Source organism: Lygodium microphyllum, chromosome 4 (assembly GCF_053477565.2).
Source record: "Lygodium microphyllum isolate KBCC chromosome 4, Lygodium_microphyllum_v1.1.10, whole genome shotgun sequence".
Lineage (NCBI taxonomy): Eukaryota > Viridiplantae > Streptophyta > Polypodiopsida > Schizaeales > Lygodiaceae > Lygodium > Lygodium microphyllum.
In genome coordinates, this window is record NC_141138.1 from 51,423,589 (window position 1) to 51,495,677 (window position 72,089).

The window sequence follows — 72,089 nt, forward strand, 5'->3', positions numbered from 1 at the left end:
CGGACCCAAGTCGCGTCCACCACACTTTCCTCGAGTTGCTTAGTTATCTAATTACCTACCAAATTATGTTTGACATGCAAAGGCAACTTCCTTAATTAATCAATTTAAACACAGGTTCCTTCACGTAACTTAGGCACTGACAACAAAAAAAACAATGTCAAGCAAGTTCATTTTCCAAATATTTGACCATTATTTATCATAGTTTTGGAATACATCAAGTATCATGCCCGAAGGCTGTCCCAGCAAATCAACAGGATTGCTGCTCCAAGTTTCACCCATAGACTAGTACATGGGCCTCGAGATCCCATCTCGAGTCATGTCGGCGTCTTGTGCAAGATCTGGAGACAAGAAATTTACAGCCAGAGCCTCCCCTGGCACCCAAGCGTCCTCCCGCTCCAAGTAGCACCCACGGAGAGACCTCTCGTGGCAAGTCTGATCTATGTACCTGGCACGGCTAACCCCCTTGGATAGGGCCAGGCAAGCAGTCGGAGGTAACTGAACCTGCCTCTCCCTCCAGGCTATTAACCTGAAGCATTAAGTGTCTGGCCTTGAATTAGTTCCTCGAGCAAAGAAGTTCAAACAATGTGCCTAAGTGTACAATCATGATCATTTCCGTGGTCGTTCATACGACCAACTGCTAAGGTGTGATTCCTTTTTCCTAAATACTCCCAGCATTCGATCCTGGATCGTTTGTGACTTGGCAAGATTCCAAGGGCTTGGCAAGCTAGGTTGCTTGTTTCCCCTTTTTCTTTGGGTTAGGGTTTGTACCCTACTAACCCTAATTATCCTTACCTTAGGTCTCCTTGTAAAATAGATCTTGGACAACCCCGCGCCCTCGATTGGTCAATTTGCTTCTTGGTAATTCACAATTTCCCTAAGTTTGACAAATCAATCCCCAAGAGAGAGAATTGTAGTAGGGTGACTACTCGACTTCTTAACGAATCTAGCTTGTAATTAGATCTCGCCTCCCTTGGCCTAAGACGTAGTAGTAGCATCTTATGATTTAGTTGCAATAGCATCTGACCTTGTAGACTAGTTGCACGAGATAGGTAGCAGTGCCTATCTTGAGGAATTAAATCCCTTTGTCAATATTACTAGTATTCGTGTCCTAAGGCCTGGTACCCCCTCTTACTCGCAACATAGGATGATCTAAGTATGCGAATGCTAAATTAACCTTGCAAGCGCAATACTAAGAAACATTTTAACTTAACTTAACTTATCTTTCATATTGAATGTAACTGTCATTTCATGCGTATTATATGCTTTTCATCAAATGAAATATAACCCCTTTCTCTTTTCATACATATACTTATGCATGTAGTTGCTTATGCAAATTCTAAATAAAATATAACTCTTTTACTCCTCTCCATAGCAACTATCTATTCTTTAATTAAACATCCTTCTATGAATTAACCTATTTATGATCGTCGCAAGGTATTTTTATTGCACAAATGCATAATTCATTTCTTCCAACATAAATTACCCAATCCAAACCTTCCACTACACAAGAACATTGCAATTTATATTTAACCTCTATGTGAGATGCAACTAGGACATTATTGCATAAGTGTATCTTTTAACACCTAAACCATATATTCAAAAATGCAACAACCTTTCATCACGATGGTGCGAGAAATATAAGTACCTTGTCATGCAATTTAAAACTTTTCCGAACATTCCCAAGACCTTTTTAAAACAAAGCGTTCTAATAATTCAATTAAGTTTTCCCTATGCAAATTTATGCTTAATGTACCCATATCATGCGAAAATGAAAAGGGTGAATTTGATGGAACCTGAACTTCCACAGGAGGGGTATTATCGGCTCTCGCACTTTGGGTTGGGACTCCTACATCTGCCCCTCTTACTCCCGTGTGTGCTCCTCTTGTGTGGCACTTTGGGGCCATCACAATTGGTACTTGGGAATAAGTCGGGCACGTGGAGGGTGTGCTGAAATTCTCTGCAAATTGGCAGTCCTTCCCTCTTGCAAGGGAACTCCCTTTGCAGACGAGTTGCGTCCTTCCGTGGTCTGCGGGTGAAACACCCCCTAGGAAGCTTTTTTGTGGAAGCTTCTAGGAAGCTTCTCAAGAAGCTTCTTTAATTTTTTTCACAACCAAGTTGTAGTCTCATTAGTGAAGGATCATGAGTAGAAGCAGAAGGTAAATGGAAATATGATGATGCATGTTGTGCTTCAAGGAAGGCCTTTAGGTTATCTTGAAGAGTTGAAATTTCCGCAACCAAAAAGAGTATAGTAAGTGGACATCATCTAGCATGAGTTTATGCTTGGGAAATGGGCCTGTAAAGATAGCTAAGTCAACTATGGAAAGTCATGGAGATGTAACATCATGATAAAAAATGTCATATTATAAAAAAACTTGCATATGCCAAAAAGTGATGAAGCACTTGCACTTGAGGAGATTTCTACTAGATCTTTTGTCTTGCAAGGAAACTTCTAATCATAAGCTTATTTCATACAGCAATGATCAACACATTGTTAGCTTGCTTCCCCTATACTTTACCTTGAGTTTATTCTTTCCAATTATGTCCACAAGCCATGACATACTCATGCTATCAATGAAGGTAAGAGTAATGTCTATGCATATGTTTTGTGATGAGTGCAAGTTAATTTCAACATGAGTATGTCCAACACACTCTTCAACTATGAGATGATATGATAAAGAAGACCTTGAGTCTATATTCCTTGCTAGTATATTTGAATTTAATGGTTGACCAAGAGTGAGAGAACGGAAAGCTACACAAAAATTTGGGTTCTATCTCTTGTCAATGTCCAGGATCAATCTCTTGCCATTGCTTGCATCTTTGATCTAATTTGAGAGTTTCGTTTCATTCACTCTTGAGCATCAAATAGCTCGGAAGAAGTGGAGGGGTAAGAATAGTTTTGGGTTGGTTGTGACCCCTCCTAAGCTTTAGTGTGCTTAGGAGAAGTGAAGAGCTAAAAGCCTTGAGTGTATTTCTTATGCTTCCTACATGTGCAAGTGATCTAGATCTCTAGGATCTGATAGTGTGTGATTTCAGAGGTGTTTGCCTAGCTTTCTATCTTATTCTTCACAAGTTATAGTTCCTACCTTGCAGTGCTTGCTTCACGAGACCATGTGTCTTACTGCCATGAAGTGCACATTGCTTCGACATCGGTCTTGAGTTTTTCAATCAAAGCAAAGTTTACACAAATACATCAAGAAATTTGTTCATTCATATAGGCCAAGATATCATATAGACTTGTGTGAAGCATGGAGGCATGCAAAGGTCACTCAACAAGCTACTCAACAAGAAAATGAGATAAAAAATTAGTGGGTTAGTAATGTGAGTTCAAAAAAACATGAAACCCCTAAAAAGATTATTAAAATGGTGGGACCAACAAATTGCACACTAGGGAGGCATCAAATTGATGTAAGTTTCAGTATTGTGATTTCATACTATGCATTTGATGTATATTTTTACATATACTGAGATCCTAAACCTCCATGTGGGCTAATAAAACTCATTGTGAGCATTCTTAAATTACAAGTATTAAATTTTCTAAGAGTATCCATGCTAGTTGGTTGTCCATGCTGAGGTTTGAAAAAGGAAGATATCACTATATGATGCATGTGTCACAGATGTTTTGAACTCATACATTCAATGTGCAAATTGATATGTGTTCATGATGATAGGGAGGTTTATTGGATCTTAGCCTCCTATGATGTTGTCTAGGGTAGACTATAGCCAAATACCGATCCCTACCATTATCATAAGGCCCATGCAAGGAGCGATTTCAAAAACTCCAATAGATGACAAGCCAATCATACATGAGGATGGAGACCATGTAGAGGAAAAAAACAGATTATGTAGAAGATTTGTGTTCACATAGGCTAGAATACGTCATGGAATCAAGGCAATGCAAAGCAAGAGATTGTCCATGACACATATGGTTTGATGACAAGAGATTGGAAAATATATATGTTCAAGATGAGGTGGATGAAGTGGAGGATTCAAGCAAGATCATGGAGGATTCAAGCACTCCTATTGAAAGAAAAGGGACATTGTAGTGTGTAGAGAAGATCAAAGTTCCTCAAGACCAATGGGTACTACTATACATAGGATGTTGGCTTAATGTATCAAGAAGTGCTTTAGCATCATGGGCAAGAAAATTTGTGTCAATACACTTCAAAAATAGCTAGTTGCACCATGTTTTTGGTCAAAAAGGGCATACAAGGACAAGTACATTGCACAATGTTTGTGGTTCAATCAAGATGTGGAACACACAAAGGTAGTGAAGAAGCAATTGAAAGTATCACCTCATGTACAGATGTTCTAGTGTGTTGCAAAGGAACCAAAATTCTCCAGTGAGGAGTTGTCCACTTTAAGAGAATCTTGCTTCCAGGTTGCTTGTTTTACCACATCAATATGAACCCCAACTAGGGACACACCTACTCCCAGTGAGGGTTGTTCAAGCAACAATAGGAAGTGTAAATAGAGGCATGTGATTTCAAAGGAATCATAGAAATGAGTAGAGACAACTAGCAACATGGATGTGATATTCTTGGAGGAGATTATAAAAGTACATAAGTAACATGCATTGCTTTGATTACTCACAAAGAGCATATATGATGTCCACATAAAAGAAGAGCTTAGCTATACTATCTTGATTTCCAAAAAGAGTTATTGCACAAAATTCCTTTGCTATCTACAAACACAATTATTATGTGTATGTGCACATTCTTGGTCTCCAACCAAAGGAGCACATGGTCATATGGCAAGCACATGCACCCACATACATTGCCTTTGTGCTTGGACAACTATGAAAGATGTGACAAATTATGTGAGAAGAGAAAGTCCCCTTTTTAATATATGCACAATAGCCATGTGTCCATACCATTGAGATACCTTGTGGACTACGTATTTCTAGGAATAGATCCAAATAAGACCAATGTAGTTTTAGACTGACTTTTTTGCTCCCTCCATGAAGGAAACTTCCAAAGGCCATGATAAATTTGAAAGGGGTCATCCTAGCTTTTGCAAAGAAGTAATGCTAGTGATCATTTGTACTTTTCCAATTATTAACACTTTCCTGATTTGTACCCTGGTTGTTCCAATCTCTCTCTCCTTCAGAATTGGACAACTTAATGGTAATTTTGGGTTGAGTAACATTCAATAAGCTATTTTTATTTTTTAATTGACATTTGTAATTTTTATTTAAATTTTGGTTATATATATTTTTTAATTGACTTTGGTAATTTGTGCTTTTCCAAAACATGTGACACATCCATATATGATGTTCATGCTTATAGAATGTGTTGTAAAGCATAGTATTCATGTAGTGAAACAAATTTCTTGCTAAGGATGACATGTGCTAGCAAGTGGGACATTTAGCCAAAAAAGAAATAAGGATGGTTGGAGTGAAAAAAAGTGAGCAGAAGAAAAAGGATTTAGTGTTTCCTTGCGAGAGCTTGGTGGGTTGTCGCGTACCGAGACAGGACGTGAGGCCCATGCCCTATTCTCCTTGGGTCACAATACGGTCACCTCCCTTGTTTTTACATGCCTGTGTATAAATTCTTGAAAAGAAAAAATGTGGTAAAATTTTTTATAGACCAAGCTATAGGAGTCCTTGCTTAGTAGGAGTTCTTGGTCCATTTGTCCTAGGTCACGTAGGTAGGTCAAACCACCACTTAGGATGCCCCCTTTGATAGTTCTTTTTAGCCAGTTTGTGTTGGAGCAACTGGTTAGTGACTAGTTCAATATCTCTTTGAGACTATGGTTGGCCTATCCCTTGTGGACTTCATACTTTGATTTTATTAGGGGATAGGGTAAGGGCTATGTTTGTGCTCTATTGTGTATCCTTATTTGTAGTGGCTTGATACTCTTGATGCTAAAATAAAAAGATATTTGATTAAGTTGCTAATTATTTTGCATATCTTAGCATGTAGGCTATGGTTTATATAAGTTTTAAGCGGTTCAATAACACATGTTAGCCCGATGTTGTTCCTTAGCAACGCAACACGATGCTAGAAGAAAGAAATCATGAATAGATTTTTTGTCCAATTCACATTGGTTGGTTTTTAGTTAGGTTCTTTGAGCAAAGATTATCCTATTGTTTTCATATGCAATCTAAATATTGTATCAAAATATAAATTCCTAGATGCATTGCAATTGTATGTCTAGGTGACAATGACCCACATTGAGAGTGTAAGATTCTCTTTGCTATAGGGCAATGCGATATCTTGGGAAACTAATTAAATGAGAAATACATATAGTCTCTTGGATCATTACATTTATATTATGAGAGGACTCTGTTATACTTGCGTTTTATGTTGGAGATGGCGCATCATGGGGCTAATCTCCCTAAGGTGCACGAGAGCCGTAGGAGCTAGAGCACTCTACTGCTGGGGAGGAGCTCTTTGTGTATGTGATAAAAGATGCTAGCCACCTAAATGTTTGAATACTTCCTCTATTAAAGCTAAGATGGAAACAATCATTGGACTACAAAACAATACAAAGACATGATTTATTTAGAGTAGTGTGTATCCACCAGGCGCCCCTAGTAGCCGTGAGGTTGTGAGGGTGGTGTGGTGAGTGTAGGAGGCCCGTCTAGAACCTTAGAGCTAGTGTCAGGCCTATTTTAGGTCCCAATAAATCTTCATAGTTCACAAGTACTTAGGGTCACTTCACATCTTATTGAATCATATTCTCCATTAGCCATTCACTGGCTACTCCACATACCTTATTGTAGAAAGTCTTTCCCCACTTGTTTTTCTTCAAGTCTCACACCACACATGTTGTCATGAAGTCTTTAAAAAACTAAATCACAACATTTTCTTTATTTCCATAGAATAGCTTGAATTCCATGCCCACTCTTTTTCTCTTAGAGTCTTGCAAGAAAGATACTAAAGTTACTCTAAGAGCAAGCAAATCAACATGAGTCAATGAGCAAGATATTTAAACCCATAAGAATCCACAAAAAATGGTCCCAAGGGTAGAGCCCCGAAATGAAGTGGTCTAGCCTCATATTAACCCACAACAAAAATTTGCTTCCCACCATGCAAGAAGAAAATATCAACATCATAGCCATAGCCAACCTAGATGGGTCTCTAAAGTCTTAGTACATGCATAGAGCTACTATGCTCGCAGCACATGGACATGACTACCCAAGCTATCACATTCAACAACCACAAAACTACAACTGCCTAGCGTCAAAATCTTTCAGTTTCGTCGCAATTGCGCAGTCACCCCAACCCATAATATAGCTAGGAAAATAAGCATCACAAAACCAAATCTAGACTACTAAGTCTCAATTGGTCTACAAAAGAAAAAAAGTATACTTACCAAATCACCTTAGAAATAACCCAAACCCTAAGATTCATTAAGAGACCTATAAGGAGAAGCAGACCGTACCTCATTGAATTCAAATGACCTTGTTATTATGTTAAGAGCCATTGATTGTAAGATAAAATCATAGAAGGCGAGAGTTTCTTCAAACCCTATACCTCAAGCCAACCCATAAACAAATATCACAAAATGTTAATTGAAATCTAGCAACACCTTTATTTGTGGCAATATTTTCTCTTATATCTGTAGCCATACTTGCTAGCTAATTGTAAGAGGGATGGTCTCTTATAAGAAGGTTATAGGCTTGGAGGCGAGTTTGTATTTTTTTTGCGCTTATTTGATTGATATTTGTGACAATATTGTCCGTTGTATCTGTCACCATACTTGTCGGCTAATTGTAAGAGGGATGGTCTCTTATAAAAAGGTTATAGGCTTGGAGGTGGGTTTGGATTTTTTGCGCTGATTTGAGTGATTAGAATAGCTAGGTAGTTTTAGTAATTATCTTAAGTTGTAGCAAAGGTTTGCTAGAGTTGGATTAACCTTTTGTGATATTTTTTTATGGGTTGGCTTGAGGGATAGGGTTTGAAGAATCACTCACCTTCTATGATTTTATCTTACAATCAATGGCTCTTAACATAATAACAAGGTCATTTCAATTCAATGAGGTACGGCCTGCTTCTCCTTATAGATCTCTTAATGAATCTTAGGGTTTGTGTTATTTCTAAAGTGATTTGGTAAGTATATTTCTTTCTTTTTGTAGACCAATTGAAACTTAGTAGTCTAGATTTGGTGTTGTGATGCTTGTTTTCCTAGCTATATTAGTGGTTTAGGTGATTGGTGCGATTGCGACGAGACTAAAACATTTTGATGCTAGGCAGTTGTAGTTTTGTGGTTGTTGAATGTGATAGCTTGGGTAGTCATGTCCATGTGTTGCTAGCATAGGAGCCCTATGCATGTAGTACGACTTTAGAGACCCATCTAGGTTGGCTATGGCTATGATGTTGATATTTTCTTCTTGCATGGTGGGAAGCAAATTTTTGTTGTGGGTTAACAGGAGGCTAGACCACTTCATTTTGGGGCTCTACATTTGGGACCATGTTTTGTGGATTCTTCTTGGTTTAAATATCTTGCTCATTGACTCATGCTGATTTGCTTATTCTTTGAGTAACTTTAGTATCTTCCTTGCAAGACTATAAGAGGAAAAGAGTGGGCATGGAATTCAAGATATTCTATGGAAATAAAGATAATGTTGGGATTTAGTTTTTTAAAGACTTCATGACAACATGTGTGGTGTGAGACTTGAAAAAAAACAAGCGGGGAAAGACTTTCTACAATAAGGTTTGTGGAGTAGCTAGTGAATAGCTAATGGAGAATATGATTCAGTAAGATGTGAAGTGACCCTAAGTACTTGTGGACTATGAAGATCTATTGGGACCTAGAATGGGCCCGACACTATCTCTAAGGTTCTAGCTAGGCCTCTTATACTCACTAGACGACCCTCACAACCTCACGGCTACTAAGAGTGTCTGGTGGATACACACTACTCTAAATAAATCATGTAGTTTTATTATTTTGTAGTCCAATGATTGTTTCCATCCAAGCTTCAATAGAGGGAGTATCCAAACATTTAGGTGGCTAGCACCTTGTATCACATACTGTTGAATGCTGAAATTTTTTGGTTGATTTTTGTTGTTTTTGAGGTCTAAATGGTTGATTTTTAATGGATTTTGAGTGATGTTTAGTTGTTTTGGAAGTGTTTAAGAGTTTTTTGGATGATATTGATTATGTTTTGGAAGCTCTATGATGTTCTAATAGGTTTTGTTGAGGTTCTAATTGGTTATAATACCTTTTGTTTAGCTTCTATTTTTGCTCTGATTTTCTTCTATATGAAGCATGAATTGATGATTGATGAAGATTGAGGTATTTTGAAATCTTATTGAATAGTTTTTGATAGTTTGGGATGGTTTTAGTATGAGTTATGAGGTTCTTCTTTTTTCTATTGACTTTCTATAAATCCTCTATAGATCTTTTGTAAGTGTTCTGTGGAATGTATGTGTAACTTTGGGAAAGTTTTCTAACTTTTGGAAAGGATAAATCTAAGTTCAAAAGAGCTAAAACAAATGGAAGAAGCAACTATTGAATACTAAAGAGAAGATTGGAGTAAAGTGACAGTAGTGAGATATAAAGAGACAATGTAGTGGCTTTGGCATCCTTTCATGCCTCCCATACCTTTTGGGAGGTGCATCCACGAATAAGAGAGGATTATTGAGAGTGATTATTGAGTATTGCAGTGATAAGATGTATGTACTATTGATTGAGAGAGAAAGAGAAATATAGAGATAGCCAATTCTCTAAAAACAATGTATCCTTCTACGAGAGATTGAGAGAGAGAACTATGAAGACAATGAGGATGAATACTATATGATTATTTCCATTCAAAAGTGGTGTATTCTTTTTTTTTCTTGTTCTATTGATGGATTCTATGAATATGTTGAAGATTATGGTTGATTCTATCAAATCCGTGGGAGATATCTACTATGATGCTGCGTGAAGATTTGTTCTTTTCCTTGTTATGGCTCTCAAAAGAATGAAAGAAAAACTTGTTGATGTTACAAGATAGATTTTCTTGTTGTAGAAACCCCTTTTCCTTGGTGTCTCTCTTGGGGCTCCATGTTTTTGCTGCGCAGCTGGGGAAACTTACCATCAATAAGCATCAAAAGAGGCTGAAAATGAAGGAAATGGCATTGCCAAGAAGAGGAGAATTCAATGGATGCTTGCAAAGTTCTTGCTTCCACTAAAGATTTGGAGAATCTTATTGCCAAAGCCACTTTCTACAAGAAGTTCATCCCATAATGGTGAAAACATATTACCATCATGATGCAAGCTCTATGTGGTGGACTATTTCCTCTTTCAAGTGAAGCAACAGAGACTTGCATCTTAGTAGCAAATTTTTTGGGGACAAACTAAAGTCGAGAAATAGAGAGAATGACCATCCATGGAAAATTTGGCATTCATTGAGAAGTTTCTAGACATCATCAAGTGGGAGATCATGAAGAAGCTTCAGGAGTCGTAGTCCTCATGAAAATAAGAAGGAAAAGAGTTAGGACCTGTTTGTAGATGCTCAACAGCAAGATATGTGGGATGCTTAGTGTTCTGATAATCTTTTGTTTGTCCAGCTGGCAACTCACTGGAAGTTGGTAGACAGAGTGTTCTTTACAACATACACTATTGAAACCATCAATATCTGGCATTATTATGACGATGGCACAACAACGATCCTCAGAAGAATAAGTTTTGATACCTTCATAACGGAATATCTCCCCTTTTGTAGTGACATGAAAGCACAATTCAGAGACGTCGAAAAGAAGGAAGTATGATAGATGATTTTTGATGCCAAGAAGTGCTTAAAAATAGCCAAAAATTACAAATTTCAGGGAAAAAATAGACTTTGTCGAAGGCGGCGGTGGAAATCAGTACGATTTTAAGCGACAATGCCCGAAAAAGGCTTAAAAGAACCACTTGATGGCAGTCGATGAATTTTCATAATTATTTGGCATGTCAGAGGAGACCCTCTGAGATGCTCGGCAGTAGGGGACTTCAAGACAAATGCCCAGAATTTTTTGGATCGTAATTCGAACACCGGACGCAGAAGAGGGAGTACCTGGGAGGCCAAGGTCCAAAGGAAGTATAAATGGACTTTAAAGATGCCAAAGGTTATGACCTTTGAGGGCTCCCTTTAGGGAGCCCCCCCAAAATTTTCGTGTGAAGGGGGGGGCATTTTTTTCGCCGCCTGTTGCAGGGAAGAAGGCACCATCAATTTTGGGGAAAAATGAGATATGGGGATTGAAAGAAACCCCCCAACTAATCTTGGGCATGTCCTACTCTTGATCTTCGCCCTCCATCACTCCAGTCTACTCCTCAAATGGCTGCCCAGTTGTGGAGATCAGATTTCAGTCTTTCTCTCTCCTGCCTCTCTCTTCTGCAAGGGGCAGTTCCTGCGTGTGAAGAAGAATGAAGCCCGGTTGATGAATGCTCATCCGGCATGGTATCGGATTGCTTCCAAGTTGAAGGTGGGCTGAAGATTGCAGTGTGGAAGTGGGCTGAGCATCAAATGGGCCTTGATTTGCAGACCTGCAACAAGTTTCAAAACTCGAAATAGTAAAAGATACATAGTAATGACATTTTTACAAAGGAAATGGTTCTTTTTTTCGCATTTGATGAAGTTGACAATGTTCATATGGGCTAAAAATTGATGAAAATGTTTTTTCTGTTGGTTTTAGTCTTTCATAATTAAAAACTCAAAAAATATACACTTAAAGTGTGGGAAATAAGTGGAAAAAACCCAAAAAGCATGGTTTTTAGAGTAAAAATGGAATTTTGGGGCTTAAAATCGAAAGAGCATGAAACAAAACACCAATAAAATCTACATGGTTTCTCTTTAAGGACTCAAGAGCCACAGTTCTAAAGTAATGCTAATTTTCTTCCATTTTTATTGATAGTAAGTAAGGAAAAATAAGGAAAAATGAGAAAAAATGCTCTTTAAAAGGGGGGAAAATAGGAAACGGACGAGGAAAATTATGGAAAATTATGGATGTGTCTGTGAGTGTACAATGAGGATAAAGCATGAGGGTTTGCCTTAGCTTATCCCTATTTATATATTTTTGTGAGTATTTACTGCTTATTTCGTCCAAAATACACATGAAATTACCCTTTTACCTATCATCGCAAGAAAAACTCTAAACGGTAGGGGAGAAGGGAAGTTTGAGTGTTGAAATATGATATAAAATCTGATGTATTTGTTGGATTACTCATATAGGATGATGTTAAGTTAAATAAAAGGAAGTATAGCAAGAGTGTAAGGCGCGGTGTCTTCTCTCATCACAGCAATTATGCGTTAGTGTATGGAAACATGAAAAGATTGGATTTTCACAATGCACGAGGCTATTTTCCAAATTTTTGAGCACTTAATCATATACACATTTGCATCAAGCATCGTTAAATGGTATCAATTAGAAGCTCCTAGATGCATAGCACTTGGTTTCTTTAGGATTTGACCCACGTAGAGAGAGTGAGCACCCCGACTGTAGGTTTAGACGGTGGGTCAAAAGACGGACACCTAATGATGTTCTTCAACATGACGTTAAAAGGAAGAGCGGCAGTATGGTACCACCGTCTAGAAGCCGGAACCATAACTAGTAGTGCCCAATTCTTTACGACTTTCCATAGAGAGTTTGCCCTTGAGAAGGGTGGACAATATTGGTTGCGTGTCTTGAATGTGACACGCCAAGAGCCAAATGAGAATGTCTAGGCCTATGCCAAGAGATTAAAGCAAGTTCTTCCTAAACTAGATACTTACATCCCCATTCCAATCGCTGTCCAGTTACAATATTTACTACATGGATTGGATTTTAATATCCAGGTGCAGCTGAGTAGTGTTGCTTTGGCCGACATTGATACTGCTATTACCCAAGCAGAAGAAGTAGAGTCCCGTTTGCAAGCGGCTTATGCAGTAAGGATAAATTGGAGGGAGACAAGGGGATCCCATATCAAACACAAATGGGAGAGGAGGGATCATGCCAAATTTGCCTATGTTACCAGCTCCTCCTAGCATGACTATGCCCATGGCTAGTGAGGTGGCCTTACCAAATAGTGGGGGGCCAAACAATGAATCCTAATGTTGTCCTAGTAGGTCAATGGCCAATCTGTAATCAAGTGGTTAGGCCCATGGGATGACAAACTGATGATCGCAGCTACAAGTCGAGTGCCTCCAATGTCCTTGGTGAAGTTAAGGACATGATGAAGCACTACATTGATATGATCTCTGAATAGTATCGAAAAATAGCTGTGGATGTCAATTTCTTTAAGAAGCAACAAAATTTGATAGGGATTCGACACCCTGAAGAGGGTGGCCCCTCAAGATTCAGCTGTAAGTGGTGTGGTGGCCAACATTTCCCTAGAAATTGCTCGAATGTCAAATGGGATATTTGCAAAAAGTCTGGCCACTTAGCTGCTACCTGTTGGAGTAAGATCAGTTCTCTCCAACAAGAAAGTAAAAAACCTGGTCCAGTTAATCATCGCACACAGGGAATAATCTCCTGCAAGATGAGGGACCAAGGCAAATACTACAACGAGGAAAGGTTGTTGTAGAGAAATTGCCTCATGGCAGTGGAGTCAGCCTTATTAAGGCTATACGTGTCAATGATGTTGAAACTTCTAATCTACGAGCCGTAACAAGAGGGCAAAAGATTAAAGAGGGTGATAAAGGAACTGTAAAACTTGTCGAGGGAAACCCTAAGCAAGATGCTAGGGAAAAGCGAGTCCTGAATCTGGATATGGAAGGTGGACCTCTAAGGCCTGTTGATGGTAAAGTAGATCCCGAGAAGGATAGAGAGGTGCCAAGAAAGAAGAAAAAAGTCAAGAAAGAGGCACTAAAGCTGACGGTCCAATGACCAAAGGAAAGAATGGTTTGGCGCAAGAAGAGAACTTTGGCTAACTACCATGACTTTGACCTAGCAAGTTCTCTTTGTGAAGTCAAACCAGATGTGAATCTACTGCAATTGATTAAACTTTCTCTAGGTTAATTATCTTATGGAAGTGTTTTGAGCGTTGTAGACAATTGTGCATAGCTCTCAACCCATGAAAGTGTGTCTTTGGAGTTCCTTATGGGCTCTTGTTAGGCCATATGGCAATTCTGTAGGGATTGCAACTGATCCTGAAAAGATCAAGGTCATAGTCGCCATGAGTCCACCTCGTACTCCAAAGGAAGTGCATAGCTTTCTGTCATCGGTAGGGTATTATCGGAGGTTTATCAATGCCTTGGTAGAAAGAACGTTGCCACACTGATGAACTTATTATCCTTTAATTGTCAGTTTTCATGGAGTGATGCTTGCAAAGTATCTTTAACGATGTAAAGCAAGAGCTTGCCAAAGCACCTAAAAGGGGTGAAATATTCTATATATTTTCAACAGCAACTATGTATAGTATCAGCTACTATTTGGCCCAAATTTGGGAGGAAAAGTGGTACTATCTGATAGCTTTTGCTAGTCAAGTTGGGCATATCGAAAATTAACTACACCTATGTGGAGAAGTTGTGCCTTGCGATGGTATTTGCGACTAAGAAGTTCACGCACTACATTATTTATGAGAGGGTGGTTTTTATACGAAGGCAAAAGGGTTTCAATTGTTGTTGTTGCAGCCGCCTAATCGTTTAGCAAAGTGGTTAATCACTTTGCAGGAGTTTGATTATGAGATTAAGGGCAAGCCACCGAAGCTTCAAGGCATTGTCGAGTGTCTTGTGGATTTCTGAGAGCCAAAAGAGGTCATGACTGAAGGAAGTGACATGGAAACATTGTTTAAGATTGATACAGCGTCTATTCCCTCCTAGTATGCTGCTATAACACACTATCTTTCTACGGGAGATACTGGAGCTACTCTATCAAAACCCGAGAAGAGGAAGATTAAACAACAGGCATTGAAATTTTCTTTGATCGCAGGGACATTATATCAGCAAGGTGTTGATGATATCTATCGTCGATGTGTGATGCCTGACAAGGTCCCCTTTATTTTGGAAGAGTGCCATGACTCCGCTTGTGTAGGGCACTTTGTTGGGCGGTTGATGGTAAAAAAGGCTTTACAAGCTGGTTATTGGTGGCCATCCATCTTCCAAGATTCATTTGACTATGTTAAGAGATGTGATACATGTCAAAGACATGACAGTCGAGAGAATAGGAAGCGTCCACTTACGCCTATTATGGCTATCCTTCCATTTGAGAAGTGGGGCATCGATTTTGTGGGACCTATTACCCCGTCTTCTAATATTCAAAAAAGATACATTATAATAGCAACTGATTACTTTACAAAGTGGTCAGAAGCGCGGGCGACGAGGCAAGACAATGCAAAAGAGACTCCCAGTTTCTTACTTGACCAGATCATTTGCCATTTTAGTCCCCCAAAGAAAATAGTATTGAACCATGGAACTCATTTTTTGAATAAGGTAATTAGAAGCCTGATTGAAGCATGGAGCATTAAGCATAAAAAGACGACCCCCTATAATCTACAAGCCAATGGATAGGTTGAAAGTACCAATAAGCAGCTTGTGGGTATCCTATCCAAGATAGTCTGTGAAAAGAAATGGGATTGGGATACAAAATTATATGTGGCGGTTCGAGCATATAATACGACGTTTAAATGCGCCACTAGCCACACCCCATTCAAATTAGTGTATGGGGAGGAGTGTGTATTGCCCTTAGAAATTAAGTTGTCGACCATAAGATTCGCAATCTATCATTCTTTGGGTGATGAAGATGCCTTATTTGAGCGGTTTACGATGATAGCCCACTTGGACGAGCTCAAATTGCAGAGTTTGTTGCACTAGGAGATAGCTAAATGTCGGATGAAGCGGTTGCATAATCTAAAGGCGAAGAAGTATACCTTTAAAAAATGGCAATGAGTTTTGTATTACGATGCGTGTAGGGAGCTATTTATAGGAAAGCTGGAACCTAGATGGGATGGCCCTTACAAGATAGTTTGGATAGGTAAAAATAAGTCCACAGTTTTATTAGCTGATCTACAAGGAGTGGAATTTAAGAATAAGGTCAATCTTAATAAGATTAAACCTTATTATTTCTAAATATGCTAACGTGTTAAATACATTGCAGGTCCATGCTAGGGTTGATTTGAGACCTGCAGGAGAGCTTAAACTGGTCAATGGGGTGGTTAATCCCTTATTTGGAGCACCCATATCTAGAGCAAAGATATCATCAGGGGAGGCTTATCTGGTGGAGCAAGGGGTACAAAGTGGTTAAAGTTTTTTGCCATCATTGTTTACAAATCTTGACAAGCATCTGTGTTGAGTTTAATGAAGAAGGTGGGATGGAGACGCCAGTTCACCCTCTAAATATGTTGAATTTTTATTATCATACTTATGAATAGAGGAGTTCTTGATGGCTAGCTGTGTAAACCCATTGTGGACGTACACGTTATACTTTGATGGAGCATCCAGGGGGACCTAATAGAAAAGAGAGTGTTGTAGTAGTTATTCGAGATCCCCGACGTAGAGTTACAATGAAATTAGCTGCTTGTCTCGGGGTGGGATTCACTAACAACATGGTGGAGTATAAAGCCCTAATTATGGGATTGAATATTACCAAGAAAGTTGGCATTAGGCAGTTTTTAGTAAAAGGGGATTCACAGCTGATCTTAAATCAACTTAATGGGACATATACAATCCAGAATCCTCTCCTTCGTATGTATCATCGAACTGCTATAACCCTACTTGATGAATTTGAGAGCATATCTCTTCAGCTCATTCCACATTATTGGAATCAATGTGCGGATTCATTAGCCAATTTTTCTTATGAGGAGGACCTCTTTTTCAACTGTGGTCCTAGTCCAGATGTTGTTATCGATGATGAGACAGGACCTGGTCACTTGTGGGAAATGTTATCAGACTACGCATTCTATGACAGGCGATGGTTAATATGGCTAATGAGAAGAGTAGCCGAGACCCATCTACCACTCTTATCTTGGACCCATAGGTTGATTCGACGACATGTTATGTATATGCAGGAGGTATGGGTCATAACTTGATGCATTTAGTATAGGGCTGAGCGACATGTCTTTCCCCTTGGAGTGGAGTGTGTGTTTGTATATCTACCTTCCGTTGAACAGTGCGCGAGGGAGATGAGGAACAGAGGAAGAGAGAGGAGAAGAGAGACACAAGACACTGAAAGTGGAACCCCAGAAGTGTGTCAACTGAGCACACATGATAGGAATATATAGAGGGGACCTGGGGCACTATATATAGACAGACTATATATAGCTAACACATTCTTCCAAGGAGGGATCTATATGAGAAGATTTGCTTGATTTCTTTAGGCCAAGAGGGCCAGTTGTTTTCAGGTTTTAATAATCTATTTCTTTAGGCCAGGAGGGCTAGCTGCTTTAAAGTTGGTAATGTCTGTTTTCTTTAGGCCAAGAGGGCCAGCTAGTTTGCAGTGCAATGTGCTATTTCTTTAGGCCAAGAGGGCCATTCATGTGGTTGGTGCGGGTACAGTTAATGACTTTTTTTGTAGTGACTACATCATACAGGTCAACAAAGTCGCTGGAGGGAGCCTTTGCTGCGAAGGAGATTCTTGTGGCCATTCTAGGTGGTTTCATCCCTTTTTCGAGTCTTTTTCCTTTAAGAAATTAATGATATATGTGTGTGTAAGGGTTACTTTTTTTCTGGGAACGGAAATTGAGGCATAAAGTTCAAAGGTTTAGGCTCTGTATGTTTGGAGGAGGCCTGAGTAGTCATTGCCTCCTGCTAGGCATTGTCAGGCATTGAAAGACCTGTTTTAGATGGGAGTTCTAGTGACCCTGTTCTGGTGACCTGCTAGAGGGCCGTTCTAGGAGTTCCTATTAGTTGTGAGGCAGTTAGAGAAGCCTACTAAAATAATGATGGAAAGAGACAAAACCCTAAATATCTGAAAGACAATATATGAATATACAAAGGTGTGTAAAAAGGGGTTCTAACTCCTATAAAAATAGAAATAGAAAGAAAGAAAAATCATTGAGCTATTGTTTATCGCCTTGCGAAGGCCTGGTAGGTTTCTGGGGATAAGTTAGACCCGGGGACAATGCCTTGTCTTTCGAGCGGTGGCATCTAGCTAAAAAAAAAAGAATACAAGAAGGTTGGAGCGAAAATAAAAGTGAGCATTAGCATAGGATTAAGTGTCGCCTTGTGCGGGCTTGGTAGGTTCTTGGGTACTGAGACAAGACCTGAGGCCGATGCCTTGCTCTCATTGGGTCACTACGCTCAGCTCCCTCCTTTTTACACATCCGAGTATGGAAAATAAGACGCTGACGACCCAATGTGCTAAATGAAAATATTTGCTGATTAGGCTATCAGAGTCCTCACCTAGTAGGAGCTCCTAGTTGAGTTGTCCTTAGTTAGGTAGGTAGTTCAGACCACCACTTAGGATGACCTCTTTAATGGTTCTTCTTAGCTTGGTTGTGTTGGAGCAGTTGGTTAGTGACTAGCTTTCAACTTTCTATCAGATTATGCTAGACCTACACCTCGTGGATTTCATGTCTTGGTTTTGATAGGGGGTAGGGTGAGAGGTGTGGTGTGTTTTGTTGTGTATCTATTTTGTAGCAGCTTGATGCTCTTTGTGGTTGTGCTTATGTGTAGATTTGTTCGTGGGATTCGACGGGCTGAATCGCCCTATCCCGTGGTCACCAATGATAGATGATTTTTAATGCCGAGAAGTGCTTAAAAATAGCCAAAAATTACGAATTTCAGTGGAAAAATAGACTTTGTCAAAGGCGGCGGTGGCAATCAGTACGATTTTAAGCGGTAATGCTCGGAAAAGGATTAAAAGACCCACTTGACGACAGTCGATAAATTTTCACAATTATTTGGCATGTCAGATGAGACCCTGCGAGATGCCCAGTAGTAGGGGACTTCAAGACGAATGCCCAAAATTTTTCGGATCGTATTTCGAATACCGGACACGAAAGAGAAAGTGCATGGGAGGCCAAGGTCCAAAGGAAGTGTAAATGGACTTTAAAGATGCCAAAGGTTATGACCTTTGGGGGCTCTCTAAAGGGAGCCCCCTCCAAAATTCTTGTGTAAAGGGGGAGGGAGCTGTTTTTTCGCCACCTATTGCAGGGAAGAAGATGCCATCAATTTTGGGAAAAAATGAGATATGGGGGTTGAAAGCAACCCCCCAACTGATCTTGGATATGTCCTAATCTTGATCTTCGCCCTCCATCGCTCCATTCTGCTCCTCAAATGGCTGCCCAGTTGTGGAGATCAAATTTCAGTCTTTCTCTCTCCTCCCTCTCTCTCATGCAAGGGGTAGTTCTACGTGTGAAGAAGAATGAAGCCCGGTTGATGAATGCTCGTCTGACATGGTATCAAATTGCTTCCAAGTTGAAGGTGGGCTGAAGATTGCAGTGTGGAGGTGGGCTGAGCATCAAACAGGCCCTAATTTGCAGACCCGCAACAAGTTTCAAGACCCGATATAATAAAAGATACACAGTAATGACATTTTTACAAAGGAAATGGCTCTTTTTTTTGGCATTTGATGAAGTTAGCAATGTTCATATGGGCTAAAAATTGATGGACACATTGTTTGCTATTGGTTTTGGTCTTTATAATAAAAAACTCAAAAGATATACACTTAAAGTGTGGGAAATAAATGGAAAAAACCCGAGAAGCATGGTTTTTAGAGTAAAAATGGGATTTTTGGACTTAAAATCGAAAAAGCATGAAACAAAAAACCAATAAAATCTACATAGTTTATTTTTAAGGACTCAAGAGCCATAAATATAAAATAATGCTAATTTTCTTCCATTTTTATTGATAGTAAGTAAGAAAAAATAAGAAAATATGAGAAAATATGCTCTTTAAAAGGGGGAAAAATAGAGAACGGATGAGAAAAATTATGAAAATTATAGATGTTTCTATGAGTGTATAATGAGGATAAAGCATGAGGGTTTGCCTTAGGCTATCCCCATTTATATATTTTTGTGAGTATTTACTATTTATTTCGTGCGAAATACACATGAAATTACCCTTTTACCTATCATCGCAAGCAAAACTCTTAACGGTAAGGGAGGAGGGAAGTTTGAGTGTTGAAATATGATATACAATCTGATGTATTTGCTGCATTATTCATATAGGATGATGTTAAGTTAAATAAAAGGAAGTACAACACAAGTGTAAGGCTCGGTGTTTTCTCTCATCGCAACAATTATGCGTTAGTGTATGGAAACATGAAAATAATGGATTTGCACAAAGCACGAGGCTATTTTCCAAATTTTTGATCACTTAATCACATACACATTTGCATCAAGCATCGTTAAATGGTATCAATTACAAGCTCCTAGATGCATAGCACTTGGTTTCTTTAGGATTTGACCCCACATAGAAAGAGTGAGCAACCCGTCTATAGGTTTAGATGCTGGGTCAAAAGGGGATGGATAAGTGAGAATCACTGCATTCCTGGAACGTTAAATATATTGGCACTAAGAGGGGAGTTTGTTTCGAATATGTTTATGTCTAGAAGCAGCGCATCGAGGGGCCAATCCCCAAGATGTAGGAGAGCTGCAGTAGGGCCAGGGCAATCAGCCATGGTGGGGTGCCCTTGTGTGTGTAATATGTGGCATTTATTGCCAACATATGTGTAATCTCCCTCTGAGGAGACGAGGAAAGGGAACATCTGTTGGATTACAGACTATAAACGCGAAGTGGTTAGTGTTTAGGATAGTGTATCCCTCGATAGACGCTCTTGGCCTACAAGGCCGTGAGGTGGGGTTGTTTGTTGAGAGCATGAGGTCCGACTAGTGCCTTAGCCAGTGCCAGCCCATTTTAGGTCCCATTAAAGTAGAAGAGATGTTGGCCAGAGAGTCCTCTAGAGGCTAAAGCCCCTCTGATTCTATTATGTTGAGTAAAGACCAACTGATTGGAGCCAATTGATTGGAGCCAACCTCCTGATGAATGACGCAATTAAGAGGCAAGCACTAGAACGAGTCCAGAGATACATGAAAAGAGTGAAGGCAAGAATCAAGGCGCCAAGAAAAATCTTGCAGCAGCAGAAGCTTTCTTTGACACCTCAAAAGCACTCTTTATAAAGAGTGCTTTTGACACCTCGAAAGCACTCTTTATAGAAGTCCCCATGGCGACTCAAGGTCCCCTTCCTAGTTAAATTCATCTTGGAAATATTGATAACAGGCCAGCAAATGTAGTCCCATATACAATGAAGACCCCAATCTTCATGTAGTACAATTTATGGTAGCATGTGTAGCTAACAATGCGAGAACCCCCGAGCATTGGTTAGCAATCTTCCTCGCCACTTGCAAGGTCACAGCGTTTTAATGGTATGAGAGACAAGCATTGGGAACTTTTGGCACATGGGACGACTTGAAGTTGGCCTTCCTCACTAAATTCAGGCTTGAAGGTTTTGAAGAGTGGATGCAAGAGGAGTTCATGAACCTAAGCTAGTCCTCTTGAGAAAGAGTAGAAGCTTATGTCTTGCGAATGGAATCCATCTTGAAGAGATGGACCAATCAACATTTGGATGAAGGCACTCAAAAAGGAGTGTTCCTCAGAGGCCTACAACTAGAAGTTTGGAAGTTTGTGAAATTGAGAAGACCAGTTAATCTACAAGCTGCAGTGGAAGGTGCAAGACTGTATGACAAAGTTGAAATAAGGCTGTCAATGACCTTAGGAAGAGGAGTCTTACCTCCTCCCATGCCAGGAATGGTATACCCACAAAATGCGGTATGAGGGACAATTCCCTAGCCCTATCCCCATATGCAAAAAATGACGTAGTACAATGCACCTAATCCACAGTGGCCGCAGATGACAATGCCTCAAATGATGGTTCAACCACAACAACAGTGGTCTCAAACAATTCCTCCAATGGTGACTCAACAAAAGTGGAATCCTACCCACTGGAATCAACAGCCCCAAGTCTCAACAGGAGCTCTAAATCAAAATCAAAACATAGGACCTCCTGGATCAACCCAACCCGTGTATGCAACACATAAGCTTTCCAAAACCCTGCTACAAGTACTCTAGGAGGTGAAAATCTAAAGGACTATTTATCGAATTCAATGGCAAGTATCAAGAAAGAGCTTATGGATGTGATTACAGAGCAGTTACAAATGCTAAAGGTCAATATAGCCAATATATCCACTCATGCGAGAGGTGGGAGAGATGTGATGCATTCTAATACATGGTGTGGAAAGTGCCATCAAGCGATACATTTAGCCACTGAATGTACCCAAAAACCAACCATTCCTGGAGCCTTCTATTCATAATATTTGAGAAAGAACCATACAAAGGATATCTGCTCTCTAAAAGAGATGCACGAAGAACGAAGAAAGAAAGATGAAGACACAAGATTCAAATTGCTGGAATCCAAAATGACAATGCAGGACATTGGACCAAAGCCTAGGGAGTTTGGTCCTAATTTTGGTCCAAGGAGGTTTCCCTCTCAAAGTTATAGAGGAGGACAGTCTAGCGATGGTCAGAGATTAGAGATGGAATGTTATAGATGTGGAGAAAAGGGTCATATCTCACCAAATTGTCCAAACCCTAGAAGATCTGTGGATTACAAGCCCTTATGCAGTTGATGCAAAGGAGAAGGCCACACTGCTAAAGATTGTCCAAGTTCAGCCCCTGTGAAATCTACTTTGATACCCAATAGAAGACCCAAGAACCTGCTTCTAATTTTGTGGAATTGGAAGTGGCAATAATGCGAGCAAAGAAAGGATGAAAAAGTACCTCCTCATGAAGAAGAAGCATAGATGTTGCCACTCTTGGAAGAAAAAGGAAAGATAAAAGTGGACATGGTCCCATTTCCCACTCGATTGGAAAAACGTGTGGATCCTATCAAAGAGTATGGTTTGGTCAAAGACTTAGACACCTTTAAACCAAACCTAACATTTTGACAGTTACTAATGTTGTCTCCTAGTTGCCAAAAAACATTCAACAGCATCTTGACAAGAAGACACGGCCTAAGGAGTGCTCCCCCAACAACAAAGTCCAACAAAGCCTCAGGACCTGTGAAGAAAGTAGATGTGGGCAACACATTCCTGGATCTTAGAGCCCCGGAGATTGGTGTATGGATAGAAGGATGCTTTATTGCAAATATATTAATTAATGGAGGATCATCAGTAAACATAATGATGGATGTGACAATTAAGGATCTAGGTTTGCAAAGAATTCAACCTACATAGTGGCTTATTAGATTGACATACTAAAGTAAAATCAAACCATTGGGCATCCTCCCATACGTAAAAACAACCCTTGCAGGAAGAGACTATTGGCTGACATATTTGGTGGTCAAACCAAATTCCTACGGGACGTCATACCCTCTGCTATTGGAAAGACCTTGGGTTTTTGAAGCAAGAGCAAGGACAGATTGAAGCAAGAGCAAGGACAAACTCGTTCAAAGGAACCCTAACCCTACGCAAAGAATCCAATAAAGTGGTGTTGAAATTCTACGAATCACCAAAAGGTATTGGATCTACATCCATAAAAGTCATAACAGACTCCTCCAATGAAGTAAAAAGTGGTAAATTAGGAGACAAAGAGGCTATCAAACAAATCTTTCCCAAGAAACTAGAGGCACAATCCCTAACAATGGGCACTATAAGCCAACTAGAGGGAAGGAAAGTCTTTGTCCATGGGAGAATACCTCCTACCTAAACGTGAATTGACTTCTAAAATTACCTCTGATAGCAAAATAGAAGCATAGATGTGCTATTCTCCCTATTACATGGTAGTCATAGAGTTAGAGACAGAGGTAGAGTCAAAGACAAAGAGTGAAGCAGAGCCAAAGATAGAAGCAGAAGCAGAAGACATAACAGAGAGCTTGTTCTTCTCTTAGAGAACACCCACAAATGTAGAAACAAAACCTGAAGAGGACGAAAGTGATAATGCAAATGAAGATTATGAAAGCAAGCTACAAGGATCTATCCTAGTCATAGAAGGTAGAGATGAGCAAGATGTTCCTGAAGCCTTAAAAGCAGAAGATCCTTTTTGTTTGATAGCATGATAGTAGTACCCTTTGGGCTGATCCAAGAATCATGTCATATGCAAAGCCTTTATAAGAAATGGATTAAGAAGAATAGGCCTTTCTTCAGCAGTGGCTCTTGTCACCCAAAGTTACCCTTCCTCAAAGAAGATGATGACGATGCACCTTACCAACAACTCCCACTCGTGTAGTTTAAATAGAACAGAGAAGGTCCTTGTTATGTGACGTTTTTGGATGCATCTTCAAAAGATGAATTCATGAGCCAAGAAGTAACTCGTTCCCAACCCAAACTCAAAGCCTCAATGATACACTTTGAGGCTCCCAAAGAGCGAGCTAAGACTCCAATAAAAGACAACAGTAGTTCTAGTGCATCATCAGAAGATGAGACAACTCTTTTGAAGGAGTCGGATCTCTACCCAAAAGCAATCTGTGGGACATTTATCCGTGAAGTGGAAGGTGAAAGGAAATTGACATTCTTGGATGCTGACAGTACTAAATGTCACCTGAAAGTGGGTCTAAATCTTCCAGAAGAAGAACTAGTGGTCCTGCGAGACTTACTAAAGGAGAACTTAGACGTATTTGCTTAGTTGTACACAAAGACTTGAAGGGGATTGACCCTACAGTCTATCAGCATCACATTGACCTTGAGCCTGAAGACAAATCGATGAGGCAAAGATAGAGGTGTATGAATCCCAATTATTATGCTCTGGTGAAGGCTGAATTATTGAAGCTTCTAGAAGCTAAGTTCATTTATCCTATGGCTAAGAGTGAATGGATTTCGCCCATTGTGATCGTATCCAAGAAGAATGGGAAGTTTCCCATCTATGTGGACTTCCGCAAGTTGAATTCCAAAACTAAGAAGGGTCACTTCCCTATCCCTTTCAAAGACCAATTGTTGGACACTATAGCAGGACATGAGTTGTATTCCCTCTTGGAAGGATTCAGTAGATACAACCAAGTCCAAAGCGCAGTAGAGGACTAATCCAAAACAACCTTCACAACAAAATGGGGAACCTATGCTTACAAAATGATGTTGTTTAGGCTCTATAATACTCTTGCTACCTTCCAATGAGTAATGATGGCTACCTTCTAGAACCATCTGCATGATTTCATCGAGGTGAATCTCGATGACTTCTATGTCTATAGCCTATTTTGTGAGCATTGGAGACACCTAGAATAATGTTTTGACAGATGCCGAGAGTATGGGATTTTCTCTCAACCCCGACAAATGTGTTTTTGGCATCTCATCATGAGTTCTTCTAGGCCACATTCTCTCTGCACAAGGGATAGCAACAGATCCTACTAAGATTGAGAAAATTGCCACCTTGACAACCCCCATGAACCTTAAGCAATTAAGGGGATTTCTTGGCCATATGGGCTATTACAGAAGATTCATTGCACATTTTGCAACCAAGGCAGCCCCTTTACACAAGATCCTAAGGAAAGATGTGGATTTCCTTTGGACTGATGAGACTGCAAAGAAGCTTTCAATATCCTAAAACAATGCCTCGTTAGAGCACCCATCCTGCAACCTCCTGATTGGACAAATGAGTTCCATGTGCATACAGATGCATCGATCAAAGGGCTAGACATTGTCTTATGCCAAAAGGGCCCCTCTAAATTAGATCAACCAATCTATTATGCAAGTCAAAAAGTAACCGATAGAGAACACAACTATACAGTGTGACAGAGCTTGAGTGCTTGGCAATAGTGTTTGCATTGGAGAAGTTTCGACATTATCTGTTTGTTGAGGCATTTCAAATTCTATGTGGACCATGAAGCCCTTTCCTTCTTGATGAACAAGGCTGACATGAAGGGAAGAATGATGAGATGGCTCCTTCTATTTCAAGAGTTTGACTTTGAAGTTGTAACTAAAACTGGTCGCTCTCATGTCCTGGCTGATCACCTTTCACAAATCTCTCAAAGCAATGATGAACACAAGCAAGATGATCCGAACCTTCCTGATGCTTCCTTATTTCTAGTCAAAACGCTTACCCCATGGTACGGATTATGTCACCAAGTGGTGTGAAGCTAAAGCTTTGAAGAGGGATGATGAAAATAGCGTGCAATTGTTTCTGCGCGAGAATATCATCACCCATTTTGGCAGTCCCCTAGAGCTCGTGAATGACCTAGGTACACACTTCCTTAGCAAGATTATGAAAGAGTTTATAACTGTATAAGATCTACCATCACAAGTCCACCCCTTATTACCCTAGAGCTAACGGCCAAGTTGAAGTCACTAATCGCATCCTCTGCTTGATCCTGACAAGAACCATTGTCTACACATCGCCATGATTGGGATGATCAACTTAGAGAGGCCGTTTGGGCATATAAAACCTCTTACAAGGCTGCTATAGGACAAACCCCTTTCTAGTTGATGTATGGTACAGAAGCCATCTTCCTATTGAGCTAGAGTTTCCATCTTTGTGAGTGGCAGTCAAAGAATGCTTCGGAGATGATGAGTGTCTCCAACACCGCCTGCTACATTTGGAATGTTTGGATGAGATTCGACAGATGGCCCTATAGTGCATGGAAACCACTCAAGCTCGACGCAAGGCCTATCATGACAACTTCATCAAGCACAAGGAGTTCAAAGAAGGTGATCTTGTCTTGGCCTATGATTCGTAATTTGGAAAGTTTCCTGGCAAGCTTCAACAATGTTGGATGGGCCCTTACAAGATACTTGCTATCAATTCGAATGGCTCAGTCTAAGTCTAGATAGTTCATGCCTCTGATGTTCCCTTTATGATTAATGGCTATCGCTTGAAGAAGTACTTCCCTCCATGGGGATCTTAACAATCATAGTTGACAATCCCTCCCCCTCTCGGATGTCACTTTTTTTTCCTGATATTATTTCTCATAGCCATTCAATTCTTGCTGATGATGTGGCATGATCCCTCTGTCCTTGACACTCCACCTCCCGCCCCTATTCTCCTCTCTTCCATTTTTAACCAGTAATTTGGGCGAGGATGGTTCTAAAACTTGGCAGTTTAGCCATTCCATTTATTTTGAAAAAAAAAAACAAATATATGTATGGAAGAAAAGTATTTAGGTCACTATCATGCCGACCTATTCTTCGAGAAAAGGTGGAAACACCCTCGGGAGTAGGAAAGAGGAAAAGAGAGAGAGAGAGAAAAAAACAAACAAACAAACTATTATGGGAGAAAAGGAAGCAATTCCTTGTCATAGCAGGCCTCATTCCAAGAAAAGGTAAGAAACACCCTTAGGCAGGAAGCTGGCTGTGGAAAAGGTGGTAACACCCCACAGTTCCGGATAGTTGACTCACCAGCAGAACTTCTTCAAATATGATTCCAAGACACCTCCCTTGGTGCGTTGTCTCTGCAACTTCATTAGTTTGTCTGACCCTCTTTAACAGACAATCTTTCATACAAATCCTAGAAGTACCAGACATGTTGGCTGCCTCCCTGGGTATGGCTCATCTTCAACACCATGATGACAATAATAGACAAATTAATCTTTATCGACAACCCCTTGAGTGATGCAAGCTTTCATCCTAACCAAATGGGGATGTGAGTATGGTCTGCCCTTTGTATCTATCAGTGAGCGTGAGATAGAGGATCGGGTGAGTGACCAGTCCTTTCCCTTCAATTCAAATGAGAGGTGTGATGTGTGAATGGAGTGTTGCATGCACGGGTTGGGCCTCTCAATGCACAAAGCACGATCTATTCTTGTGCATTGCACTACACTACAACAAAAAGGCCTCATACACGCACATTTAGATGCGATTTTTGAATACAGAGAAAAACTTACGGGCGCATCTATCCGCCCATCTATTTGCACGTCTATCATTTTGCGTCTATAATCGCATGTATCAACGAATTTACATGCACAAATAGATGCGCAATAGACACACATATACACGGGCATATAGACACGCTTCTAGACGCGCTTTTACAAGCACTGATAGACGCGAACAGAAAATAAAAAATATCATTTTTTTTAAAAAGATATTTAATTTCCTTTTTAAATTTGAATTATGCAGTGCGTGTATAAGCGCGTGTAGTCTGCATTACAGACACGCGAATTACCTGCAATTTAGACGCGCTGATAGACGCGCAAAGCAGAACTAGAAAAAAAAAACCTCTCTGGTTTTTTTTCCCCCTCCCATACATCAGATTGTGTATTTGGGAAAAAGACAATGTATCTTACGGGCACGAGAATTGAAAGTAAAAGTCCATGTATTCATTATATATCAAAGCATTTACAAGGGAAGTTTTGAGTGCTTGCGACCTAAAGCGTGGCCGCAAGCAGTAGGCTCAAAGAGATATCATACATATACAAGAAAAGAAGGCCTCATGAGGAGCTATGGTGCTCCTCTACGAATCTGAAGAGGAAACATCCTCGCTAGTACCACCATGGCTACTAGCGTCGCTATCCCCCTCCTCGCTGTGCTCCACATCCGGGTTCGCCTACACACACAAAAGATCAGGGTTGCTTATATAGACAAGGTGGAGAAAAAGTTATACTTAGTTATACTTTTAATAGGAAAGTAAGAAAAACATACCTCCTCTGGCTGTCGAATCCTCATGACCCGGTTGTATTGGTCCTCAGTGATGAGACCCTCCTCATAAAAGTGAAGCCATGTCGTTGCACGGTTATGGCCTCGATGGTAACCTACCTCTCTAGGGGTAGGTGTCCTACCAACGATGGTAGTCTGCAAAACATTTAGAGATATACAAACAATTAGACGTCATAATATATTAGACTAAAATATATAAATAATTTAAAGAAATATAAATTAAAAAAAACTAGAAATCAAAATATACTTACAAACTCTGCCTCCCATGACTCTCTGCCGCCTGATCCGTAATGCGACGATCCCATTGTTTCCATTTGGATCCGTCGCGCCACTGCGTGCTGGCGACTCTTCACTTTCTCAGCTGCTTTCTTCTTGGCTTTCTTCCACTCTACGCGGTGGCACATAGGTGGTTGGCTGTAGGCTCCACGCCCCTCCTCCAGCCTCCGCAGTGAGTCCCTGGCCCGTGTCATGAGGTGGGATCTTTCGTTGTGAAGCATATCCCTCACTTTTGTACGTCCCCAATCATCTGAGAATCGCTGACCCTCAGGATTTGGGTACCTCCTATGGACTTCCCTCAACACCTCCTGCCACAAGCCGCTTTTCTGATTTTTGAAGGCAATGAAACAATCTTTATACGTCACATCCACGACGCTCCTCATGTACGCCATTACATCCCTTTTCTCTTCATCATGAAAGATGCCACCGGCATCTGTAACTCTATAGTAATGGCGTACAACATCCTCTACATTATCTATTGGTGAGGGTGATCGCTCGCCACCTCCTAGGCAACCCCCACACAACCCTCTTCCTCCCCCTCGACTCTCCCTCCTCCCTCTCTGTCGACTGCCCTCTGCTTCGCTGGACGCACGAGCTTCTGCAGATGCACGTTCTTCAGTCGATGCACATGGAGCACGTGGAGTACCTGCAAATGGAGTACTTGCATATGGAGTACCTGTATGTGGAGTACCTACATGTGGAGTCTGGGAAGTAGTGCTAGGCAAAGACGCTAGAGGCGTCCCAGACATGACACTGAACACCTTGTCCGCTATGGGAGAGCGGCCAAGGTGTCTGGTCATCTCTCCTATGAAGTCTTCCCTACTAGGAAAACCTCCAAAAAATGCATTGACCACCTGCCAAAGGAGGCCAATGTATCATTCATGCGATCCACATCTCGGTCATTGCTAGATGAACCAGGATACGACATCTACAAAAAGAACACAGGAAAAAGACAAATTTATTTGCATACAAAAAATCATATATTACCTACATTTTCAAAGAGCTTGTCTTAAACAAGAAATGCTTCTCTTAAACAAGAAATCATATATTACCTACAAATGCTTCTCTTAAACAAATTTATTTGCATACAAAAAATCATATATTACCTACAAATGCTTCTCTTAAACAAGAAAACTGATAAACACAAACATGGGATTGGTCACATTCATCATTGCAAAAATGTATTGTTTAATATTAGAACTGGGATACCTGGCGCGTGTATCCCCGCGTCTACATTGCAGGTTAGACATGCTCTCAGACGCGCTCTAGAGTTCAGCGCGTCTATTTGTGCATCTAACATGCAGCACAGACCCGCTTCTAGACGAGCATCCAAGGTCAATGCGCATCTATAATCACGTGTAGACTGCAGGTCAACCTTCTGAGTAGCACGTGTATCATCGCGTGTACATTGCAGAGCACACGCGCCAGCACACGCGCTCTAAGACGTACTCTGAGACGCTCTGAGAGGAAACATTTTTGCACGTCTACGTCTGCGTCTACACTGAGACGTAGACGCGCTAGCAGACGCGCTGGATCGGCCGATTTTAGGCCGACGACATCCATTGATGATTAACATAATGGAATCACAAATCCTAAATACACAAACAGAGCAGAGAGAGGAAGAGAGAAAAAGAGAGAGAGAGAGAGAGTCTCACCTTGGGTGTTTGGTGTGGCGGGTGGTGGCGCTTCTCCTTCTCCTTCTTCCTCTCCTTGGTAACTTACCCTCCCTTGATGCTTGTTTGCTTGCTTGCTGCTTCTTCTTGTTCTCTCTTTCTTCCTCTCCTTGGCTTTCCTTTTTCCCTTCTTGTGTGTTTGAAATGAAAGAAGAGGTGAGTCATGAGGAGGTGAGGCATGAAGAGACTGCATGTCGGCTAAACTCAAGCTTCAGAACCGCAAAAAATGTAGGAAAGGAAAGGCGCAGTTTGAAAATAAATGATTTAAGTATGGTTTGAATTTTGACGTGTCCGTCTATTTTCGCGTGTATATGTGCATCTATTCTTCAAATAAACGCGAATATAGATGCGAAAATAGACGCGTAGGTAAACGCGGACGTAGACACGCATTTGGGATTTATCATAACTTTTTGTTTTTAAGATAAGTTTTGATAGTGAATTCTTCTTAAGTTTTGATAAGTTAAGATAAGTTAAGATAAGTTTTAAGATGATGATTTTTGTGTATTTAAAATTAAGATCTTATGTAAACATATGAATGACAAATATTTTGATGTTGTCATGAATTAGGTTTAATCATGTCGAAGTCGTCATCACCTAGTGCGGTGCAAGCTGGTGAGTCAATAAGCACATCCTCAAGTGAGGATGAAACATTGTGTCTTCATAATCGAGATGCATGGCTACGACGAAAAATTAAATGCATGTGTGATCGTTGTTGACGGTGTATTTTTCGAGCACGTCGAATTGCAATGTCACACCTTAGCTTGTATGGAGAATGGGACCAAGAAAAATCACCGGTATTCATTGTTTTTTTTTACCACTAAGATTGCTAGTCTATGTTATGGGAATTATATATCAACGTACATGAAACTCCCTTTTGTGGTTGAGCAGGATGCGGTGTCACATCCTCAAATGCTCCCTCCCGGGCGTCGAGAGGCTGCAAAACGTCGATGCGAGGAGGCAGAGTCTTCAAGAAGAGTAGAGACTGACGACCATGATAGTAGCCCTCATGAAATGCCCCATCAAGTCGTAGAGGATGAGATTTTGGACAACATGGTACACCATCTATTTTCACAACCGGTTCAGGGAGAAGGTCACTCTATGAAGCCAGATGATCCACTATATGTAGCATCATCTACTCTGTTTGTGGCGAATCATGATACGAAGTGGAGATGAAGTCAATGGATGTGCCTGGTAAGGTTTTGCAACATTTTCTGATTGTTCCACGTATAAAACTTATGTTCAAGTGTAAGTCTATTGGAAAGCTCATGTCATGGCATGCTAGTCATCGTTCAAGTGATGGAAAATGGAGGATCCCTGCAGACACACCCGCATGGCAACATATAGATAATTTGTGGCCCGTTTTCAAGGAAGAGCCAAGAAATTTGAGATTTGGTTTAGGTATGGATGGAATCAATCCATTTGGCATCAAAAACACATCATACAGTGTATGGCCAGTGGTATTGGTGAACTATAATATTCCTCCATCCATGGCAATTAAAAAGGGACATGTGATGTTGTCCCTTCTGATTCCTGGAAAGCACAAGGTAAAAAACATGGACATTTACTTAGAGCCTTTGATTGAAGAGTTAGAAATGTTATGGGAAGGTATTGAGGTGCAAGATACAAGTGCATCTGCATCCTCTAGAGATTTCACATTGAAGGCCATGTTGTTGTGGACCATGCACGACTTTCTAGGATACGGAGAGTGTTTAGGTACATGTATATAACTCTATATTTGAAATTCAAGACTTGAATCAATTGCATTTTATTAATTCACTTGTTTTTTCAGGTTTAACCACGTCAAGATATCATTCATGTCCTATTTGCGGTCCCTCTCTGGTTTCCTCTAGGCCGGCACGTTTAAAGAAGGTTATCTACGACAATCATCATCGATTACTTCCTATTGACCATCCCAAATATGTTCTCCCTACTAATGGAATGACTCCACAATCTCTAACCATTCGAGATTGGAAGGAGAGATGGATTAATGCATCTTTGAATTTCTACACAAAAATAAACAAGCACGTCATACATCTTGATAGATACGTGAGCTCGAAGGAAATTGATCCAAACACATTGCAAGATGCTCGAGTATTATCTGTTGAGGTGGTTTGTTTGGTGGAGGAAATTTTTCCTCGATCCATTTTAACTACTCAATTACATTTACTCGTACAATTGATTGATGAGATCGCACTTTGTGGGGTAGTTCATGTAAGGTGGATGTTTTTTCTTGAGCGGTTCATGAAAACCTTGAAAGATTTTGTGAGGCAAAAAGCACGGCCTGAGGGAAGCATGGCTGAGGGTTAGTTAGTGCAATCATCCCTTGTTTATATCTCTGAATATCTTGCTGAAGTGGATCCCTCTCAACCACGACTATGGAAAGATGATGAAGACTTGAGGATGACCTCTATAGTACCTCAAGGAAAAGGAATGAGTAAAGTGCTAACAAAAGAATAACTTTGTAAGTTAAATAGTTTTTGTGTGCTCAATAGTGATGCTATGAGCAAATGGGTGACACTATATAATGAAGAAAGGGCAAGAAGAAAAAGCGAAAGACAAGAATTTCGCACTAGATATGGACGTAATGTCTCATTTCCAGATCATCTAAATGCGCTCCCATGTCATATTGACATAGATTGGTTACATGTGGAAATGGAGAGAATGGAAAAAGAGGAGGAAATTAATATATCTCAAGAAGAGTGGGAATACGCACGAGGTTGCTTATCAAAGGTGAGACATACTATCAATTAATTTGTTTCTATAAGTTTTATTTTATATAAATAATTGACATGTTTGATCTTTTATCTTTTACTACTAGTACACATTATTCAATGCACTTTGGTGTGAGGGTAAACATCTTCGAACTCAACGTATAGATGAAAAGAGAAATACCCAAGATTGTGGTGTCCTTGCTCACTTCGAGGCTGCCAATGGTACCATGGAAGGTTATTGTGGCTTGATCCAAGATATTCTGAAGCTTGACTTCAGACAATTCTTTATATATGTATTGGATGTGAAGTGGTTTAAAGAAGTGGTAACAAATGGTGAGCATTGCACGATCAGACGTCATCCAAGTGGTTTTGTAATCATTGACTCTACAAAATTTCACCAAAACAAGAATGACACATTAGTACTACCTCAACAATGCGAGCAGGTATATATGCAAAGGCTAATTTTTTTATATGTATACATGTGATACATATATACAATATAATAAGTACTTAAGTTTTTTGCTTTTTTTTTTCACATACAGGTTGTGTATCATCCAATGGTAAACAATAACCAATGGTGGTATGTCATCCCTATATCTAATCGTTCAAAACCAATATATGGTAATATTACCGACATGGAGATAGCAGATGACAATCCAACAAATAACGATGATGTGCATGATGACACCATAATGGATGATATGCGTGATATAGTACAAGATGAACCTTGCGATGATGTTCAAGGAAATGCAGAAGAAGACAATAATGTGATTGTCGATGATATTGATGAAGTTATCGAGCAATATAGTAGCACATCTGATAGTGGGATAGACTTATTTGTTTCGTTACCTCTTGGTAACATAGACCTAGAAGTAGATAGTTTAGCAAGGGTTGATCTCATTGAAGATGAGATGGATCATTCACTGTAACATACTTAATTTGCTTATTGATTCAATATATGTGTATTCCTAATTCTATGCTTTTTATCATGTGCACACGTGGTACTTAAGAATCAATAGTCAATTTTAAAGCAAGCATTGAATTTTCCATAATAAAAAGGAAGTATCTTTTATCATCTTCAAGTACATAGAGAAATTACGAGATACATATTGCAATGCTTACTACTAATTGTAAGGTTTCTGTCGCTTGCCGCTAATTACTTATATCAGGCTTGTCAACTGGAGGAACTTCCATTCATTAGAGAGCAATGAAAAAGAAATTATTAACTCTATTTTTTTAATTCAATGATTCAATGTGTATTCTTAATTCTATGGTTTTTATCATGCGCACATGTGCATGCTCAAGAATCGATTTCAGGTGGTTAAATATTTATTAACTTTGGTTTTTCAATTATGTGAATTGCTAATTTTAGGTGGTTAAATAATTGTGTGTCTGCTAGCGCGTCTATATTAGCGTCTATTTGCGCGGATATATAGACGCAAAATTCACGTCTATTTACACGCACGTTTACACGCATTTATAGACGCTCTGATAGACGCACCCAACTTTGCGCGTCTAACGTGTGCGTCTATGCCTCGTTTCTGTTGTAGTGCTATAAGGCTCCCTGGCCTTCCTTCTCACACAGTATGCCGACACCGGGTGGGATGCACACTTGCACCATGAAATGCAAACAAGGCATACAACCTCTACACAAGTGACTGTGAGGCTAACATCAATGGGTGTAAGGAACGTGCTGCCCTCCTGTATTCATCAACAACGCGTGAGACAAAGGGGGATGAGAGTGTGACTGGTGTGTCTTCAAAACAATCATTGCGAGGTGAGGATTGAGGGACGTTACAACAATTGGAGTCAGATACATTCTCATTTTCCTATGCACCCACAGGATGGGTCTCTGCCGTCATCATAGGACATGTCATCCTCTTTTGTATACTACACATTTAGGCTCCCTGGCCTTCCTACTTGCACCTATACCAGATAGGGTTGGACACACTAATGCACCATCAATTGTGCACCCTCTACACAAATTTCCTTGTCAATTCCTAAACCGGGTGTGAGATCTAGGTTTCCATAAATATTACCTTGAGTGATGTAAGTTATGGGGCAAGCGACTATTCCTCCCTTTCCGTTTGAGTGACTGTGCGTTGAGTGCAACCTTCTTTGTCATCATTGGATTTCTTACGCCTTCATAAGCAAAGCTACCTCCCTAGGTGCTGCTATGTGGTCTCTTCTGCATTGGGACGTATGATGTGAAGACATCTGGGTACCTCTCCTGTAGCCGACTGCGATAGAAGACATGCCGCCAACCGTCAATTGTAACTCTTGGCAAAACAGGCCAAGTTTTTCTAACAGAATTTATACCTAATAGATTATTAAATCCGTATTCATATAATGTAACCAAATGAATAAGACTAGCACCTGCAATTATAGAAAGTATATCCCTTTTTCCTTTTTACCATCCCCTATTTTTGTGTAACGCATTACAAGTTATTCATTTTTTACGCTTTTCCTACACCATTGGATGTATTTCTGTGCAAACGCACCCTTATCGCTTCACACCAGTGATCTGATGTGACCGCCCTGTCCTACACCTCCCACATGACATTTTTCATTTTTACACCCTGTCCTTTCGATGTTCGGTTTGTCTGTTATTAGTTCTTGCAGGTTTTTGTCTCTTTTTTGTGCGTATTTTCACCCTTTTTCCATAGAAACCTGCCCTATTCTCCTCGAACTTCAATTCAGACTAGATAGCCTTGTCCGTTCACCCTTTCTACACAAATCTCCTTTTTTCTCTGCCCTGTTTCGACCTTTGAATTTTTGTTATTCATTTTTATTGGTGTTTTCGCTCTTCATTTTATTGTTTTTTCTATGTGAACACCCCCTAAACCCCTTGAAAATGCATTCCAACATGCCAATCCTGTGAAACACTATTGTTCGGACATTCTTCCTTTTTACTGCCCTTCATTCCGGTGCACGGATCATTCAATATTAATTTTTGAATCCCTTTTCAAGTACGATTTTTAGATTTTTTCCATGTGAATGGGTCTTATATTCATCAGAGCTATGTTCTGACATGATAAACGTGTCCGGCATGACTTTTCAAATATTTTTCCTTTTTCTCAAAATTTATTTCAAGAATCAAAATTTTCAGTATTAATTTTTCGTATGCATTTTCGGGCCCAATTCTTGCATTTTTTCCATGTTAACACCCTGAATTGTTCTCAAACACCCCGTTCCAGATTTCCTTCCTCTTCTTCTCGTTGCCCTGCATAGTTTTCCTTTTTACGGCATTTCGTTCCGACGCACGGTTTGGGTTTTATGAATGTTTCCATCCATTTGCGCATGTCGTGCCTCTCGCGTCATGTGTTATCACTCGTTTTTTTTTCTCTTTTTAATCATGATGTCGCATCATCCCGCCCCTGTGCTGCTGTCCCGACCCTCGTTGCTTCCCGCCACTGCAAATTTTTTACCTCTCCCCGTGCTTATGCGTGGGACGAGGGGGGGCTTCCTTGTTTGTCATTTTCTTCTTTTTAAAAAAGTTATTTATCGTGATTTTTTTAATTAAAAAAAACAATTTTCAACCCCCCCTCGACAGCTCCCCCCCTCTTCTTCCTCTCTCTCTCTCTCTCTCTTTCTTTTTCTTTCTCCCTGACTCCATCTCCCCCTCCTCCCCCGCCCTTCTTCTTCTCCTCCCACCCTCCTCCTCCTTCCCCCCTCCTCCTCTTCTGCTGCCCCCCCCCTTCCCTTCCTTCCTCCTCCTTCTTCCCTCCCTCCTCCCTCCCTCCTCCTTTCCCTCCCTCATTGCAGTTGCCATCATCGCCACTATAGTTGCTTCTTGCCATCGTCATCGCTTGGTGGCCCCTGTCGCCGCCCTCACTGACGGTCGCCGTTGTCGCCTAGTGACAACTCCCACCTACCTCGCTGAAGAAGCCGCCATGCCGGGCACCATCACCTCTCTGCCACCTGCCATCCGCCCAGCCGTATCGTCTCGGCGTCGCCTCTCCGCCGTGCACCTTCGTCATGCTGCCGCCCACTATCTTTTAGCGCCATCGTCGCCGCCACCTGCACCACCTTCCCTCCCTACCCCCCTTACTGACCCATCCCACCCGTTCCCCGTCCCTCCTACCCCCTACCCCTCTACCCTCCACCCTGCTCGCCCATTCCCCCTACCTCCCCTACCCTCCACCCTGCCTGCTCGTCCCCACCCTCTTACTCTAAACCTCCCCCCCCCCCCCCCCCCCCCCCAATTACCCCTAAACCTCATTACCCCCCCACCCACTTACTCTAACCCCCCTCATTACCCCTTAACCTTCCCCCCCACCCAATTCACCCTAATTCCCTCCCCCCAACTGTTCTAATTCCATCCCTCTCATTCACGTGTGCACGTGTTCGCGTGGAGTCACGTGGAAGCCTGTTGTCTCGTGTTCGTGTGCATGGTTAATGCGCAAGTTCATGTGGTTTTTTGAGTCGTTGTTCACATGCGAGGACGATGTCATGATGTTATGAGGACAAAGTATGAAAAAGTATGGAATGCATCATCATCTGACTTCTTTATTGATCTAGAGAGTCAATGTGATCTGAGCCATTAGTACTAGTGTGAGTTATTCGATTTTTGGATAATTTTATCCTATTTTTTATATTATTTATTGTAAAATTTTGAAAAAGTTAGAAAAGGCTTCTAGATTAGGATAGTATGCAAAAAGCTAGTTGCTTTTTTAGCCAATTATGGGATTTTCACAAGAGGGACAGATTGACGAAATCGTGCGCGTCGCGATTGCTATAAATATGCTGAAAATTGCAGATTGAATTGAAATAAGAAGGTGTGATCTGGGAGATTCATGATCAAGTGTCTTGGTGTTTTACCCCCCTTTCGGAGCCAACGGAGCCATCAGATTTGGGTTCAGAGTAGCAAACAAGGAGCTGTAATTTTGATGCATGTTTTGTTCTACGAAGAAGCTCTAGGAGAACTAATGCCTGGAGACTGCTTCTGAGTAGTGCGAAGATTTCAAGTTCTTTCAATACATATTGATTCAATTCATTGTGCTTTGTCTTTGTAGTTTTTACCACTTGTGTATTCTCTATCTTCTCTTCCATCTCCTATCTCTACTTCCTTCTACTTCTGATCCCCAGTGGATTTAACCTTTCGACGAAAACCCCTCTAACATTGGTGAACCCGATGTGAAAGGTTGTGAAAAGAAGGAAAGACAAGATGGGAGAATCTTTGAATACAATCTCCAATGATGTTTTGCAACAGTTGGTGCAAAATATGAATATGCTTATGTAGGTACAACAACAACAAGTGATGCAAGCTTCAGCTCAAACAAAAAGTGTTGTGATGAATGCTTTGCAAGCAATTGAACATGAGGTGAAGTTATTCAATGGCAGAAATGTAATTGCATATGTACATACCTATGCTTAGACCAGTTGTATGAACCATCACTGAAATAAGGATTCCTTGAGCGATTCCCCTCTTCCAGCAGGAGAACTAGATTTTTGTTAGGTACCACTATCATGTGAGACGATGGTGGTACAAGTCAGTGGAAGCTCTGGCCTCCTAGCAACGGCAGGTTTTCCTCGTGTTTATGGTGTATCCACTGAATGTATTTTGTGTTTTCAGTATATTTCAAACATGCCTAGAGTTGCGAGGCAGTATGTAAAAAGAAAAGAAAAAGAATTAATGATTGTAGGTGTTTTGCAGGAAGAAGACTAGATAGATAGTCTCTATGATGGCCTTTCATGCTCAAATACCATGGAAGAACTTTTGGTATTACTAAATGCTACCAATCAAGAGTTGTCATATGTCTTACAGGTCCATTCTTTGGTGATGTACTGCAAAAAAGTTTATTTCATGCTTCAAAATAAATTGGTTACTGAGGATTCTCAGCAGCAAGTATTCCTTGTTGATGTATTTCAGCAAAAAAAATTGGGTGTTGCTGTTTATATACAACAAAATTTGTGTTTACCAAGGTATTTTCAACAAGGGTTGAAATTTGCAAGTTGTAGCAATGAAGCCAGAGTTCAGACAAAATATAAGACAATTGACAAGAATGTTAGACCAGTTGCAAGACCACTATCTTTGGACAGTGATGAGATGATGAAGAGAGTTGCTATATTGCAACCCCCTTTGTGGGATCCTGCAGGTATCAGACATAAGTTTTCAACTGAGACATTGAAAGAGATAAAGATTGGGACCGAAGATTTTCTGCTTCCTGAAGAGGTAAGATGTTTTGAAGAGATGTTATGTAGACATTAAAAAGCTTTTGCTTTCTTTCCACATGAGATTGGATGTGTTGATCCTAGGGTTATGATGCCTATGGTTATTTTTACCATTCTGCATGTACCTTGGAATCTATGGCCTATTCCTGTGACGAGAGCTCACTTGCCCAAATTGGTAGAGCTTTTGAATGAGCGGATCAAGATGGGAATTCTAGAGCCATCTTCAGCTCCATATTCCAACAAATGATTCACGATTCCTAAGAAGAATGGGACACTCAGATTCATACAGGATCTATAGCCAGTAAACAAGGTCACTATTTGACATGTTGGTGCAAAACCTATTGTGGATGAGTTTGGTGAAGCTTTTACTGGATCTGCTATCTATTCTCTTAGTAATTTTTATTCCGGATATGATCAGTTTCAGCTTGCCCTTGAGAGCAAAGATTTGACTACGATGAAGATACCCTTAGGCCTTGTTCAAATGTGTATGCTTCCTCAAGGAGCTACTAATTCAGTTGCCCATATGATGAATGGGATGAACAAGGTGCTACGAGATTTTATTCATGAGCTTACTATGCCTTTCATTGATAATTTACCTATCAAGGGTTGTTTGGAAGAAGGAAAAGATGATTCTTTAGATGACCATGGATGTAGGTTCTTTGTATCTTCACATATTAGAGATGTTGAGAGGATTCTTTGCAAACTGGAAGAAGTGAATTTGACCTTGTCAGGTTTGAAGTCTATTTTTGGAGCAAGAGAAGTTTTGATTGTTGGACATATGTGTGGATATTATGGTAGGAAGCCTTCTCCTGCAAAGGTTGAAGCCATAGAGAAGTTTACGGAGACTTGCTCTTCTACTTCAGAGGTTCGTAGGTCTCTTGGAGCTTGTGTGTTTTATCTTATTTGGATTCCTCATTTTGCTCATATTGTAGATGATCGCTACCAATTCTTGAGAAAAGGAAAACATTTTTCTTGGGAGATAAAACATACTAAAGCCATGTCAAGATTGTGGGAGAGAAGGAAGGAGTCTCGCTTGAACCTTTCTTGCTTGCACAATGGGGGAAGACACACAAGGGTGGAGGCTGAAAACAGTTTTCCTCTTCTTAGTTGTGTAAGCCAAAAGAACTCAAGTACCAAGAAATAGAAGAACCCTCTATATGGGTCTCAAACCAAACTCAACTAACTAAGGTGGCATACTAACTGAGCCACGAACTAGAATAGATAAGGATAGCTATCATGTAGCTATTATTTAGGGGCGGTGTACCAACCGCATCTGCAACTGATAAGTCGGTGACATAAATACACAACGGTCACCCTGGCGTATCACGAGTGGAGCTCGATATCTCAACACTCCCCCTCGAGCTCAATCCCAATTCCTGCACACCGAGCATGTCTCTGAACTTGCGCAGCTTCTCTGCGCCCAATGCCTTCGTAAATATGTCAGCTACCTGATCCTCTGTGCTGACATAAACTAGATCAATAAGACCTAGTAAAACCCTCTCCCGCACATAGTGATAATGCACCTCAATGTGCTTTGTTCTAGCATGATAGACTGGGTTATTTGCCAAGTGTATACTACTCATGTTGTCACAATAAATGACAACTGGCCCATCTGTAGACTGATGCATATCATAAAGTAGCTTATGCAACCAAGCTACCTCACATGCAGCCATTGCTGCACCCCTGTACTCAGCCTCTGTGCTCGACAAGGCAACTGTAGGCTGTTTCTTGCTGCTCCAAGTGACTGCAGCACTCCCAAAGGAGAACACATATCCACTGGTAGATCGTCTATCAGAAATACTACCAGCCCAATCAGCATCAGTGTATCCATGCAGCTATATTTGAACCCCAGTCTCATAAAATAGTCCATACTGCAATGTGGACTTCACATACCTGAGTATGCGTCTAGCCGCATCCAAATGCGGTTTCCTTGGAGCCTGCATAAACTGACTTACCAATCCAACAACATAGCTCAAATCTGGCCTGGTAATAGTCATATAAATCAAACTTCCTACTATGCGTCTGTACATAGTAGGGTCTTCCAGAAGCTCACCTGCATCTGTGCTGAGCTTCACATTCTGCTCCAAAGGAACTGAAATAGGCTTACAGCCTGTCATCCCATATTTGGATAGCATGTCCAATCCATACTGCCTCTGCAAGAGCTGTATCCCACTTGGTGATCTAATCACCTCAATGCCCAAGAAATAACGCAGCTCTCCCAAATCCTTCATCTCAAACTTCTGCTTCAATAGCATTTTCACATGAAGGATATCTTCATCACTGTCACCTGTCATAATCAAATCATCAACATAAATGACAAGTAGCATAATACCTTTCTCTGTTTTTCTCACATAAAGTGAGAAATCTGCCTTGGAAATCTGAAAGCCAATAGTGACAAGATACTGTCCTATCTTGTCAGACCATGCTCTAGGTGCTTGCTTCAAGCCATACAAGGCTTTCTTCAACCTGCAAACAAACTCAAGATGAACAGCATGCACATAACCTGGTGGCTGCTCCATATAGACCTCTTCTTGCAAATCACCATGCAAGAAGGCATTCTTTACATCCATCTGATGTAAAGACCATCCCTTTGATGCAGCCATAGCAATGACTGCTCTTACGGTTACCATCCTTGCAACCGGACTGAATGTTTCTTCATAGTCAATGCCATATGTTTGTGCATACCCCTTGACTACTAATCTTGCCTTGTATCTGTTCACAGAACCATCTGCATTGTGCTTCACCTTATAAACCCACTTACAGCCAATTGCATTCTTACCTTTAGGCAAAGGTACCAATTCCCATGTAGCATTTGCTTCCAAGGCATCCATTTCTTCATCCATGGCTTTCTCCCATTTTTCTTTTCCCATGGCTTGCTCAAAAGAAGTGGGTTCTGGTTCCTGTATCACTTTGACCATATATGCATAGTGAATGGCTGTAAATCCATCATATTTCAGCCTATCCACAGGATACCTAGCTCTCGTAGACTTGCGCAAAGTAGGTTCACTCCCAGGTGCTCTTAAAACATCCCTGGTCTTCCTTACTCCAGGTGTAACAATAGAAGGAATACCCAACTCATCATCAATGCTCTGCTCTGAGCCACTGGATTCACCATCCACATAAGAATGACCTGCATTCACATCAAACATGGGCTGATCAACCTTCTCTTTTCCTTTTCGTGATACCTGCATACCACTATCTGCATTGCTTTGAGAAGATTCTCCTGATCTCAATCTGCCTGTCCATGGCGAAGAATGTGAACCACTGCTAGAGGACGCTCCAGGTCCACTAATATTTTGTGACTGCTACTGTGAATTCTGTGCAGCATTACCATTTTGTGCATCTACATCATCAATCACATTTACTGGTTTATACCAACTACTCATCTCATCAAAAACAACATATCTACTCACTGTAAACTTACGAGTAGAAGGGTTATAGCATCTATACCCTTTTTGCTGCAGAGAGTAACCAATAAAGATGCACTTCTCAGCTTTTGGATCCAACTTGGATCTCAGCTCATCTGGCACATGTACATAGGCAATGCAACCAAAAATTTTCAAATGAGAAATATCTGGTTTCCTACCAGTATACCTCTCCTCTGGAGTCATTCCGTGTATTGCTGCAGTGGGAGTCCTGTTCATTATGTAGACTGCTGTAGCAACTGCTTCAGCCCAATAAAAATCTGGCAAGTCTTTTTCATTGAGCATGGCACGAGATACCTCTCCAATATGTCTGTTTTTTCTTTCTGCAATTCCATTTTGCTGTGGGATATGACTGCATGAATATTGCTGCTTTATGCCATGCTCCTGCAGGAACCTTGCAAACTCATTTGAGAGGTACTCTCCCCCTCCATCTGACCTTAGGCATTTTATTTGTAGGCTTGTTTCTTTTTCAACCATAGCTTTAAGAGTTTTGAAATGCCCAAAAGCTTCACTTTTCTTTTTCATAAAATACACCCAAACTTTTCTGCTATAGTCATCAATAAAACTGACAAAATAATGACAGCCTCCAAGAGATGCAGCTTTAGTAGTCCACACATCAGAGTGGATTAATTCCAATGGCTTCTTATTCTCTTGAACATGTCTAGGAAATGGTTTCCTTGCCTGTTTTCCAAACTGACATGCTTCACATACCTTATGCATTTCTGAAACCTTGAATTTAGGCAATCCTGCAACAATATCTTGGGCCTGCATTGATTTAAGTCGCTGTACATTAACATGACCAATGCGTTTATGCCAGATATCAATATCTGCAACTACACCGGTCCCATGTGCAAACATTGCTGCACTCAATTCAGACATGTCTGCATCCAACGTAAACATTCTGCCCTTCTTCTTTCCTTTTGCTATCAAGCGACCTTTATTTTTCATATCCTCAACAAAGCATTCATGAGGATTAAATCTGACCTGCAAGCCCTGTTCAACCATTTGACCAACAGAAACCAGATTCTTGGTGATATTCGGGACATGAAATACATCGGACAGTTATTTCTTTTTCCCATCCTGCATAGACAAGGGAATTTTTCCAATCTGCACAATAGGATGTGCAGTATCATCACCAGTCTCCACAAATCCTGGTTTTTCCATTTTCCTTGCATCCTCCATCCATTCTGCATGACCTGTCATGTGGTTTGATGCACCTGAGTCAACATACCATACATCATTGCTTTCTTCTGCACTTGTCACAGAGTTGTTCATGTGCTGCACCATAAACAGATGCTCATTTCTGTCATGACCCTGTCTACTAGAGGATGCATAATTTCCTTGTTGCAGTTTTCCATTCATGATGTCATTCTGCTTTTTATAGCAGTCTTTAGCCATATGACCCATTTTACCACAATAGTAGCATTCAACATTACTGTTTGCATTTTGGCCTCTTTGCCATCCACCACGACCTCTTTGGCTCCCCCTGCCTCTAGAGTTACCACGTCCTCCTCCATAGGACTGGTTTTCTTGAGTTTGCTGCATATTCTGATTTCTACCACGGCCTCCAAATCGGCCTCCTCTACCTCTGCCTCTACCTCTTCCAGCATTTGAGTAGAAGACAGCTTCTTTTGAAGTTCCTCCTGAAGAAGATGCACCACCATTTCTCTGCTCCTCAGAAATTAGAAGAGCAATCAACTCCTCAAAATCAAGAAATCTTTCACGGACAGAAATGGATGTTCGAAACTGTGCATAATCCTTTCCTAGACCATTCAAGGTCACAGAAACTAAATCATCATCTTCCACTGGCGACCCAATGGAAGCAAGTGCATCTGCAATCTTCTTCACCTTCATGTGGCAGTCATTGATGCTCATATTCTCTCTTTGCACATTGTGCAACTCTTGCTTGAGCTGCATTTTCCTGGCTTGCGTATTTGTGCTATACATCTTTGACAGAGTATCCCATGCCTCCTTTGGCGTACTTGCATCCTGAATATGCACAATCATAGAGTCTGAAATGCTGATAGACAGCCAGTACATAACTTTCCTGGCTCTCTCATGCCATGCTTTGAATGCCTGCATTTGCTGTTGATTGGGAACATCAGGAAGAACTGGTTCTTCTTCATTTCCTGCAACAAATTCCCAATATCCTTTTCCCATAAGGAAATTCGTCATTCTAAACTTCCATGCTTGGAAGTTGTTCTTGTCAAGCTTTTCAGTGACAATCTGTGAGAGAGAATCAGACGCCATTACAGAACACTGCGAAAAATTCTGTCATTGCAAAAACTCAGCTTCACCCTCACAAGGGCAAATCTGCAAAACTGGCGAAAGTGGTATTTGACCACACAGTCACTTCCTAGTGACGATTTTGCATAAACAGGAACCAAGGATGATTCTGTAACTCCCAATGTCTCTGTGCACAAGCATACGATGCAATTTCTACAGAAACTTTTCACCGACCTGTAGAACAGTGGCTGCACAGCATAAAACTGGGCCTTTTCCTGAGTGCGTGCAAAAAACTTCCGCCTCCAAAACAGGCCCCGAAATGGCCTCAAATCAAAAAAACAAGGTCGCCAAGGGCTAAAGCCCTTTCCGCAGCATATAGTGCCCTCTTGCTTCACCGCGAAGGGCGTCTCAACCTGAGACAATGCACTCCTGCAATTTTCGACTGTGCTACCTGCAGAGATCTGCTCCCAAAACAGAAAATGAAAGCAACACTGCTCCTCTTACCAGAACACCGCGAGCTTGGCTTTCTTTCTTGAGCTCCTTACCACGAACAAGGCTCTGATACCATGTCAAGATTGTGGGAGAGAAGGAAGGAGTCTCGCTTGAAGCTTTCTTGCTTGCACAATGGGGGAAGACACACAAGGGTGGAGGCTGAAAATAGTTTTCCTCTTCTTAGTTGTGTAAGCCAAAAGAACTCAAGTACCAAGAAATAGAAGAACCCTCTATATGGGTCTCAAACCAAACTCAACTAACTAAGGTGGCATACTAACTGAGCCACGAACTAGAGTAGATAAGGATAGCTATCATGTAGCTATTATTCAGGGGCGGTGTACCAACCGCATCTGCAACTGACAAGTCGGTGACATAAATACACAACGGTCACCCTGGCGTATCACGAGTGGAGCTCGATATCTCAACAAGCCATGCAAAAATTGAAGAAATTATTGAGAGCTGCTCTGACTCTTTGAAAGGCAGATTATGAGTGTGGGAGACCTATTGTTCTTATTGTTGATACTAGTCCTATCGGCATTGGATGAGGTGTTGGCCAAGACGATGTAGATGGGAATAGATATGCTATTGGATTTGGGGAAAAAGTCCTAAATGAATGCCAATGAAGGTATCCAAAAGTTAAAATAGAGCTCGTGGGAGTTGTCATGGCTCTCAATAAAAGGATAGAGAGTACTTCATTGGTGCTGCTGTGGTGGTCGAGACTCATTGTTTTCCTCTTCAAGGTATGATTACGAGTTGTTCTACTCCAGATATTGCCATGCTTAGGTGGATTGAATATATAAGATCCATGAATCCTAAGTTCAAACACATATCAGGTATAAAGATAACCTAATGGCGGATATGCTTTCACGAGCAAGGTATAATGATATGGATTTTTTTTGCATTGATGATGTTGATGATGGGGCTGATCTTTGATCCATTCATGCTTCGATGAAACTTTGTATACAAGAGAGTATTTATAGATTGGACGTTATTTGAGTACTATGTCTAGACAAGATGGATGGACTGATGCAGACTTCAAGAAGATTAGAAGAAAAGCTTATGGTTTCTTCTTGCACAGTGGGCTACTTTGGAAGCATCCACGAAAGCGAGGAGGACAACCATTGAGAGTTGTTTGTGGTAGAGCCTCACATGTGCGGATCATGAAAGAATTCCATGAAAGTATTTGGGCTAGGCATCGAGCTGTTTGGGTGACCTATGAGAAGATCAAAGAGCATTATTGGTGGAGAGGCATGTATAGAGATATCTCATAGTTCATTGAGACATGCGCTGATTGTTAGTTGTTCAGTGAGGCATATAGATGAGCTTCATCCTACCTACCCACTATATATTCATTATAAGTGGATTCTTGATTTGATTACTATGCATGTTGGTTTATGGTAGATGCACTACATTGTTTTGATGCAAGAAGATCTCACAAATCAAGTGGAAGGAGGAGCATTACGAACAAAGTCCACTTCAATGGTTGGAAGAAGTTATTTGCACGTATGGATGTATTGGAAAATTTACTGCAGATAGAGGTGAGTTGGATGCTGATGAGGCTAGGGAGTTTTTCTCTAGCCTTGGCATTAAACTTGCTTTGACTTTGGCATATAATCCAAAAGGCAATGAGAAGAGAAAAAGAGGTCATCTGCCGATTGTGAGAGCCTTGGCCAAAGCATCCGTTGGACGGGTTTGGGAGTGGGGTTTGGGAGTGGCCTAGGTTGTTTCCTTATGCCTTTTGGGCTGATCGCGCTACTCATAGTGTGATTACATGATATATGCCAGCTAAGTTGATGTATGGGTAGAAGCCAGTCATGCCTAGAGAGAATTCCACACTTACTTGGAGTGCTTTACCGTGGCAGCAATAAGAGATGACAAGAGAAGATCTTTTAGCTCTTCGTATTCATCAGTTGGAGAGAAGACCTGAAGATATTGAGAGAGAAATTCAAAATCTTAAAGAGGCCACAATTTGCAACAAAGACTACTTTGATAGCAGACACAAATTGAGGCCTAAAGAGATTAATGAGGGAGGTTGGGTGTTGGTCTATGACAGCAGTCTAGACAACCAGTATAGTGCTATCCGCAAGATTTCTAGATGTTGTTTTGGGCCTTATTTAGTGCAACATGTCCATGACAATGCTACATATTCCTTAGAATAACTTGATGGTACGGCCTTGCGGATTCTGATTGTAGGGAAGAGAATTAAACTATTCAAAAGAAGAGATGATGCAGCATATACAGTCAAGGAGTTGGATGATACGATTTATGATGGATTTGAGCCAAGAGATGATGAAAATGAAGATTTGGTCATTGCAGATACTTTTGTAGAAGATGAAGAGATTGCATTGACCATCGAGCTTGGAGGTGATGAAGATGGGTAGCTGTGGCCCATCCAGAGGGTGTGCAAGTTTGGAGGGGGCGGATGTCGTGACGTTGCGTGCCTACCGCTGCAAACTTAAGTGCAGAGTTTTCTACCAAGATTTTGGACAATTTAGTCAGCGTCGTTATGAGTTTATTTTCCATTGTGTGTTTCTTTCGTGTTTTCATTTGCATAACGCACAAGCACATGTAGTTAGTCTAGGCACAATTTCTTCAATGCATTCATATTTTTTGTGTGGGAACATTGCTCGACTGATTGCATAGCATGGACTCAAATTTGCAAACTGCATGAGTGATTGGACATGAAGTTCTTTTCTAAAGCACATTCTTGATAGGGCACAATTCATGGAAAAACGGATCACATGAAGAAGACTCGAGGACTTGATGAAATTTGGATGTTGCTAGTGTAGATGATATGACTCTTCATAAGTAAAATTGGATCAATATTTAGCAATCCATGAAAGCTAAAGGATATCCGCTCATAATATGGACATATAAGTGGAGTAATGCTACATCCAACAATTGTATTCTTTGTGAAGATGGATAAAACAAGCTCTACAAAAAGAATGTTGTTGTGTGTTCAAAATGAGCATTGATAACATGTATCTTGCACAATGAAACAACTTGCCATATTGGTACATTTGATATTGACAAGGCTCATTGAAATTTCATATACCTTGGATAATGGCCTCTCTTGGAATCTATTGAGATATTAATTACCATTGTAGTCTTGAAATGGAAAAGTATCCTATACCCATATGAACATCAACATGATTACACATACTTTGTTGAAACCACTTCACCACCTTGACCAAGAGAGGAGACAAAAGAAGGACGCCTTCGCTATTAAGGAGATGAAGAAAAAGCAACAGAGTAGGATGCATCCAATGATGTTAACATTGATGTCAATAAACGGTGCTTTCGTGCTACGAAGAAGAAAGTGTCATTATTGACAATAATATCGAAGCATCAGCGACTGCTGCTGTGACACAGGAGAACGGAGGGACTTCAACAAGCTTGGGACGAAGACAAGGATGAGGCTGCAGCAAAGTCGAAGAAGAGGAACGTGAGGCAATGCAGCAGAAGAGATGGCCGAAGTTGATGAGGTGGCGAAACAAAACTGACATGGAAGATAGCAATAGAAGAGATGAGATTTTCTAAAGTTGAAGGAGGGGATCGAAGGAGGCAAAAGATGAGAACCTGAAGAGGAACGTGGCCACATCGAGACCAAAGGGAATGCCAACCTGTAGTTAAAGGAGGGCAGCAAATCCAATCGAGACTCCAAAGAGAAGAAACATATTTTGGAGCAAGCTTATGTGCATAGTTTCCCTAATTGCCCATACCTCCATCTCAAGTCGTCCAATTTGTCCTCCATCCCTCGGAGATCTCATTGAGTTTGGTTGTAGCCATATAGCAAGAGAGCTCAATAGAGTTAACGCATGGGTCGTCGTCTTGTGTGACGAAGCTTTTATGGGAATCATTGTTATCTTCACCAACAATAACATCAGCAGGAGAGAAAAAGAGCAAGAGTGCTTCGTTGAGCTACACAAATTGAGAAGAAACAAGAGCAAACGTGAGCCACAACCGTGCATGTGAACCAATGCTTTTTCTGAGAGATTGCAAGGCCAAGAGCTATCCAAATTCTGAGTCGCCTCTATTCATGAAGGAGCTTCTTGCCGTGGGAGAAAGCAATCTGATTTGTGAAGCCTGCAAGAATAATGGTGGAGTCAAGACAAGAAGCTCAATTGTCGTGGAAGTAGATCAGTAAAGCATCTACAAAGCTTGATGGCATCTTTGTCAAGGGAAAATATCGCTTACCACAAAGCTGTGGCGTCAATATATTGGGATCATGAGAAGCCAATAAAAAAATTGTAGCTATCATACGTAGTTAATTGCTTGTTGGCCTGTGTTTGAAGCACCCCTAAACCTACAGTGAGCCAACACTAGACACTCAAATGACTATTGTCCACCTTGGATAAGTTTTCCTAGGCCATAAGATATCCTCCAAATGGCTCTCACATCTCTATCTTGGTGCATAAAGCGACAACAATCAAATAGTTGAATATTGATTCAAGGTACAAGATGCCACTCTTTCCTACTTTGCTTTCAAAGCATCCTTTTACCAACCTAACCCCTGGTATTGCCTCATGTGAGATGACCTTGTTAACCCATATCAGCCAAATCCTCATCTAAGCTCTTCAAACTCCTTTTGAACTATCCCTTCTCTTAAAACTCCACTTCTTTAAATAAGCACTGTATTAAAAGCTGACTAGAGCTTTCACAATTGCATATTGAAATCTATGTATCATGCTGACACATGAAATTGTTAGAATGAGAATCCTAACCATTCCTTCACTCCATGTATTTATCTAGATTTGAGTACTCTTGATCCATTATTCTCATCTCGCTAAGCGTCCCTCTGGTGAGCGACATTCACAAACTCTCCACACAAATTTTCATGTGACAATGTACAGGTTTACATAAGGGTCATCGTTGCTAGGCTCATCCACATAGTGGGCTAGAGTATCACTCGCTGGATGGGTCACATAGGATGTGGATGGTCTAGGAATACCTGTAGGATTTATTTCCATCCTAGGGATAGTTGGTTTAGTGTCATTTGGTATCGGAAGAGCCAATGGGGTTCCCCTTGCAAAGGAGTTTGGTGACTTGTTTGCAAGGTGGGGTTGAGCATAAAGCTGTGGATATGGGAGCCTCTGAGGTAATCAACAATGCATGGTTTCATGGCCGAACCAACCACAATTAGCACAAGGTCATGACGTAGGGTCATGACACTCAGCTAGCAAGTGGTTCCCATCGGAATGCACACATTGGACATGTGGGCATGTTGATTGTCTCATCATCTCCTGCAGTTTGGCTATGTCCATCCTGATCTCGGCTAGCTCTTGTCCCATTTCAATGCCCTTCCCTTTATCCAGAGTGCTTGAGTCTATTCTCTCACTCGGTGTTGAAGCTCTCTCGAAACTCCTTGCATTGGACTCTTTCTGATTTGAGCCTCTAGATCCTCTTTCCTTGAGCTAATCATCCATTTTAATAGCTCCTTCAAAGACTCTTTCTAGTGCATCTCGCTGCAAGTTTGAGTTGTTGGCCAAGGCTTTGTAGAGCTCCTCGCCTTGTATTCTGTTGATGAATACCATGGATACTGCCCTTTTGGTTCGTCTCTCACCTAGGGGAATTCTCTTGAAGAGGCTCCTTACATGGGTCACATAATCTCAAATGTCCTCTCTCTCTCTTTTGCTTGACATTCATAAGCTACACTAATAGGTTATCGGAGTATCCTGGTTCGGCAAAATCTCTTAATGATGAGATTTTTCAAGCCATTGAAATGAGCACACTCCATAGCATCTATACTTGTGTACCAGGTCCGGGCCTTGTTTCCTAAGAATAGTCCAAAGGCTTGGGAGCGTTGAGAAGGATCAGTGAGGCCGTTGGCTTTGCAGACCTACTCAAGTTGCTCCATGAAGCTGTATGGGGGTTGTTGGAAGCTTGGTACTAGATGCTTCGCTACCACAGGGATTTTTGATTGACTCTTAGAGCCTTGGTTGACTCCCAACCCCATTAGTAGAGATGTTGCCAATGCTGCAGCACTTTGTTCTGCGGCCATGTTATCTAGTAGCCGCTTTGTTAGGAGCTCGCTCAGTGTGAGATCTCCTTCCAGCGCTCTCTCACTCTCTAACCAATTCCTGCTTGCTAAGGCTAGCACTCTCTCGATCTCTCAGATTTCTAAGCTCTATCACAAGTTCCTGGTTTGCGTATCCTGGTTGTATGCAACCAGGTCTTGCAGAGCCTTGCGGGCCAGATTTCTCTCTTTCTCTAGGTCTACTATGATGTCCTCTACCAGCCGACCGTGGTGTTATAGTCAGGTTTGAGCATCGTATTGATTCACTAAATATTGGACAATCTCAGGAAAGTCTCCTAGGTTAAGCTCCTCGTTGCCTCTATGACCTAAGCTGCTTCCTTCCATGTCTAGGACTTCTTGTTTTGCCAAGTTGTCGATCAAGTTGATAAGGCTGGGCAGATCCACTTTTGCAGTATTGTTTGTCCTTGTTGCATTTAGATTTTTGGCCATGTTCTCTGCTTGGTCATACCTTTGGAGATTTGATATCCCTTCTATGTCTTTAAATCTTCTCTTATTGGTGGGTTTCTTTAAGTCCTTAGGTCTAGATGTATTCCTTGTTACTTACAATCAGCCCTCAACTTACCCTCACTCTGTGCGTGGGTGCACGTGTGTGCTATTTTTTGTGCACTGCATGAAATCAAGATTTTAGCTTTCCTTAATTGAGCTTCGAGTGGTGGAACTCAGAGTGAGTGGAAAAAAACAAAGTGCGCGTAGCTCAGGTGCTCTTGTCTACTAGTTGGCTTGACATGATTGTGTATTTAGTTCCTGCGCTATCTCATTCGGGTCCAGTTGGGATCTTGCAATTTCCTAGATTTTCTCTCTCAGACTGTGTCCGATTCTAGGGATTGGATAGCTGATTGTCACAATCGGACAAGTGTGTATATGATCAGACAGCTAAAGTTGGTCCAATGCTTGCGGTTCAATTTTAGAGTGTCCCATTCTAGAGCATCTAATTCTGGGTGGTCCAATTGGGGTATGTCCGATCAGACAAGGTTGTTGGTCTGATTCTGTGGTCCGATCCTCGCGAATGGATGGGTTAAGCATTCGATCGGACAGGTTGTGTGCCTGATTGTGGGTAATCCGATTTTCAAAATTGTATAGGTATTCGATGGGACAGCAGTCCGAGTCCGAGTGGTCTGATTTTCAAAATCAGATAGGTGTCTGATCGGGTGGGTTAGTCATCCAAGTGGTCTAACTCTTGGAGTCGCACACTGTGGGGGGCATTCAATTTCACTAGTCGAAACGTGTGTCGATCACTTATTTGCCCAAAAATCAAAAAATAGAAGTTGCTAGTAGCTACCAGAACTTCTAGGAATCAAGGAGGAGTGTAAGCCAAGGGCCTTCCATACTTGAATCTCACTAAAAGTCTCGGTATGCTCCGGTTGATCTGATGCAGACCTGGACCTGCAAGCTCACACACACACACACACACACACACACACAAAGCTAGGTTCTAAATGAGGTTTTCCTTGGTCACCTAGGACCTTAAGCCCTCCCTGGCCTGCACCTTAGCCTTCCCAATCACTCGACCTTTGATCCTGAGACATCTGAGCACTCTTTTGTTCTCATTTTTCCCTATTATTACCCTATTCGCGACTGTTTTACAGCAGTGAACTTCAAGCTTCCCTCTTTGATTTCCTCTGATTTCTCCTACATATCCTACTCTAAATGCGACAAAAATCAAAAGCAGGGTACTGAATGAATTTCTCCTACTCAACCAATCATCAAAAAACCAAAAATACTTACTTATAGCATGGATTAAAACCCAAAACCTTTTATCTATCTCAAGCTCCGATATAGAGATGAAACCCTTACTTCGATGCTCGATTTGAAGTGCACAAGCGCTTAAGCTTGAATCCGTTGATCCCAACAACAGAACCAAAATGTAGTGGCAAGCACAAGCTCTATCGCCAAGACCCATGGACCACTCACTGTTCAAGAGTTTCAAGCAAGCACTAATGGCTACCTGTCACATAGCCAATGCACTATCCATCTCTACAAGTGTTGTGAGCTTACCTTGATGCCCGATTGAGTTTCCTCTCTCTCGAGCACTCCGATAGCTCCAGGATTCATGATGCTCAAGCATCCTCAAGCCTCTTCCTCCAAGCTCCATCCTCCATAGCCACACGCAGGATGAGAGAAGAGAAGAGAAGAGAAGAAGAGAGGAGATGATGGAGAGCTTTACCTCCAAGATCCCTCACTCTCACAAGCTCACTCCCTCACTTCCTCACACTCCCTCCCGCAAGCACTCACAAGCAAGCAAGAGAAGAGAAGGAGAGAAGAAGAACAATTCACTTCTCCACACACCAAAGAATGAGCTCTCATTCATCTTTTGAACTTTATATACAAAGTCCTAAATCCCATTTGGGTAGTCATCCTCTTTTTACATGGCCGGCCATAGCCTAGGCCCTTTTTTCCATTGTTCTCCTATCTTCCTAGCTTCCTTCCTACCGCCCATCTATATTTACAATTTGCACAGGTCAGAGCCCGACACTCTTAAAATAAATCACAGTGCGCCTTGTACTCTTTTACAAAAGTACTGACTTGTGCTTTTTCTTGGTGGGAGCCTTTCCTTGCTTTAGGAATTTTTCACACTTCTTGTGTTTCCCAATTTTTCTTGGCATGCCTTCATTCTCCATTTTGCATTTTCCTTGGCTCGGTCTTCTGCTTTAGATTTTCTCGATTTTCCACCTTGTTCGTTTGAGGGTTAACAAGAGCGATGGGTCATCTCGATTTGATTGATAGAGATGGTGACAATGTGAATTGAGAAGAAATTGAGTAGAGCTTCAATTCTACAAGGGAATGAAGGTAGAAGATGTGGGATTCGATTTAGAAAGATGGTAGAGTATTCCCCTTGTATTCCCCATAAGAATTCACTCTCTTGCTCTTATCTTGCCTCTCTCCCTCTCTTGCTCTTCTCTCTTGATTTGAGAAGAGTATCTACCCTTGCTTCAAGCTAATGTCCTCAATGCTCCTCATGCCCCACAGTTATAATTTAATTGAAAGAAGGGGGGATTTCATGAGTTGTGACCAAGAAGAGGAGTTCTTTATAGAGGGTATCTTGCCAATCTAGCTATTTGAAAGCTTTCAAGATGCAATTTGATTCTCAATATTTGTTCTTTGAGGTCCAGAGAGGCTGTTAGAGATGTCATGAGTGATTCGCTTGACTCTTGGATGATCTTCCTTCAATCTGGGCCTCTTGTGGAATTGAGAAAAGGGGGAGATTATTAGAGTCTCAATCGAGACTAGGAAGAAAGATCTTATGCTTTTTTTGTGTCTTTCAATTTGCCAAATTTGGAGAGGAGGGGAAGATGCTATTGATAATTTAACAAAAAAGGGGCGGAGGGGCAATACATTCACTCATCATTTTCTTCCTCTTCTTATGCTTTTTTTAAAAATATTAAAGCTTTTTTCTCTAAACTCTAATCTTTCACAAGTCAAGCATTAACTTGCTTGACTTGCTCAAGTCTTTAAACACATTTAGTTTGAATTGGACTTATCTAGCCACAACAACTGTACACAAGGCAATCGATATGTAGAGTATTCATAGCCGTATCGATCTCGAAAGGTGTCGACGTACAAGATTTGGATTATTTCATTTGAGACATTGCTTTTGATAGTCTAAGCTCTTTAAAATTAATGTACAGGAAGTCAGGAAAGTTAGAATATCACATCATCTTCCCCTTAGAGGAATTGAGATATCATCATCTTGAATGAAATTGGGGGTATTGGTTACATAGTGATTTTTCATCAACCCAAGTGGCACCATCTTCACGATAGTCTTTCCATTGGATGAGGTACTCTCTAAGGGTTTTTCTTATTTTAGAACCTTCTCTCACATGCCAAGTATCCTATATGGTTGAAGTTTGAGGACTCCTTAACTTGGCATTACAAGTTGTTGGTCATTAAGTGCATGATCATGGTTAGGAACATAAGCTTTTAATGATTGACATGGAATACATTATGCACTTTCAAGTTGTTAGGAAGTTGGAGCTTATAAGCATTAGGTCTTAAACATTTTAGCACCTTATATGGTCCATAATATTTGGGACTTAGCAACCTAAATTCTCCCAGAGATACGAAACTTTTCTTTGGGTGAACTCCAATAAAAAGCATGTCACCTTCTTTGAAAATGTGTTCTTGTGTTTTTTTATTAGCATCTGCTTTCTATTGATCCTTGTCAGCTTCAATATCTTGCATGATAGTGGTGCGCAAATTGGATGCTGTATTCATACGTAGTGAGCATTGAAAGGTCTTGAAGAACAGAGAACTCTACTTTAAGCTCAAAATCCAAGAGAATAGACTTGCACGATATGAAGCAAAAAGACCAATTGGGTACAATCTCCCCCCATGCCTTGTGTCAACACTCCACAAAGCATGTATTTAATATTTTATTCATCTCCAAGCTAAAAAATAGCCCAAATTTACAATTAGCATGCTTTAGTTTTTGTATTTTCTTTTGTCCAAATAAAGAATATAGCGGTTGGGCGCCCCAAGAGTCAGGCTGTGCCCAAATACAATGACCAATAATGAATATTTAAACCATGCGTCCATGCACATACAAAATAATAAATATAGTCAAGCGCTTCAATAAATAAGCACGTCAAAATAAATATTGATGCCACCCCTAAGACGCACACCCATAAAAAATGATAATTTCTTCTAAATAACTTGAATACACGCTATCGCCCAGTCCTTCCTAACACCACCGCCGCCTGCTCTACACATCAATTGAAGCATTCACAATTGTTAGAAAATAATAAAATTAAACTGACAAAAGTGAATATCTAGCAGTCTTCAACTACAAGATAAATAAATAGGTTGGAACTCTATTCTAACCTTAATTTAATATGAGTGCATACTCTAAACTTATAAATGTCCATTAATTTAGATATGTATTTTGCAGAATCACCCGCTATGGAATCACCCACTTGCACATTAAATTAATGTGATGCCCGAAAAGGATAGGCATTCCCGTCAACTTTTCGTACAAGGAATCCACCTTGTGTACAAGCCCCGTCAAATAAATATAATTTTTAAAGAATCCACTGCAAAACCTCATGGAATCCACCATGGAATATGCCTCCTAGCATCATACCCCCAAGGTGAGATAGCAATTGTCCTCAATTTCTATTAGCTCAATGTGGAGCAAGCAGTGAGAGGTAAGCACTTAGGTCACGAGCGTGCATCCATTGGTCCTTTTCAACACTATGATTTTTAAATTTCACCAAATATCTGGAATATCTATGGCCAGTTCTAGTGGTCAAATAATCAGTGTCTAAATTTCACCAAATATCTGGAATATCTACGGCCAATTCTAATGGTCATATAATCAATGTCTAAAATAGTTTCAGGTTCAAGGATTTCAGTTTCTTCTTCTAACAAAGGAGGATTTTCATAGATAGGGTGGACACGTATTTGGCCTCTAAAAGGTTGTAACAAACTAATATGAAAAGTGTTTTGGATTTTCAAGTGTTGTGGTAGTTCTAATTTATATACATTGTCATTGATTTTGTGAATGATTTTGAAAGGTCCATAAAATCTAGGGTCTAACTTTACAACAGGGTGTTTCTCAACACTTTGTAGTCTTCTCTTTTCAATATGTAACCAAGCATAATCATCAACTTTGAAAATCATAGCTTTTCTTTTCTTGTTAGCTTGTCTAGTATATGATTGGCAGGCTTTCGCAATCATTTCTTTGATATGACAACATGAGCAGCATACAATTCGCTAGGAGTCCGATGTTCCATGCTAGGACAAAACACATTAAGGTGCACTACCACTTTGTGAGAGAGACGGTACTTGCAGGAGAGATTGACTTGGTATAAGTCATCACACAAGATCATATAGCTGACATTTTCACAATGGCATTGGGTACAGAGCAACTTCAAAATTTTTGAAGCATACTTGGAGTTGCAGAGATAGAGTTAAGCTTGATGGGGAGTATTGAGATGGCAAGCTCAACATGTGCAGACATTGATGATGGACCGCCTGGGCTAGATGGGTTTGCACATCTACAATTAACACATTGGTGGTCATTATGATACTCACATGGATACTGAATTATCACTTATTATATTTAGTTTGTTACACCTACCTATACCTGGCAAAGATATAGCGTCAGTTGATTAGTGTAGTCTATTATGCACTGTTTGACTTAATAGGCCACTTTTCTTTATGTGGTATCTTATCTATACTTTGTGTACATTGTATAGTGTGTAAAAGAAGAAGAGGAAATCAGCAAGAAAATTTTTTGTCCTCCATCTCTCTTCTTGTGTTCTTGAGTGAGCTTCCTCTTGTGTATATAGTGTGTTTTTGGCACAACAGCTCAAGCAAGTCCCCCCACCACATGATTCTTGACATATACATGTTCAGTTATTGATCAATGTAAGTGATCAATAGAACTTACATATTTTATAGTTATATGAGACCTTAACATATGCCTTAGCCGAAGGAAGGGAGTGTTAAGTAAAATTTTGTGTAGCATCACTCTTAGATCCCAAGGGGGAGAGTGAATATGGGGATGGAAATGTTATCGTGACTATTCTTGCATTGTTTGGAAATGCAATTGGTTTTGTTGATTGATCGAAAAACACCCCAAATGCTTTTACATTCAATTGATTATTTATTGTTGTTTGGATGATTATTCCAAGTGCTTGTGATTGATGGTAAGTTCATGGCAGGGGTCTGTGTGATGACAATTTGGCATGAGGATAAAGGAATGTTTTCTTGGAAGATGATACTAGGACTGACTTCCTTGACTGTGCTTGATTCTTAAATAAATTAATTAAGAAAAGTTTCTTTGTATGGATGGATCACCTCCAAGATTACACCACAGATCATTCTGAAAAGGGCACTACTCGATTCATGGGCCGAAGGTCGAGTGGTGAAAAGGCCAACCATGAATAACCCTTGCCAAATCCGGAATGGAGTTGAAGACCTCCATGGCCCCAACATCTATGGTGTTGAAAGCTCCTATTCTAGATAAAGGATGGAATTTGTGGTGCCATATGATTTGGACCAATTACTTCTACAGGGTAGAAGGGACATATAATTTCTCCTCTATGGGCAAGAGGCAAAGATTAACTTGAAGATAAGTTAAGGAACTTGTTTTCCAAGAGGACTTCTTGCTCTGTTTTCGTATCGGTGCTATGAATTACGTGAATGAACCTTGTTCCCTAAAAGTTTTAATTAAGGAAGGTGATTTTAAATGACACATATAAATATGGTAGGACCAAATTAAATAACTAGAGATTTCCTATTGAGGGAAGTGGGTGGGTGGAACCCCCGACAAGTCTATTCTACGGTAGGGTGGTCCCACAAAACTGGGAGGCTTCTCACAAGGTTTTATTCACATCCGACCCTTAGGAATTGTTAGGTTAGAACCTTGATTCATGCCATTTTAGGGGACTGGAATGGGACTATGCCCTATGGGTAGAGAGGTAGAGTGGCACATCCTTCTCATTTCCCATTCTCTTTGAACTAAGTGCAGCATGGATCTAATTCGACTTGGTATCTCTTGGTAAAGTAGGATGTCCAAGACCTCATGCTAGAATGCTATCAGGAGACCCTGACCACTAGGAATCCAATTTCAGGTTGATCCCGTGGGTTCACCCACGAATGTTTTGTTGCGAGGCGGACTCAAGAAACTGGAGGCAAAAAACCCCATAACATTCAATGGGAGTGCTGGGTAGCGTCATTTAGATTGTTCTCTTGATGGATCGCTAAAAACATTCTTGGACAGCCAATAGGCATGCATGTTACAGTTGGTATCAAAGTGAAACTTTGTAACGATACGTGATTGATTAATGTATGGTCCACATACATATCCTAAACAAAATAATCTAAGCAATATGGCTTGATTTTTAGGCATCTTCTGCACCCATGAATGCTGACATGCAAGAGAAGAAATTCCCTCTTAAGCAGATTAAGGCACCTGAGTTCGATGGAAAAGGAATAGACATCGCAATGGAGGCAGAGATATGGATTGAGTCGATGAATGATTATTTCTCTGCTGCATAAACTACTTCTTCCATTTAAGCAATGATAGCCAAACTTATGTTAGTTGGCCGCCTCAGATATAGTGGAAGCAATGGTGCAAAGATCAAGGTATTTCTAAAGCCACTATCATTTGGGTTCAGCTAAAAGATGTTGTATGTAGACGATACCTTTCGCCAACCTACCAGACTTTGAGAATGAATGAATTCTTCAAGCTAAAGCACTTGTAATTAACCTTGGATGCCTACTACTCAAATTTTGTATCCCTACTAAAATACACACCACCTATGGATATTGCACAACAAGTATCCAAGTTTTTCCATGGCTTGAACACTCCTCTGAACCACCGTCTTCAAGCAATGCATCCAATAGACTTGCAAGATACATTACTTTGAGAAAAGCCACAAGACATGTCACACGTGCAGAGAGATAAGGCATATTCGTAGGAGATGTCCCAACCGTTGATACTTCCACTACAATGAGCTAGGGCACATTCAAATAGATTGCCCTACTGACTTAAGTCTAGAAGATACTGAGCTCCCAAGAAGATGAAGCTACACAAGTGCGGTTTCTGGATATATAGAAAACTCAAGTGAAGACAAAGACCTAGAACCTACTACACCTCTTCAGGATGATTAGAAATCCTAGAAAATCTTAAGGACATGTAATACAACTTCTATTGAAATAAAACTTACTCTTATAACCATAGTTAACCCAAGTAATATGAGTTGCATCATTTTTTAGTCTAGGACTTAGAGCAGGTGATTAGAAATACTTTAGCAAGGAATGACAGTTTTAACTTGCAATGAATTTCTCTTAAGTTGTCTATTCTCAACCAATATAGATTGGGTCTACCATAATGTCGAAACTTGGGATTATTCCTTAGTATTACAAGCAAAGCCGATTGTCCATGGATCTCAGTCTAGATCTAAAAAGAGGACAATTCGGAAACAGAGTTTCTAAGATAAAGGACACTTCGGTCTTCTAAAAGGATCCTAGGGAATTTTGGTCTAAAGAAGAAAATCCTGCCTATGACAACCAAGAATCTTGTGACCCAAGTGACAAGGTTCCACGTTGTTTCTATTGCAAGGAGCTAGGTCATTTCAAAAGGGAATGTCCAAAGCACCCTAAACATGGATGCTCCTAGTTCCACAACATTGGACATATCCATGCCAATTGTCCCAACGGGACTCAAAGAGAACTTGAGCGTACAAGAAATGAAGTTGTACAAGCTTCAGTGATCCAGAACCTACGAGGAAATTATCAGATACTTAGGAAAACCCTAGAAGATATTCATGAGAACTACAATAAAATATCCTCTTGTAGTCCAGTCTCGGAAATATCAAATACAATAATTTGTTGTTTCAAAAGACCACATGCTTATGAGTAGTTAGAGTTAGCAATGAATGCGTGATGGATCCTACCTACAATTTCTAGAATGGAATCCCCAGTTCCTTTAGAGATGAGGACATCTTGAGTTTTCTAACGGGGAGAGGATGTAATGTTCCGGCCCCCCAATCCACTTGGGCGGCTAAAGACTCCCCGCCACCATCCACCACCACCACTCCACTTCCTCCTCACCTCCCTCATTTTATAAACCACCCCCCTCATGGCAATGGAAGGAAGGAGAAATGGCACAATGCATGGCATAGAGAGAGAGAGAGAGAGATTCATAAGCTGTAAGTATGGCTCCAAAATCAAGGGTCACACACACTAATGTTAATCTTGCACCCAATAATAGAGCCACCGGCTAGGGGGTTGCAATTAATACAAATACAACGTCGGGCATGATTTATTCATCTTCGAATACCCATGTACTAATTGCCATCTCCTTTATTCATTAAGACATAGATTATATCACTTTGGCATGCACATGTATTCATTTGAATGAGTAGCTTGAATTTATTTTTAAATGGTTAATGAGCTTGTAGGGGATCGTGGGATAATTCTTTTTGCATCAGGTTTACCTTAACCATGAAGTACCTTGCATAGTTTTATCCAAATGGTGCATTGAATTTTTCACAAATCCTTGTACCCAAATAAAATAATTGAAAGGGAATAAAATCCCAAATATTTGCAAGACCGAGTCTTCAAATTGCAGGTATCAAGAGAAGTTAATTGTATCTATGTGCTATGCGATAAAATTCATAGATTGCATAAGCAACATATAAGATTCCAAAGCATTGTCCACTCCCTCTTCTTGCAAATTAGTAGTCATGTTATAGCCACATTGAAGGTATATGTTGCAGCTTGCACGCTTGATAGATTGCATGGTAAATGATCTAGTCTAAAAGAAATTCATTTCTAAAACTCTAGGCCTTTTCCCAAGCTCTTGCTAATATCAGGAATTGATAGTTCATTGGGATCTTGATGATGTGCATAGTTAGTACAAGCATTGATCATAAGGATTAAAACTAAGATGCCTTGAGATCCGTCTGATAACTACTATTCTCGTCAAGTAATTCGTGGTTAGACTAGGTACAAACAACAACTCCAGGCCTCAAGGGAAAGTAAAGAGCTCAAGAATTAGGAAACCCTAAGTCAAAAGAAAGACCTATACTTTTATACAAGATGGGTTATTGATCAACATAAGTGATCAATAGAAATTACATCTTGTATAGTTGCATGAGGCCTTAACATATGCCCTAGCCAAAGGAAGTGTTAAGTAAAATTTTTCATAGTATCACTCGTAGATCCCAAGGGGGAGAGCAAATATGCGGATGGAAATGTTATCGTGACTATTTTAGCATTGTTTGGAAATACAAATGGTTTTGTTGGTTGATCAAAAAACACCCTAAATGCTTTTACATTCAATTGATTGTTGGATTGTTGTTTGGATGATTATTCCAAGTGCTTGTGATTGATGGTAAATTCATGGCAAAGGTCTATGATGACAAATTGCCATGAGGATAAAAGAATAATTTCTTGGAAGATGATATTAGCGCTGACTACCTTGACTATGTTTAATTCTTAAATGAATTAATTAAGGAAAGGTTCTTTGCACATGTGAATCACCTCCAAGATCGCAGTGCAGATCAACCCAAAAAGAGCATTGCTGGATTCATGGGCCAAAGTTCGAGTAGTGAGAAGGCCGACCATGGGAATAATGTTTTCACTCCTAGGCAGCTTGTGGGGGTCATGTGGAGTTCTGGACACCCCTTTCCAAGTTTGGAATGGAGTTGAAGACCTGCGTGGCCCCAACGTCTATGGAGTTGGAAGATCCTATTCTAGATAAAGGATGGAATTTTTGGTGCCATGTGATTTGGATAAGTTATTTCTACAAGGTAGAAGGGACATATAATTTCTCTTGTATGACTAGGAGGCAAAGATTAACTAGAAGATAAGTTATGAAACTTGTTTATCAAGAGGACTGCTTGCTCTGTTTTTGTGTTGGTGCTATAAATTACGTGAATAAACCCTGTTCCCTAAAAGTCTTAATCAGAGAGTCTGATTTTAAATGTCACACATAAATGTGGTAAGACCTAATTAAATAAATAACAAAAGATTGCCTATTTAGGGAAGAGGGTGGACGAAATCCGCGATGGGTCCATCCTATGGCAGGGTGGTCCCAGAGAACTGGCAAGCTTCTCGCAAGGTTTTACAGACATTCGACCCTTAGGAATTGTTAGGTTGGAACCTCGATTTCTACCGTTTTAGGGGACCAAAATGGGACTATATCATACGGGTAGAGAGCAGTGCATCCCTTTCATTTCCCATTCTCTTTGAACCAAGTGCGGCATGCATTTGCTTTGGCTTGGGTATCTCTACATAAAGTAGGATGTCCAAGACCCAACACTAGAATGCTCTCAAGGGACCTCGACCACTAAGAACCCAAATTTAGGTTAATCCGAGTGGGTTTGGCCATGAACGTTCCATTGCAAGGTGGACTCGAGAAACCCTAGGTGACAAGCCCTGCAACATTCCATGGGAGTTTCAGGCAGTGTCACTTAGATTCCTCTCTCGATATACTGCTAAAAAAGTACCTGGACAGCTGATAGCTAGGCATGTTACAGCTGTAGTTACAAATCTTTACTAGTTTTTATACTTATGTCGTATCATATATTAATGTATGCTCTAATACCAACTCTAATGTGCTCGCCCACGCTGCTTTCTCATTGGCACATTCTTAGTAGTCCATCAAGAGATATCCTAGATATTGCCGTTCAAGACTCCATGGAATACCTCAGAGTTTTGCCATCTAGGTCCTCTTGAGTCTACCCTACAGTGAAAGTTTTTGGCCATTCCCATGAGGATCGACCTGAGTTTTGGGCTCAATGATATCAACTATAACATGCCCGCTTGAGCTGCTTTCTTGTTGGCACGTTCTTAGTAGTCCATCAAGAGATATCCTAGACAATGTTGTTTGTGTCACTCCATGGAATACCTCAAATTTTTTCCATCTAGGTCCTCTTGAGTCTATCCCACAATGGTAGTTTTCACCCGTTCCTATGAGAATTGACTTGAGTTTTGGGTTCCTAATAGTGGACAAGTCACCTACCAATTTACTAGCACCAATTTTTCAAGTTCTCACTTCTGACAAGATCACTCGAATCGAGGTAGACTTGTATTGCACTTGGCTCAAAGAGAATTGGAGACAAAGGGGAGTACAACTAGTCAAACCCTCTATCCATAAGGAAAACTTCCATTTCAGCCCCCTAAAACAATGCAAGTTAGTTTCTTCCTAATATCTAGTGGCCATTTTTTTTACTTATTTACTAACGTAATTTTCATGAGAAAATTTCTCAGCTAATCGAGACCACTCAGTCATAGGTCTACACTCATTGAGGATCCATCCACTCACTTCCCTCATTTTTAATTACCTGACTACATTCCACTTTAGGTTTTGACATATAAAAACATCTTCTTTGATTATCTCTTAGTACATATTCATTACACCTCTTTATTTCATGATGCAAAAACATTGTAAGGTAATTATTTCTCAACAGTTCCTTTAAGGAAATATATTTTTACAATGTTTTCTATCCTAACTAGACATAATATCAACCTAAAGGTATCAACCTGAAGGTATTATTCCTACCAAGTTCAATCCCTTGACTAGTATTGGGACTTCCAGAATACTATGTGGACTCGAAGGGTAATTGACAGTTCATAAGAGTCTAAGGAATTTGTAACCAGAGTCCCTTGGTATCCTCAACTCCTCTTGTCCAACAAGAATTCCCTACGATAGGACCTTTTGCGTCATAGTTGGTCCAAACTCATCGATGCAAAAATAGAAACCCCTTGGATTAGGCTTTATTCATACTGACCTTGAGGAGGTCTAGCATCATTAGGGAATACTACGTTAGTCTGTGTTCTGTGCCTATTCAAATAGTACCACTACAAGGATATGGAGGCATAGCGACGGTGCTTTCCGATGCAAAATAGTGACGTCGCTATTTGCATCACATTTGCGAGGCAAATAGCAACGGTGCTTAGATAAAAAAACACGGGTTGAAACCCGAGCATGTTATTTTTTTACGCGAACGAACGAAAGAGAGAGACAACTCCATCTTGCATTTGAGAGGGAGAGGGAGAGAAAGAGAGAAAGAGGGAGAAGGAAATCTTCTCACTACTGCCACCACCATTTGCGAAGAAGAGGAGGAAGTGTACGGAGGTTGAAGAGGAGCCGCCGTCTGGAAGAGGAGCCGCTGAATCCATCCTCGTGCCTTTGCGGTGAATGCATTGTTCCTTCTTGCTTTGTTTTTGTTTTTTTTTTCTTTTCTTTTACTTGTTTTTGTTAAAAATCATGTGTATTGAGAGAGGGAGAGAAAATGAGAGAGGAAGAGGAAGAGAGAAAAGGAATGAAGGAACGAGAGAGAGAGGGAGAAAACGTTAAATATAATAGGGAAAGAGAGAAAGAGAGGGAGAGGGAGGGAGGAAAGGAGAGAGAGAGAGAGAGGGAGGGAGAGGTTGTTGTTTTTTTAATTCTTCTTTTCTTTTTTTCTTATTTGTTGTTGTTGTGGTAGTGGTAGCGGTAGTTGTTTTTTAATTTCTTATTTTCTTGTTTGTTGTTGCTGTGGTGGTCGTAGTAGTAGTAGTGGTAGTGGTATTGATAGTAGTAGTTGTTGTTGTTTAATTTCTTCTCTTCTTGTTTGTTGTGGTATTCATAGTCATGGTTGTAGTCATTGTAGTCATGATTGTAGTAGTAGTACTAGTAGTAGTACTAGTAGTTTTCTTGTTTGTTGTTGTAGTAGTAGTAGTAACTTTTTTCTTTTCTTGTTTATTATTGTGTAGTTTTCTTGTTTGTTGTTGTTGTTGTTGTTGTTGTAGTTTTTTCTTCTTTTCTTGTTTGTTGTTATTGTAGTAGTAGTAGTAGTTGTTGTTTTTTCTTCTTTTCTTGTTTATTGTAGTGGTAGTGGTAGTGGTAGTGGTTTGTTGTTATGGTAATCGTAGTCATAGTCGTCCTAGTAGTAGTGGTGGTGGTGGTGGTGGTGGTGGTTTTCTTGTTTGTTGTTGTTTTTTTCTTTTCTTTTCTTATTTATTGTTGTTTAGTTTTCTTGTTTGTTGTAGTAGTAGTAGTAGTAGTAGTTATTGTTATTGTTGTTGTTTTTTCTTCTTTTCTTGTTTATTGTAGTGGTAGTAGTAATGGTAGTGTTAGAGAGAGAGAGATGTTTTGTTAAAGAAAATAAGAGAGGGAGAGGAAGAGAAAAAGGAAGAAGGAACGAGAGAGAGGGAATAAATATACAACATAATAAAGAAAGAGAAAGAGAGAGAGAGATGGAAGGAGAGAAGATAATGAATGGATAAAAAGCAAAGAGAGAGTGGTGGTGAGGTCCTCTGAGGTCCGGTGCAATACCATGATAAAAAACAAAGAGAGAGTGGTGGCGAGGTCCGTTGAGGTCCGATGCAATACCATGAGACGGGAAACACTCCGCGACATACGTTAATTTGTGGGTGGGTGGAGACTTTACATACGTTAATTTTTGCTGAGTTACAAGAGAAGAAATCCCTTCTCAAACAGTTTAAGAAAGAAAAAATAATGATAACAAAAACAAATTGTTTGTTCGTAGACCAAATGGAAAATGATGAAGGTCGTGATGTTCAATATCGCGAGGTATATCTTAATCAGTGTGTCCCATGTCCTTGCTCTCAATGTAAGATGGCAATTAGACGAAAATATCGATTGTCTATAAAACACATACAAAGCTTCAGTGAGTTTAAATCTGAGATCATTAATCAGGTGATCTCAGATTTTGAGCAAACGGTAAGAAAAGTGTATATCAATCATGCATTGTATTCACAAGCTAATTGAATACCATATACAAAAACATTGGGTGTGACTGGTAAATTTTCTATCCAGGGAGGTGATGTCTCATCCCAAGGAGGAGTACACCCTTTGTGGCCAGTTAGAAGAGTTCATGGGTGTGTGATGGATGGAATGCCTGAGCCAATCTACCACTTGGAAGGTACTATCCAATCTATACCGTCAATACTAGAGGAGATAGAAAACCTTCCAAACTTACCTACAACCTTGGAGCCTAAGATGGAGGCAATGATTGATGCATTGATGCCCATGGATATCGAGACTTCTGATCCGCTTAGAGAGAAAGCATCCATACCATTATATGATGGTTGTCGAGTATCTTGCCTTATGACACTGCTTGCACTCCTAAGTGTGCAAGCAAAATACGAGTGGAGCGATGCGAGTGTGACCGAGTTGTTTAGGTACCTTGTACATATGCTTTGTTGATTTATTTTCAGCGCTATCATTAAAAACATTTGTGCTTTTTCAAGGTGTTTTATGATTTTTTTTAAAGTTATTGATGAAGTATCATATACTACCACTTGCAAATACCATGCCTGAGTCTCATGATGATGCACAACATGTTTTATGAAAGCTTGGCATGGACTACAACAGCATCCATGCATATATCAACGATTGCATACTATTTCGAGGGAAATACGAGACTATGGATACATGTCCAAAGTGTGGTGCTCGCAGGTATCGATAGGACTTGCAAGGGCAAACCATCCCTCAAAAAGTTTTTAGACACTTTCTTCTTATCCCCCGCATTAACCACATGTTTCGTACATCTAGCATGGCAAGCTTGACAACGTGGCATGCGTAGAATAGGTCCACAGATGAAGTTCAACAAATATCAGCGGATGCATGCGCATGGAGCCACATTGACTCTATCTTTCCAGGCTTTGCCCGAGAACCAAGGAATCTTTGGCTCGGTCTTGCTATGGATGGCGTGAACCCATTTGGTCTGCACTCAACTTCTTAGAGTGTATGGCCTATAGTCCTTGTCAACTACAATATCTCTCCATGGCTTTCTATGAAGAAAGGACATCTCATCCTTAGCTTACTCGTTCATGGCTGCTACAAAGTCAAAAATATGGACGTGTATCTTCATCCATTAGTCGATGAGCTTAAGATTTTGTGGGAGGAGGGAGTCACCGTGCAAGATATGAGCAAGTGCGAGTTCTCAGGTAAGTAGGCTTCCATTCTCATTGGTAATATCTATCATAGCTCGTTCAAGTTTGTATTCACTAGATAGAGCTGTTGGGACAGGTTTAGTTACCTCAGGTTATCATGCATGTCCATCGTGTGGGCCACATTTAGACTCCCAAAGGTCACGAACCATGAAGAAGATGGTATATCAAGGATACACCACTTTCTTACCAGAGGGTCATGAACTCAGGGAAGGTTTTCTTGGACAACCTCTAGCACGTATGAATGCCCAAAGCTGGTACGAGCTAAAAAAGGTCCACATAGAGTCACATCCAAACAAAATACATGATAGTTCTCAGTTTTCTACGAGTTGCCATATTGGACCCACTTACAGATCAACCACTTGTTGGATCCCATGCATATTCTCAAGAATGTGGATAGCTCGCTATGGGACCACATCACAGGAAAGAGAGACACTGTAGGGGCACGAATGGATTTGAAGGAGGTAGGAAAGATGGAGATGCTTTGGCTACACTCGAGTGCTAATAGTCGCTTGCAGCTACCATCCCCACTCCTTGGTTTTTGTCCACTAAAGAAGAGCACATTGTGAAGAAAATAGTCAAGTCTATCCACACTCCGACGGGTATGATGCGTTCTCTCAGGTCTGCATTTTCTAAAGACGACCAATTATCAGGGCTAAAATCCCATGATCGACATAAGATATGTCAGGTTTTTACTACGAATGGATTGTAAGTGGCCTGCATATTTTGCTATTTGGAGTGTAGTTGTTATTCATAATGCTTTCTCGTTTGTGGTAGTTTGTACTACCGATCGCAATCGCAGGAACAATGAGCTCAACCAGAAGGTAGCATGGCTGAAGGTTGGTTGGTGTCTGAGGCGCTAGTACATATTTCACAATGGCTACCAATGGTGAATTAAGACAACAGTATGCTATGGTTGCTGAAGGACAATGATAGGCTGATCGGAGATGTGGTGGTTGGAAATGGGTTAGAAAAAATAATGGATGCTGCAATGGAGGAGAAAGTGAATTACTTTTGTATGTTGCATCATGCCTCTATAGAGACGTGGCTTGCTAGGTACCAGCAAGCTAGGAAAGATCTAGAGGAAGCACGATCTGAATTTCGATGTAGTACGTACCATCGACCAATTCAATATCCCGAGGGTATGGAGGAGATGCCACAGTTTATGTCAACGTAATGGTTGCATGGAGCTTTGACTGTAGCATCTCACGAAGGGGCGGAGGTCTCAACCAAGGAGTGGGAATTCTCGAGGGGATGTAGTCCAAAGGTGATGATGTGTTTAGGGTCTGTCGTATCTATATTTTGTATGCAACAACTAATTGAGTGTTTCAATGTACAGTACAAAATATATAGTGCAGCATGGTTGCGTGGACGGCATTTTCGTGTGGAGCGTATTGACAAAATGTGCTCCACAACAGATTGTGGTATCATGGCAAGGTTCGAGCAAGAGAGCTGACGACGAGCAACGGATCCAAACAGGTTATAGATGAGATGGAGTATTTTGGAAACTTGCAAAGTATTGTCATGATGGATTATCATAGCTTCTGCATGATCCTATTTGATGTTCAGTGGTTCAAAGTGGTACTTGAAGGAGCTCGAGCAACAGTTCGATGAGGTCCATCTGGATTTCTCGAAATAGATTCCGAAAAAAAATGGACAAATTTGCACGACACATTTGTGTTGCCGGCCCATTGTGAACATGTGCATGAACTCATGTGTTTTTTAATTGTATTATGACATGGTACATGTCACAATAGTTAAATCTCTCTTGTATGTGATTGTGAATAGGCAATTTTATATCCAAACCCCCGACAACCTTGATGGTGGTATGTTATACCTTCAGCTCCCCAAAATGTGAGAGCATATGATCAAAGCAATGTTCTGAGCATAGATGAGGACAATATGCAAATAGAGGGGTCGATATTGCAAGGAGTGGAGACCACCAAAAGCTTGGAGTATGTAGAGGAGCCAGCATCAGGTAACAATGATGAAAATATAGGAGTCAGAATTCTTTAAGAATGAGATAGACTCATCCTTTTGTGGTGACATGTCTATCAACCTTCCAGTGTATGTGGAGTTGTGTCAAGAGATTGACATGGGACCATAGGTTACTTCATACTTGCAGCATCCACCTACTCAATTCGTTGACGAATCATTTATAAGAGTACATAAGATATGCATTTTAAGTAAGATCATTTTTTAAAGATTTATATCACAATGCTTTCTATGATTTATATTGATTATACTAACATCATTTTTTGTCTGTGCAAGTGACCTTTGTGGATATTTAGATCATCAGGATGAGTCGAGGGATGAGCGACGAGGAGCTACAGGAGATATTCACGTGTATATCTCCAGATCAAATGGCGAGATTGAGAGATATTGTGGACCATGAGCTATCTCAGACACCATCAGGCCGCTCTATTAGATCTACTTCGGTGCACTCTGATGCTTCAGTTTCTAGCACACGAGGTCAACACTCCAGACTTGGGCCAGACTGAGGGAGTGGTTCAAGGGGATGCTGCAGAGATCTGCATGCAGTGAGCCTATGGCCAGCTTGAGATACATGTGCTACTCCTCGCTCTTGTGGTAGTTTGAGAGAGCATGGCTCAAGTGGTTGCTGTGGAGGTACAGACAAAGTGTCTCCATCTCATCGTTCCGTTGGAGTTGTGTCACCTCCAGGATTTGTCACACCTGTGGGAACGTCTACTCCAGTCACTCTGGCTTTTGCTCAGTCGTCCATAGGTGGCACTCCTATGGGTGCTACTCTGAGAGATACTACCCCGGTAGGTACACCAGATGTACAGGGGTCTCCTGATATGCCCAGGAGCGTGGTCGCAGGTGGGAGAGGACCCATCTTAGGCATACCCCAAAGGGGTATTCCTACCTTTTGTATGATAGGTCAGGAGCCATCATCATGAATGATGAGGGGAGGAGGGTGATGGCTAGCATGAGAGAGTTGTGCCAACAAGTTTTTCGGCATAATGTCTTGGATCATTAGAAGAACATACTGGAGGGGAGCAAGGACTACATAGTAGCATCCTTGCATGAGGAGTTTTCAATACCAGCCGCACTAGATAGGTTTTCTACGGGCTGGATGATGAAGTGCATGCGTAATCATCGAATAAGCTAGAGCCATGTTGAATGAGAAGAGCCTAGCAAATGCATATTAGGTAGAGGCTGTAATGACTACTATGTATGTCATGGATTGTACACCAACAACAGGGATATATGAGGTGACTCCTCATGAAATGATTTATGGGATAAATCTGGACATTAGCCATCTTAAGGTTTTTGGATGCTTGGCATATGTACATGTTCCAGATGAAAAGAGAAAGAAGATTGATCCAAAGGCAGAAAAGGCCATCTTTATTGGGTATGCACAAGATAAGAAAGCATATAAATACTACAATCCTTCTACTCATGAGACATTGATCTCAAGAGATGTAGTATTTGATTAGCTGAAATCTCGTTGAAATCATGGCATGAGAAGAAGACCATATTGATGAATGATGATTATGCTTGTCATCAAGAGACTTATGTACATGCAAGTACAAATGAGAGTGCAAAATTTTTTGGGCCTTCTAAAGGTGCTACTACATCCGTTAGTCCTTGGACAAGTAGATTGAGGACTTCAGCATCTTTGTCCACTAACATGGGTATGTTAGTGAGGAGGAGAAATGTGGATAAACTCAAAGGAAAACTTGATGATGTTACATGGCCACTCACTTGTGGTTGTGATTCACCTAGCACTTAAAACTTGGATAGTGAGTTTGGTATTCCATCAGTTGTGACTCTTGGTGTGAGACATAGATATGTACCACTTCATGAGAGAGGAGAGTCTCATACTACACCTCAGTTGTTGAGGAGATCAGAAAGAGTCAAGAAGCCTATGGATAGGCTTACATATAGTGGCTATATAGTGAGACACTATGCATATATGGCAAAAGTCACTAGCTTTAAGGAACCCACAAAGTTTTCTAAAGCTATTTTGGATGAACATTTGTGTAAGGCAATGGATGATTAATATTCAACATTGGATGAAAATGACACTTGGGATTTGGGTGATCTATCTAAAGGAAAAATGCATATTGGTTGTAAATGGGTATACAAAGTGAACTGCAAATTAGATGGAACATTGGAAAGATACAGTGCAAGACTTGTGGCAAAAGGGTATGCACAACAATATGGTCTTGATTATGAAGAGTCATTCAGCCCCATTGCTAAAATGACAACCATGAGAATAGTGATTGCATTGGCAGCATCTAGA